This window comes from Nipponia nippon, unplaced genomic scaffold, assembly GCF_047370975.1.
Source record: "Nipponia nippon isolate SJK-2023a ecotype South Korea unplaced genomic scaffold, ASM4737097v1 scaffold_5, whole genome shotgun sequence".
NCBI lineage: Eukaryota > Metazoa > Chordata > Aves > Pelecaniformes > Threskiornithidae > Nipponia > Nipponia nippon.
Window position 1 is genome coordinate 58,948,296 of NW_028262369.1, and position 72,089 is coordinate 59,020,384.

The window sequence follows — 72,089 nt, forward strand, 5'->3', positions numbered from 1 at the left end:
CACTTCCTTCTCTAAGGTGCTGTCAGTTCACGGTTGAAACTTTTTGTCTGGTGGTCCTTGGAGGTCCGTGCCAAAGGGCCCCAGTATTTTCTCCTGCAAAGCCTGGAATAATACTCTTATTTCTTGTTCACCCCCCACAATGCAGCATAGTCTGCTAATTTGCTTCTGCAGCTCCTCCACCCGCTGCCTGAGTGACTCCACCAGAGCACACCTTGCACAGGTGGAGCTTCCACCCTCCTGCACCCAGGAGCAGGGTGGAATCTCTGCAGCCCTCCATCTGGACAGCAGCTTCCCTGACAGAAAGATCTGTCTGGGTGGCCACCTCCACTCACCCCAGGCCATCCTGGCCAGGCAGCTGATTCCTGTCTGCTGCAGAGCGCAGCCCTCACCTGGTCTCTACCACCATGCTTCCAACAACCTTAAAGCGCTGCTTAATAAGCCTTTCTAACTCCCTGGAGACCTTAAGCTTCTGGGTAGGCTTGTACAGCCACCAGCTAGCTGGGGTGCCCATCGGCACTTGCAGGAGAACCTACCTCATGAGGAAGGACTGCAGGAGTTAGGTCTCTTATCCCTGGAGATGAGGAGGCTCGGGGGGAACACCTCATCACAGTACTTAAAGGGTAGCTGCAAAGAGCATACAGGCCCTCTCTTCACAGGGAGCCACATAGAGAAGACAAGGGCCAATGGGTACAAGCTGCATTAGGAGAGGTTTCATCTCTGTGGTGCTGCTCTAGGGAGCTGGGGTGGCTACTTCTCAGGGGGAAGCCCTGTCTCCTGAGAATTGCCCTTTGGTGAGACTGTCCTGCCCTCTGCTGATCCCTGCAGCAGCAAGGCAGGAGCTGAGGAATGGGCCAGGAGCCAGCAGCCTAGCTGGGCTCCCAGGCAATGAATGACTGCAGCTCCAGCTGCCATCTGAGATGGTGGACCCAACCGGCTGGTGGAGGGGCCGGCAGGAGATGAAATAGCAGTTATTTTCAGCAATGAACACCTAGGGAATATGCAGGGAAAAGCAGGAATAAAACTCTAGGACTTCCTTCTCCATGGCCAGCATCCCCTTGCTCAGCACCCCAACCCACCTGCCACTGTGTGGAGAAGGCCATTCTCCTAAAATCCATTGCCAGCTTTCTCCTCTGCAGCATTGAGACCCAGGCCAGATGGAGAAAGATCCTCTTGCATCTGTGAAGGTGATGGGACCTTCAGAACAGGGACTGACCCCACTGGAGGGCATTTCCACCATGAACTGCCCTTGTTCCTCTCTGTCTCTGCACACAGCACATGGGGCAAAAGAAAGGCAGGACCAGGGCCTGTGTGCTTCAGGGCCCAAGTTTTCTGCCATTTTATTTCCACAAAGAAAAGACACATGGATAAGGTGAAGAAGCCAGACTGTTTATTCATGGAAGGCCAAGTGGAGGGATAACCTGGGAGCAGGCGAAGGGGATGGGCAGGACCCAAGGGCTGGATCTGTCCTGCTGGCAGCAAAAGGCCAGGAGCCACCCAGCCTTCCGTGTACCCTCAGCTGTGCCCAGGATCAGCTCTGCTCAGAGCTCCAGCAGCACAGAAAGCTGGTGCTCAGGAGAGGTCTTCTCCTCCATGTCCTCCAGAGCTGTTCTTGGAGCACTGTTAGTCTGAATCCGAAAGAAGACTTTCTCTCTGCAGCTCTTAGGACAAGCAGGGTTTGAGCCACCAGGTTTGATAAGGAGCAGCTGGTGTTGTCCTTTATGCATTGAAGGGCTGGAACAGAGCCGAGGTCAGAGCCCAGATCTGTGGGGACCTCAGGAACCCCTTCTGCCAGGGCCACCCCACCCAGCTCTTCCCATGGCCAGGAGGGAGCAGGGGCTAATGGATCAGCCAGAAGGTGCTAGCCACGAATACCCCACGTGCCCCTGAAATCTCTCTCTGCTCTGCCCACACCGCCCCTCGTCCGTGCAGGGATCACATATCCCTGCCCAGGGTCTTTCCTCCTCCCTGCCAGTCCCCGCTGACACCCCGCTGCCCTCACTCACCCTCATAGATGACCTGGAGCTTCTTCTGCTGTCCCCTCATGTGCTGTGAACCCTAGGCACACACAGTCCGTCACAAATCCTGCTAGCCCCAGCAGCATTCTTCCCCTTGTCAGGGCTCAGGCTGGGGCGTTCCCCGAGCGTAACACCCAAGGGCAGGGGGTGGGAGAGGGTGGCAGGGAGCCCCGTGGGCGCCCTGGCCCTGCATCGGGCAGTCGGGGCTCCACAGCCACTGGGCCGATTCCTGCTGCCGGTGGCACAGCCCGGGCTGGGGCCAAGCTGCAGTGGGGCAGGGACGGACCGCCGGGGGCTTGTGGCTCACCAATGAACCTGACGGCCGCCTCTCGGATGGACTCCTGTGGGCTGTCCAGGTACAGCAGGCACTGCTGCAGGTACTCGTCTGCTCTGCTGCTGTACTCTGTCAGCTGGAGAGAGCACAAGGGGACGGAGGGAAGGGTTGGTGCAGACTCTTCCCCCTGCACCCAGGACTGGACTCCCCTGCCAGGACACCCACGACGCCCAGCCAGCAGCCGGCTGGTGCCGGGGTTTGGAGGGAGCAGAGGGCTGGCTGCTCCCCGGGGAGCTGCGGTGCCACCCTGGCGCCAAAGCCCAGCTGGTCTGGGGCTCCGTCAGCAGCCCCAGACTCAGGGAGGGAGAGGAGCCCGTGGGGCCACATGCCCGAGGGAAAGCAGCGTGTGTGGGGTGCAGGCTGGCAGCGATGGGGTTTTGAATTTTCAGAACTTGGTTCAAAGTTACATTCACCATTTTACAAGAGAACAGATCACTAGAGCTGCTGGCAAGTATACTGCACGTTTTATATATGAAAGAAATGAACTAAAAGCAAAATTTTCACAATCAAGGCATACAAATGACATAGGGAAAATAATTTCTAGAAAGGAAACTTATCTCAATAATTTATGATGCTAGCTAACTGCCACAGAAGTCAATGAAAGCCCAAGTCCTTTATAAAATTTTAACAGGAAAACACAAATATTTCCACATGTAAACAAGTAACTCTGCTATTGGTAGTGCTATATCCCCCAGGATCGTGTAATGCACAGCCTACAGTAAAGTTAGGTAATGCAAAGCAGCAAGAAAAGAGCAGTAACCTTTCTGATAACACCTCATCACAGTTTTCCCTGTAAAACTATTCCATTTTCATCTACAAAGACAAGCAGAGCAGCAGCTCCAGTAAACAACGCATGCATATGCTGGCCTCCTCAGTCAGTAAGCTGCACCTCAATCAGCTGCATCCCAAAGTAGAAACATTCCCCACGTATAACAGCGCTTCATATCCCTCTACTGAAGCAAACACCAAAACACACAAAACGGTCTTGTCTTGTCTTCACCATCTTGGACCAACATGTTTTCACAGCACACATGGACTGGAACATGCTATTGTGCACAGAGGCAGGCCTGCACGCAGGCTTTGGTTTCTAGCCAGGGAACAGATGGCTGCATTTCCGCTGGTCAAGGTGACTCACCTGGGCAGTGTTCTTCAGCAGAAATTCTTTCTCCATCTACCTAACTACTCATCTGGAGACCTCATGTGGCACTCATGTAAGCATCCATGTATTCTGCCTGACAGCCCTCAGACTAGCTGCAAGTCATGGTAAAGTGTATGGGCTATGATAGCCATTGCCATCAAAAGAAAAATACCTAAACCTTCAAAATCAAACATCTTGGGAGACCGTTCCTAGACACTGGGGATGAAGACAGATACAATGCTTTGCAAGGTAAATAAATGCCATTTGCAGTGGTTTCGCTTCCATTGGTAATGCATCCAATTATACCACACAAAATGCCGCAAGATTCAGCTGCTATTTTAGACAAAAAGCAGAAAGAGCAACTTCACCATAGCAAGCATCACAATGTTTAAAGCTGGCAACAATCTCTTCTCCATTTCAAAATGCAAACACCTGCAAACAGATGTTTGAAAAAATTAAATTAATTGCAATGCTCCAAGTATACAAATTATCACTAAAGAAACAAGCAAGGATTGCACACAGGGCTTTTGGAAACACTTTCAGGATGAATTAAGTCTCTCCCATGCAGGGTTCTAACAGTTGAGCTTCTGCACTGCCGCACAGTTCCAGGTAGAGCAGGAAGAAGTCCACGCTGTTCATGTGGAGTCTGAGATGTGGGTGCATGGTTGGACCAAAGGCTGTCTTTCCTGCAGGAGATGATGATTAAATACATTGTATTCTGGCATGCCAGCATTACAGACCTCAGCAGGTCTGACAGACAGACCAACCATGCAAGTAGCAAGCTAGATCTGGCTACTACACAAAGGAAAGGGAAGGGAGATTGATTCATTAACACAAGCGATTAACAGCTAAAGGAAACCCATGAACAGGTCCCTTTGAGTGAAATTGAAAAGCAAAGTGATTTTGGCAGCAGCAGCAGAACTCGTGGAATTAGAAGTGCTTTTTAACAGCAGCTGACAAGGACTAATTGCTTCCATTGAACATCAGGGGAGATGAGGAAAAGGGGAGCTTGGGTAACATGGGAGTCCTGCCAGGAGATAAACAGTCGTCTTAATGTTTTACCATCACCTTGCAACAAGCAAAAAGGACTTCTTTATCAAAAAAGAAAAAAAAATCCTAGTAACTCCTGCTGAGACATTGACACTCCAGTGGATCAGTTACTGTTTGCTTGGTGGTTACTGCTATCTCAGAGAAATAATTCTTGATGAATTGGTACCTGCGTGAGCAAAAGAAAAAATTTTAGAGTAGAGCTCCTAGCCCACCTCAACGTTTTGCTTTCATCCTCGTGACATCAGCTCGGAAAATTAGATGTCTTGTGCAACACTGGGGATCAAGGAGCTCTTTGCGGCACCCATCTAGAAAATGGTGTCTTAGCAGAGTAGCAGAGATACTAGTTGTCAAGAAGTGAAAGCAAAACAAATACCTGCATGCAAAGTACCTGGAATGGCCAATCCAGCATCTCATACTGAAGATGGTCAGCACAGATACAAGCACTCCCTTTCAGATGAGATAGTACAATACACACATCTGCTTCCTGTGAGACACTAACCTCTCTGTTTACACCATGACGTTAGTACTATGGACTGCCAAGGCTCAGCTTCAGAGTCAGGACAGCTCACATGCAAAACAGTTTGATCACAACCAGGATGCCATCTAGATAGTTTACCAGGCATAAACATTTTTTCAAGGCACTGATTATATATAATTAGAGGTTGTTTCCACAAGCTCCATCATAAACAGGTGTCTTCTGTCCCAGGCTAGCTAACCATAATTCATTCACTCCTTTCTACAGATTATGTTGTTAAGACTTGCAAATCCTCTTGTCACTGTTCTGAACACTCTCCAGCCACTCCGTTGTCTTCCTTGAAGCTTAGTGCTAACACTGGACACTGTACCCAACAGAGGATTCATTGCACTATAAGCAGCAGGCGGATTGCTTCATATGTCTCACAGACAACAAAATACTAGCTATTTAATATTCCATTTCAGACACTTTTCTACAGAACTGCTGTTTCATCAGATTTCCCCCCATTTTGTGCCTGTGTAGCCAGTAATTCCCAGGTAACTGTAAAATTTGCATTTGTTCTTACGGAATTGCAACATATTTTTTTCAGCCACCTTTCAGCTACCTTTGATCTCAGCAAGTGCTGTTTTGAGCAGGGTTGGACTAGATGACCTCTAGAGTTCCATTATTCTACAGCCTATTCTCTAGGTGACTTGGAGTTTACTGCATCCAAGAAAATACCCAGGAACTGGCGATCCTTCTAGATTTTATTAGGTGGTTGCAAGTCATTCATAGCTAAACCAAGCTTCAGGTCAAGTGAATATGAAGTTAGCCCTGAAAAATGGTGAGACAACTGATTCAGGAACATTTCGCACAAGTGTAAGTTATCTTGCAGAAAAATCCTCTATGGCAGAAGGAGCCAGGCTCTAATGTTCAGGCTGATCAAGTTGTTCCAGATTATCCTTGTCAACAGCTACACTTCTTAACCTGCTGTCTTTAAAGACGACAGGCGTTGTCTGAGTCCATCAATATTCTGCCTGGCTTTCACATCCCACTGGTACCTGTGTCTTCAACACAGTTCTTCCACAGAACTTGATGAAAAAGAACACAAGGGTCATGACCAGACACTGAACTGCAGCTCTGGAGACTTCAGGTCAACACTTCACTCTGCAGTTCATCGTAAAGGACACAGGAAGGCTATAGTAATCTGCCATAACACCCCACTTTGACAATGGGAACATAAACCTTATTCCTACCCACAGTTCTATCTTCTCTATTTGGTTTTTATGTTCTTCAGAGTTAAAATGAACCAACTGTAAACGACCCAGCACAGCAGCTCCTAATTTACCAGAGGACCTCAAGCACAAAGACAACTAAAATAACTTTGGCTTATTCACAGTTTTTCAAAGGCAAGGGAGCAAAATAAGATATTTTAAACCCTGCCAAAAATTTTTAGAAACACCAGATGGAAAATTATATTTTTCAGAAAAAACAAATGAGGGGAGAATTTAGCTCTTATTTCTTTTCCAACATTATACAACACCAATACAACCATCAATAATTAATACTAAGTCTTCTTCCAGAGACATACCAATTTAACATTACAGATGCTGAAAACTTATTCAAGTCAGAGAATGGATTAAAAGAGGGCTTACCCTGCTCAGGTAGCTGCTCTTGGATTTCAGCTGCATTCATTTGATTTTGCTGGAAATCTCTTTCAGCAGGCCTTTCAAATCAGAGAGCTTAAGAATTAAAAAAAAATAAAAGAAGCTTTGTATACGTAAAGTCAACCTAACTCATTCCAACATATGATCGCAGCTTGGGATGAAGGGAAAGGAAGAGAACAAAACAAGCAAGCAGTAGTAAGTACCTTAAAATACCCTAGAACATACATGCCCTAGAAAATACCATACAACATAAGCAACAACAGGCATAAAACCCCTTATCTGAACTCCTGCCTCCCTGGCTACCCTGTGGATGCCAGCCACTACTTTGAAAGTAATAACTGACTGCTTTTTGTATTCAGTAGTCACACTGTGGTGGCAAATGAAGCAGTGTTAATATTGCTTTTCACAGGAAAGCAATGCTATAAGTAATACGAGTAAGAAGTGATTGTCTCTCCAAATATCATATCAAATGCAACAGTGCTTGAAAGGGTACTCCCAATTACAGTTTTCATCAATGCAATTAATGCAGTGAGCCCTAATGCATATGTATTCTACCTAGTTAACAAGCAGGCATCATGACAGCTACAAGCTCCCATCTATACTCCATCTCTTTGTGCTCCTTCAAAGTAGAGATTGCAGATCAGTGGAGTTTCTTGGAGCATTGATTCTGACACGTGGAGCTGCCTTCAAACCCTCCCTGTGCCATAACTGAAGTCGTTATTCCTCGGGACATCCGCATCAAGTTTAAAGAAAAGTTTACTCCATGATCAAGGCTCGTGCCTGGGACTTAGTTACATCCTCAGACTTGTTTTTAGGACATCATCTCAAATGAGAGCCAGTGAGATATCCCTGGGGTGCCTTGCTCTCAAGGGCACTACTCCTAAGCACTGGCCTCACTACATTTCTGTTATTAAAGCTGAAGGCATGAATAGACAGAACAGCTTGCTGTAAGGTATTCCCTCAGAGAATATGAGGTAGCATTTAGGTATTACTTTTCAGTAGAGAATTAACGTTATCATATTGTTTTCAGTTTTAAGAGGAGCATCACTAGACATATACTTTGTTGCTCACCATTTCCATCTCAGTCTTGAAAGCAAGCCATTATTTTGTAAACTAAATTATTTGACAGCAATCAAAAGAAGCATTTTGAAGTATATGTGGGCCTTTTCACCCTTCGACTTTTAAAAAGTCTGTTCTTCACACCAAAGCAACTCTCCACTTCAGAGGAAAAATACATAATTCAATCAAGCCCTCAAAAAATACCCATTATGAAAGTCTTTTCAGTATCACAGTCATAAAAAGTATACTTGTATGACAATTCTGATAATTATGTTCTCTTTAGTACATTGGTAGTTTTACATTGCTTCATCACAGGATGTTTCTGTGAATCAGATAAGAATTCATCATTTTAATTGTAATTAAAGGTCTTCCTACCCTGAAATACGTATGGAGCATTCTTTGTTTACCTAGCAGATGTTGCCTGTGCTATCTGAAGCACCACCAGGCTTTCCACAATATATCCCAACTGCCACTTCATTTTATAAGCAGAGGTTAAACAAACAAAAAAGTAGGATTAATTACCTCATGCCTTCAGCACTAGAGGCTAAACTTGACAGAATAAGTGTTTGAGAAGGGCATACTTTAAGTGTGTAATGCCCCTTCTTCCCATCGGTGTTCCATGCGCCTGTTACTCAGCAGGATATTGTAGTTTTATAAGATAGAAGTTATTTTTATTTCTATTCCATTCAATAAGGAATACTGAGAAACACTTCTCTAATGCTAAGCAAGCATCTTTCTGCTTCATTTTCCAGCAAAATATGAAGCTACATATGGAATCAAAGGTGCAAAGGAGCACATTAAAAAAGCCCAATTAAAACGGAGTCCTGGCAGTAGTAACTGCACACGACTCTCGGTGATGCTCATTTTCCTTGTGGACCACTACCTGCTTTACTAGACAGAAGCACATCCCCTAGAACAGTCTGAAACATAAGTACCTTTGCATCCAGTTGTCTAAATCGATGCACCATCCTGAAAACAGAAAGAGGGCAAAGAGGAGAAGTCTGAGTCCAGGTATTAGACAAGATTTGGCCAACCCTCCTCCCCCCTTTGCAAAACTGTGCAGTACTGCTTTGCAGAAGTCTATCTGGAGCTAGGAGATCTAGTCCTCGTGTTTGGCCAAAGACTGGAGCTAAGGCAACTACAGAGTCTGAAGTTGTCAGAAGACTGCCCTCTTTTCGTGTAGTCAGAGGTCAGTTACAAAACAGATTGCAGATGCCCCTGCTTGGGAACACCAGTCTTTCAACTTTCCAAGAAGGCAGGGCTACAGGTGGTTTGGCATTGTTTTTATTACAAGTATATTAACTAACATATGAATTACTCTTTCTGCTGCGCTATTCCATTTTCCTTGTCATGACACTTCTGCTTCCAATATAAAAGCTATTTTTTTGTATTTGTTTGTCTTCTTACCCAATGCTGAGTGCCTCTGGGTGGTCTTAACATAAACACTTACTTGTGGACAGCAATGTCCACAGCAGGAGCAGAGGGGCATGGAAGAATCTGGTCTTTCCTATCCATTCTTATCAGCTCTTCCCTTACATTTGACTTAGGGAAGCTAGCTACAAAATTACGCCATCATACATAACAGGTTACTGTTGCTGTTTTCTATCTTTATATTTATTTTTCCTTTTATACTATTACTCTGAAAACACTGAGATGGGTCCCAAAGATAAAATGTCATGATCTGGCAGTCAAAGAAGAGTAGTCCAAGTCACCAGCCTTCAAATAACGTCATTCCAAATAGCATCTTCCCCTCTCCAGAGGTCTTTCCTACTCATGCTATTAAGTACAGACCTCCATATACATTGATGCCATGGGAATGCTTGATATTCCAGGTCTAACACTAAATATTCTCTGCTAACTGCATAACGTTACAAAACTAGTCAGGTATAACACTGCTTTCCACGATGAGAGCTCAAAACACTATAGGAAGACAACATTTTCTCTTCTGGTGGTAAAATAGAAAGAGTCAAGTACAGAAAGGTGAAATCATTTGAGAAATACTGTGACAGACATTTGGAACAAATGTGTTTAATACATCTACCCTGCTACTGTGTGCATAATATGCCATTATAACCCTTGCAATATTGCCATTAGCATTTTACCAGCCCAATCAATTTTTTCTGAAGACAGTCTGCAGCAGCTGACAGAAAAGCCATCATTCTACTTAAAAAGAAAAGGCACATTTATGCTGAGTTTATTTATCTATTCACTAGTTTGCAAACATTTAGAGCTGCTAAAAACTTGCCTTCACTAAAAATATTCAACAGAAAGTTAAGAGAGTGAAGACAAAGAAGGGCAGACGTACTCTTCTGATGAATCATTTGCTTTGGTATTGATTTTGACAAGGTAATTTTCCTTCATGACAGCTTCCCATGCCAGAATTTCATTGTCCTCATTTTTTGAGCCTGGAAAAGGTATGTGAAGAAAAACAACAAGACTAGATTCAGTTAATTTGTCTTTCCAATGCTAAGATGCAAAAAGGCTGGGTTAGTGCTTGCATTCAGAGGCTAATAATTCCCTTCTCCACATCCAGAGCATTCGCAGCCCCACTTCCCACCTGTGACACAGCTCTGATAAACACGACATTAATGCATTTTCCTGTATGCTCCTGGCAATCAGAGTTGGTTAAAAGCAGAAAATATGAACAAAAACCCCAAAAAGCTCCAGAAGTCTTTCTGGAATTTTTTGAGTCTTTGTTAATGAGGGTGCTTTGTGAAATGGCAGCTGCTTCAACAGGCATAGGACATTCCAGAAAGTTCCTATCTGGGTTTAAGCTTTCCATTTGTTTCTACATTATCCCATATTGGATCATTAAGAGTAACACGTGTTAAGCACCATGTTGTATGATTTATCATTGAACTAAAACATTTCAAAATGATGAAGCATTGCCTTCTCTAAAAAGCATCTCCTGTTGATGCTGTAAATTAGAGACTGACACAGAGCAAACCACTTTGAGGCATCAAAGTCCTCCAGGCTAATACTTCTGCATTTTATTCTGTTCCAACAGGACATCACAAACCACATGGGTTTTGATTAAAAAAAGTTAGCAGAGACAAAAGAAGCCTATAGCTGGCAAATGACTGAAGTCGCGTTGCCTCCACTCAGTGCTCCTCTGACCTCACACAGCGTCAGTTGTTCTCCCAGATACCAACAGTCATTTAAGGACCTGAATCCCAACCATTTCTGTAAGAGTTAAGTGGGGAAGCCAGGATTTTGCAATAGTCAATACATTAGCGTGCATTCTCCATGCAGTTCTCAGTTCCTGCCACCAGCTCAACCACAATGATATGCTGGCTCTAATTAATTCTTCCATTTGCTTTGCGAACTGCAGCATCAACTGTGCATCACTTGGGCAGAAATATCTGCAGTTAAACAACCTCCCCAGCAGAGAAACCAGTGATTTGGACAGCCAAAACGATTTAGTCAGTGCTAAGGAATTTTATACCCCAAAGCAGTCATCTTTCTCCTACGCTAATAACAAATCCAGCCTGTGCTGCAGGGCAACAGTCAGGTTGCTGATGGATGGGAATAATTCTGTCAATTAACTTAACTTATCCTCTCTCATCTGCTTCTGAATGGCACTTAAAAAAGAGAGAAAACACTCCATTTGTTGAGGGAAAAAAGCTTATTAAAACAATTCGTATCTGTGCTCTCTGACAGAGTAAATAAGGGGGAAATAGCTAGAGAATTGGCTCAGCCACTCCTGCATGTTGAGGCAGGTTGCCCATTTGGCCATGCCCAGAGGGCCAGGAGACTCTGCATTCTCTTTCAGTCACTCAGCAGCAGGCAGAAGAGCCTCTAAAGATGATTGTGCTCTACTAGGCTACCCTAGCAGCTACTAGTTGTATTAGCCGGGAGATTGTACAGAAGGACAAAAAGAAATGCAATGCCAGAAGACAGAGTGGTAAGCAGAGACTAAGACCACCCCTTGTACAATTTACCTAAACATTCAGAGCATGCAAGATCAGGGATCTCTGCCACTTGGGAGCAGTGCAGGAGGGATGCTTTATCAGATGCTAATGACAAAGGGGATGGTTTACATTTTTCACGCAGACCATGAAGATGACTTTCAGCTGCTGCAGGCTCTGGATGAATTTGTTCAGTGCTCTAACACAAAAAAAAAATCTTTCAAAGCTAGGAAAAAGCATAGGCAGCCCTAAACTGATAGGATTAATTTGAAGACTTAATTGGTTTACATACATGAGGTAATTCTGCCTCGAAACGGCTTGGTCAAGAAAGCACTGGATAACTCTGCACAGTACTCAAGCGGAGCAGGTCTCATGGTAGAACACAACAGCTCTCTAACCAGACCAAAACCAAAGCTATTGGAGGATGGGGATCACAACAATGCTCAATTGGAGTTTTAGCATAAGGAGTTAGCAATATAATTCCCCATATCCCAGAGAGCGTGCACCTTGAGTACTGAAGGAAGATTATGGCTGAGAAGCAGCCAGGGGCTTTGATTTGACTCTTATCGAAGAGATTTCCAGAAACACAGTGGTTTTGTATTTGATGGAGAACATGAATGAGCTGCTCCTCATTTCCAGTACAAGTATCTCCTCCAAGGTCTACATTGCCCTTGAAAATTTTCCAAAACACTAACTGCCTGGTTTAAGCACAGAATGCCATGGAAAAGTTGCAATGCACCTGCCACAGAGCTGACTTCTAGGTGGTAAGGAATAATCCTACTCACAACAAATAGATGGCTCTTTACTTTCTTTCTTACAGCAGCATTTGAAACATTTCCTCATGACCATGAATATGTAGGCAAAGATGACAAAAGGGAAGGGAATAGTCAAGCGACTGCAGTATTCTTGGACCAAGAAGTAACGCTGGAACTTCCACACTTGGTCATTGTTCTCTTGTACTGATCCAACAGTGTAACTAACAGGCAAAGAAAGAGAAAACACATACAGCATTAGTTATTCACCAAAGAACTCCATCTCAGAGCCAAGTAACACAGCATTTCTCTTTATTATACCACAGCATGTTTTTGTAAAGTCATCCTGGAGCTGGTAGTTTTTACTGAGTAGGAGGTTAGTGAGTTTGTTCTCCTTTTTAGAGAGAAATTTGAAAATGGGAGTAACAAAGACAGTAGGGAAAAAACCCTGAAGTTACAAATAAACTGGAAAGAATAGAAACAGGGAGAAAATACTCCATATACTTTCACTGCCTTAGCTCTAGGCAATTTTCTTCCAGCCTAGACACATGAGAACAGGATGCTGCTTTGCAAGATACTGTGTCTCATTAATTCATCAGCTAACTTCTTTCTAAGCAAAAAAAAAAAACAAACCCTAAAAATAGAACATTTACAAAAAATGAAAAGCTCCTGAGATTTTTAGCAGAGGCATTAAGAATGTTCCAGGCATGGAGCAAACCTACTGTACTAAGCACTGTACGAACCCAGCAAAGTAACAACCAGAAGAGCAAACAGCTCACAGACTGCCTGACCTTTCATTGCTGACATTAAATGGCAGATGGATGTTTCCAAAATGTCTGTGTTGAGATCCTAAAGGACCCTTATATGAGGTAAGCTAAAACCTTCAGCTAGTGGAAATTATCTGTTGTTTTAGAAGATAAACACAATCCTGAATTTCAGAAGTATCTAAAATGTAATGTTCATCCTTTTCAGCGAATGCATACTGGATTCAAAGAAAAAGTTGGATTCTCTGTTGTTAAAATTAATATATAATTGTAATTAAAACATATAAAGATACTGATTGTACTGGTGTCTAATAGATATCAACATTATTAAAGATTGACAAATACTATGTACACACTGGTCTTAGGAATAGCCGTCACAGATTCACACATTTCTAACTGTATCAAGAAAAAAACATCTGGGACTGCTGTTGGCCCACAGGGCTTCCTGAGGCTCAGTACAATGCAGCACTCCTGCTTGATCAAATCATTCAGTCTATTGTTAAAATGAACTATGCAAAGCTCTGAGAGTGTCATTAGAGAATTCACACTGGGTCCTTCCACAAAATAAACTGAACTGGCAAAAACTAGGTTTTTACCGGCATAACTGTATAAACCAGAACTTTTACCATTAGGTGCTGTTAAAATAAGTGTTGTAACGAATATCAAAGACTTCTAGGGTAGAGCTGGCTTACTGCTGTACTTTCCTTTATTAATGTGAATTGCTTTCACCCTTTCTAGGGAGTATAAGCATTGTCTTTTGTCCTCAGGTCCTGTGCAGGTTAGGAAAACACATGTACAATAAATAGACATGCTGCACCAGTCCTAGCTGCCTTGCCAAAAGTCACATTTCTGACTGTCTTTGGAGCCCAGGTCAGCAGGGGAAGAAAGGTTAAGAGCGGAGGGGAGTGCAGATCCCACAGCTAAGGGGTTCTCAACTCATCACACTAATACATCTTATCTCAGGCCAGGAAAAATTGGCACCGGCATTCAGAAGGGAGATCTTCTTGAGGCAAACCAAGATCCTTAGCAGTTCCTATAAATGCTCTTTTTGCCAAAGCAAATTCCTGCCAAGTCTGTCACTGCCAAAGTACCATCAAAACAAGCAAAAATAAACATAGCGGACCTCAAGAACGATGCCCAGGGGTTCTAAGTATTTTTGTTATGCTGTGAGGGAGTGTAAAGCAGAAAAGAAGCAGGGCTGTGAAGGAGAACAGAGCCACAGCACCAATCCAACTGTATTCACAAGTCCGAAGTGAGACAGGAGGGCAACACACTCCTGAAGTCTGATATGAAGGACTTCCCATTATTAACTCAAGTCTGTGTCAGAGCTTGCAGTGTAAACAACAAAGATTTCTGGAAGAAGCTGAGGAAACTTTTCCCTGCTCTTGCTGGTCCCAATGCAGTCAAAATATATTTGATAATGTGCACAACAGCCACCATTTTTTTTTTGGCAATTCAGTGCTGGCTATGTGATAAGGTCAGCAGATACCAGCACCACATTTCAGGTGTCTGATCCATCTGCATGGTGTAACACTTCACAAGATGCCAGAATAGGCCTCCTGACTGGTAGACCCACAGACAGATAAATTACCATATAAAAACAGAGATGATGGCATTTTTCAAGACAAAGTCCTTTTGTATGTCCCAAAGAGATGCAGCCCATCGCCTGTGGTATAAGTCAGAACAATAAATAGCAGGTCCACCAGAGCAGTAATACACCCATCATCACCACACAGCAGTTCTGGTTAATAAAACCATAGTGTCATAAAAAGATTGTGATAACAATTCATTTATTCAGCCTAGCAAGGTCAGTTGTGCAGCAGCTTATACTTGGTAAAGCACTGATCCAGCTATCACCCCCTGTGTGAACCACAGGGGTTTATACTAAGCCCACTGTGCAAAGGACACCTAGAGAAGTAGTAAAAGGACAGGCAGCAATCCATCCCCAGGACATTGTACCCATTTTGCTGTGAGAAATGCTGAGTAACCTTGCCTTTGTTCATCTTCCCACACCACATCCTTAACTTGAGAGGTCTGTTTCAACCTGGGAACCCTGTCCAGACTACTCCCAGCAATTCCTCTGCAAAAGACACAGGCAGAGTCCAAGGCCTGGCTTCATGCCATTTTCCAGGACTTTATTCCCTTTCTCAGAGGGATATTGATACAGGGATCACAAGCAAGTGATCGATCCTTTATTACGTACCCAAACATGGCCACGAGCAGGTTCACAAGAAGGATGTTAGTTGAAAGCATGTAAATGCAGACAAGGGGAATGGTAATCCACTCTGGGAAGCGGGGTTGGTTGTTGGCATCCAGCTCCACGCACAAGGGCTTGGACTCATTCCCAGAAAAGGTGCAGCGGTCAAAGTTGTAGGTGGTACCTCAGAGGGTGAGAGAGGAGAGCAAACAGTGAGCCCTGTCCCCCAGCCCCAGGTACTGCCACTGAGCACAATACGTGTGGCCTCCTCCTTCCCCGTCTCCCCATCAGACATAAAATCTTGCCTTGCTGCTTGGAGGAAAGGGGTCAACACAGGACTGGACAACCACTGAAAGGACAGAGAGAGGTTCCCACAGAAAATAGGTACCATCAACATCGTCAGGGTACTGGCCAAACATAGCCAGGTATGGCTCATAGATGACAGATCGAAATATCCACTCCCAGCGGTGCTCATTCTTCCTCAGGATACCTTGCCTGGCCACACCAAAGGCCACCATCCACACAGCAAAGAGGAAGAGGAAGAAGAAGACATCTATCATCTGAAAAAGGACAACAAGCAAACGCATCAGTGCCCCACTGCACGCCTGTCGCAAGCCACACATGCCTTTTTTCTCCCTGATTTGATATCTGGGTGGAGAACAAATATTAGAAAAGCCTACACAGTTAGCACCACTTCAATGCATATTTTCAGATCACTGCTCCATAAATTTACAGTCACCAGCACACACACATGCAAATAATTGACCATTCCCACTCAGGGAACTTCAAAAATGTTTACACAAGCAGAAAACCAAGGGACATTTCAGAATACAGGATATCCCCCTGGCATCAGACAGGGTCCACCCACAAAAGCCAGATTCACATATAAAGACTATTTATGCAACAACTGTAGCTGCAGACCCTGCAGCCCAGTATCAGGTGAAAGCAGCCACAATTCCAAAAATGCCACCCTGGATGGCTTCAAACCAGCATTTATAGTCCAGATACTCTGGTTAACAGTTTCATGAATTTCTGGCTCTTACCAATATACAGATAACTGAAGACTGGCAGTATCCCAGCTGAGCTTTCCCATTTGTTGCAGATCCGCCTCCACCAAGATCTGCCCTTCCACTAGCCCCAAGCATCTTTACTATTAAACTTAATCAAAAACTCATCCCTTTTGAAGAAGGCTAAACAAGAGAAAGATGTACAGGAAACAATCCTCTGTTGTTGCTTCCATATCATAAGGCACTCTAGGTCCAGGTGATCTCTAGACTTCAGCTTTGTAGCAGTGGTACAAGGCAAAATAAATACTTTCTGGGTAAGCTGCAGGCCACGCTATTACTTTTATTGTCACCATACAGCTGTTTTTTAAATCCCATATATGCCAATCCTTTGCTATGGCACAAGGCAACCCAACCACTGCAGAAATGCAGAAAGACAGGGAAAACCTCTCCTAAGGACATCTAGCAATACTCACTTCACGTGCCTTTGAGTGCCATTCCACAAATGCTCCCCATGTTGAGTGCACTTCAGATCTCTTTTCTTTGGAGTTTATGTGCGTGTGTGCAGAGGTATCACTGGGAGGAAGATTCAAGCAGTCATACTCCAGCTCTCCAATGCTCCTCATTCCCATACCTACAGCAAGCCATATCTGTATTACATGGAACCCCGCTCTCTTCCTGTTACCTTTCCCAGTCTGCTAGCAAACATTGCCTCCAGCTACAAAGGGCAGAATCAGCCAGGCCACTCCATGAGAGGCTCCTCACCACATGCTTCTCCAATTACTTGTGTGATGGATGCAGTGGAAGACAGAAATCCTCCTCCTATACCATTTATCATCATTGTCACGTTTGGGGAATGCTCATGTGAGCAACAAGAGTGATGGAATATACCACTGAAAAACAGGAAACAAATTTCCTCCCTGTGCAGCGGGAGGGAAAGAGGCCCTGCTCTTAATTAGGTCCTATTTAAATCTTAATTAATCCTGTTTAGCAGATTTAAGAGAAGGAGAGAACAGTGGTGATCTTCACTCTTGAGGAAAAACAAGGCATCACATAATTTATTTAGACTCTCTTGAATATCTGCCAGAATCTTACCATCCTCTGCAGCATAATAATTTTGGGTCCTAGATTCCTGCTAACTGTGAAAATATGGATCAGCCTCAGAGTAAAAACTATGTAGTCCAAACAGAAAATGACTCTCCCAGAATACCAAGAGCTTTCATCAGATGAGTGAAGCCTGATGGAGACAGTAAAAGAAAATGAAGAGAAGTGTTGGGTGAAGCATGCAGAAGTCAGGTAAAAATACAATGAAACACTGAAATGCAGAGTGGCAAGTGAGTAACTGGAAAACAGAGCACAGCTATCCTGGGCCCCATGCCCTCTCCCACCCACTCCCATCTGATGACAGGTGATAGAACTGGTTAATGCACACCTTGTTTACACCCTTCCTATCTTAGCTACATCATCGCTGTGTCTCCTCTTCCTCTCTAAAACTGTTAAGAGCAAGGAAATTTTGTACCTTTAGCTATTCCCACAGCCCTCCAAAAACATCAGTGCAATGACCGCTCTGCTGCACTGAGGCAACAAGAACTAAGTTACAGTTGACTGAACAATTACACTGTAAAATGTGTTTCCATCATTTCTTTGTCATGGTTGTTAACTCACCCATTCCTGTAAAACAGCTTATGTGAGCTAATGACATTCTGTTAGACTATTGTAGGTACAATTACGGCCCCCTTAAATACAACACACTAAACCTCAAAGAGTCCAGATTACCATACTAAATAGTCAAAAACAGGAGCCAGGGAAAATCCCAAAGAACTTCTGACTCTCTGAGATATTGGCCATCTTACCCTGCAACTTTGTCTGATATGCTCTATACAGCCAGTCTTGAAGGCATTGTCATGAAACCTAAGCCCATTTCAAACACCATCTTCTAAACATGCTCGTACTAACCTAAGCATTAAGAAGGGCTGCCCTGCTGGCCCAAAAAGATCTGAGTTTGGGAAAGCCACCTTTGATTTCAGGGATAGACTCAACTTCCATTAAACAAAAAAGAGAAAATATTGCATGCAGATGTTCCCCCAATCACTTTATTTTATTTCTTTATTTGCTTTTAAAGATTTAGTGGAAGTATTGGGGCCTTCATAAAGAACAGGGAGTTTCATGAACACGTCATTTCCCAAAATCTCATTACACATTGTAGTAAAAACCCAGAAAGGAAGCAAAGCCATAACATGGCCACAAGAAAAGATACTACTCACCTGAACACAATCCCTGCTATGAAGTAGAAGATTGCTAGTGTATCCATAACATTCCACAGATCTGAGAAATACTTACTGCCATTCATGTACCACTGGAAAAGAAAAAGAGCAGAACGTAACCACCACACATGCTTTTGATCAAAGATGCAGATTTAATCTATTATTTTAATTACCTGGCTCTCTATTTCCGCATTGTAAATCTAGCGAGAATCTCTGCCCATTCCCAGACTGACTGGTCCTGCACCCTGGATCCAGGGTTTGCGCAAGAACCAACTTATGGATACAAGTCAGAGGTGACTCATTAGGAAAAGTAACTTAACGAGGAGAAACCTCCACCAGGCCTGAAGAAATAGACCAAGACCCTGATCATGATTCTTTTTAATTTTCATTGAAATAACCAAAGCTTAGTAGAGTAGTGATCAGTGAATCTCTCTATAACTGTCATATCCAAGGAAGGCAGTTCTGCTCTCAGTACTTATATGGGAAACAGAGTACTTATATAGGAAACAGAATTTTCTTCTAAACACAGAAGGATCTATGAGTAGAGAGCCCCACTTTGCTATTCCAGTTGCACAATTATTGCATTTTCTTCACATAATAGGATGCGTCACATGACGGACAGGTATGGCAGCTACCAAGGTGTCAGGCTCAAGATATTACCAGACACTATTTCAGCATCCTGGGACACACACACACCTTTCTTACTACTTCAGGTACCAAAGATTGAGCACTGAGTGGGGACAGCATGTTTTGACACCCATGACATTGGGTTGTTTCTGTCTAGTAACTCCCTAAATCAAACATAAGTTGTCTTGCTATACATGACAGTGAATTGGTGTTTCATATGAACAACTAGATGCATAGAGTCCAAAATGTCTTTCACAAAGCAATAAGCATATCACTGCACTACAGCTGTATTAAATGCAGCAGGTTTAAGCCTGATGCCTCTTCTATTAAGGGCACAATTGTGGATGGAGGAAAGGAAACAGGTTTTGGCCTAAAGCAGAAAGGGAGAAAACAGAGGCAGATGCATGCAAACAAGTGAGAACAACAGATATTGCAGTGCAGTTCAGTCCTTCAAATATCAAGTAGTTTCCCCGGCAAAGAGTTAACGTGCATGGAGGTTCTGTCCAGATTCCTTCTCTCAGAAGAGGGGGTTTTGCTGCACACCCCATGCGTCTACCCACTCACCTGGCTGGAGGCTACATCCACGTGGCTAAGAAGATAGCAGGAAAAAGGCATCTCCGATTTCACTATTGCCATGACGGCTCTAAATGGGATATCAGAAGGTAGCTCCGGCTAGTTAAAAATCTCTAGGACCATCAGAAGTGAAAACAGGCCTGAGCCAGCAGCTTATGGTTCAGATACAGTCCAGTTCTCCTGAACGGTGAAACAATCTGCTTTAAATTTGGAACAATTTCTACTAGCTGTCGTCTCCACAGACACACCACTCTCTAATCAGAGGGCTGATTTCTCCCCAAAACTAGTTATCTGACTGCAGCAGCTACAGTGGGACCCCAGGCAACGTTACTCTTACTTTTCCTTTGATGTGAAAACAAAATCTGAGACATCCCTCTTTTTTTTAAATATTAAGGACACGGATACTATTTTGACTGCAGAGTTAGACCAATGCATGCCCAGTCTATCTTGGAGGAAGCCAGGGAGAAAGTTTCCTGAGAAGCTTAGAGGACTGGGACACTGCTCTGCGTTCTGCTCCTTGGCAAAACAGGTTTGAAGCCAGGACACTGGCTTAAGATAACTTTAAATCTTTACTAAAGTCTCTGTTTTAGCTGCCTCCACTCCCACAATCAAACTGGTACAGTCTGGCCACCAGCTATTAATGGGATTACTGGGATCTGATGCAGTTCTACCTGCTCAGGGTAGTGAGAAATAGTGACATTGGTAGGAAAAAAAGGTTTCTATCCCTACGGCTTTCCCCAGGACTTTTGCTGGGTACACACAGGAAGTGCAAGGACAGGTCCAGAGACACCAGAACCTAAATCAGCAGAAACAAACACTCCATTAGTGTTTTCATTGCAACACAGTCTTTTACTTTTCCCCCATTTTCCTTAGCAAGTAAAGTTGCCTTAAAGAGGGTACCACCTTGAATATGAGAAAGGAAAAAGACCACACAGCAAGTTAAGCACAGTAACATCAATGCTCAGCCATGTCGTTTGAGTTCATGTAAAAATTGTTGTTGTAGGGTGGTCTGATCCAGCAGATCACCCACAAACACTCATGTGAAGACTAACGCCTTACAGAGCAATCAGAAAGCAGCACTGCACTGAAACCACACACCCATTTCTCTTCCGATTTCCCCAGCATCTTCCCACTATTCTGAACACTGACTGGTAGAGACCAGTTTGCCTGAAAATCAACATATTTCATATGTCCCCCTACATATGAAGTGAGAAGAATATCAACTATGCAGCTGGCTATAAAGGCAGTCCCACACACTCTTCCCAAACCACAACAGCACAAGCAATGCAGGCAGTCCAAAGCTGGTCCTTGGGACTACATGAAACTAGCAAAAATTGTGTTTATGATTAAAAGATAAACAGAAATATATAATGACATGTTGCACATTGGTAAAAAAAAAAAAAAAAACAAACAAACACACAAAAACCGAGGGTGGGATGTGGAGAAGAGAGGCAGGAATCACTTGATCTAGAGGTATGTATCCAGATGAATGTGTTAAATCTAACCTCCTATTCTCAACTGCTTTGGCAATCCAAGCCAAGCATTCCTGAGAAATATCTCCACTGGCGTCAGCTTATGCACACAACCTCAAAGTCAATAGACATTCCTGTTGGTGCATGGATACTGCAGCTATTGGGGTATAAGAAGGAATTAAACATTAGGGGGGGGGGGGAATTTTAAAATATCCATTGTACCTTGAGTTGCCTGAACATATCTAGCAAGATGTGCTTCTCCTGTAACTTAGAAGCAGCTTGCACTGCCTTACATTACTAGGAGGGGAAAAACCACAAGGCTTTTAATCTAGCACTACACATTTTTGGTTTGCAAGCGCTGCCTACTTGTCTCACTTCATCACAAAGCAGAATGAAGACCAGCACGTAAAGGATCATCTCCAGGACAGTAGGTTCCTTCTGGAAATCCATAAGCAACACGTAGGCGAAGAGCAACAGGAAAGCGATGTAGAAGATGACATTCCAGGAGAAGACCACAAAGGGGGAGGTGAAGAAAGACACATAATACAAGAAGAGTTTCTTACTCTTCTCCACAGGCTTTTTCCTGAGGAATTAAGAGAGGGAAAAGGTCTCAAAGCATAGCTTTTATGCCTGGAAACATTTGTGCTACATGTCAAAGTGAAAATTAGAAAGGTGCAAAGTCTAGCACAGGACATGAAAGGTAATGCCTTTCTGCATCCACTGTGACTTCAGGCACACAGGTAAGTTGGCACATCTTAACTCCAGATCAGAGTGAGGACAGGATCTGTCAAAAGCTCATTCAGCCATTAAATATCTTTATTTGAGAGTGATTGAACACTGGAACAGGTTCCCAGAGTGGCTGTGGAGCCTCCATCCTTGGAGATACTCAAAATCCAACTGGACGGTCCTGGGCAACCTGCTCTAGTTGACACTGGTTTGAGAGCAGGGGGTTGGACTGGGTGATCTCCAGAGGTCCCTTCCAGCCTGAATTGCCCTATGATTCTATGATTAGTTGACTTGCTATGCTTCTCTTAATAAGGTGGCAGCTGATTACCTGAATGAGATGAAACCACAGCCTATTAAAGGGAAAAAGAACAGACATAGTATAATCTTCCAATTCTTCGTATCTCTTGAAATCTCTCCATACCACTGCTTGGAAAGGAAATTCTGCAGGGAAGAACAACATATCCTCATTTGTTCTAGCAGCAACAAAATAACCTAGGAATGCTATTAGAGAACATTTGATTTAGAGAAAAAAAAACAAAACAACTTTGAGATTTCAATCAAAATAACTGGGATTCCTGTTTCAACAATACAGAAAGCTTCTGCATCAGTAACAGTGTGTTGGTTCCTTAGTCCAGCCATCCTCCACTCTACATGACAAGGAGTTCAAAGTGAGGCTGAGCAGGACTTGACCTGATTTATAAGGCACTTTACGCTGGGCAGTACATCCACACTGTGCATACATAGGAGTTGTGCCAAGGGAGAAGTCACTTCAGGCAGTCTTTATCATCTAGCTCATTATGATTTACAGCTCTAAATCAAGTCTTCCCCTCCTGACTTAGCATTTGTGGGCAAATCAGCCACCTCCTATTTCAAGAAGAGGAGCCACACACCCTGTCCCCACCAGCCACAGTCAACGCTCTCTGGGATGCATTTCACAGCACTGCAGATGCTGGTTCTGTGAGCATGCTGCAGGACATGACTATGCTGCCACCATGCAAAGCTCAGTGTTCACAGGGCTGGGAAACCTGGCCTGCAGACTCTCACTTCCACAAGGACAGTGTCTCAGCATTGGCCTTTCACAGACTGTTCACATGGATGTAGCATTTTCACAGCAAGAATATTCACTTTTCTTTAAGCTACCCAGATCACAAGAGTTACAGTAATCTGTGCACCTTCTTTTCACTGACATTACCTGCACCCCTGGCTGTGCAATGAACTGCTGATCTTTAGCTTCCACTGCTAGTTCCAGACAATTGCTCCCTCCCCAGGCTTCACAGGAATAGGTCAGCAGCTGCTCAGCTAGATCTTCATCATTGCTGTAGCACTCAGTGAACAGCTCTGGAGGAAAGAGGCAGTCCCACACTGAGCTCCAACTTCAGACTCATTTTCCCACCAACTTGGATGTATTTGTCTTCAGTGACTTCCAAATTATAACACTTTTAATATTAAAGCATGCAGATACAAGAAGTCTTTCAACATTTGCAGCATGGTAAAACAACGTGTGCAATGCTTTACAACCCCATTTGCATGCAATAAGCTTTCACACAGAATTCATGCCCAGATGGAAAACTGTAATACTAAATCCACTCACACAGAGATAGCATTAAGTTGAGTTCTGCACTAAAAAATTGAGTAAAAACTATGAACTTCTACTCAAATGACTCAATGTATCTGCTTGTTTCGTCTTATTTTCATTCATTTAGCACTGATCTAATGAGTTATAGTCAGTCTCAGTAGTCCTATATCAACAGTAGGGTTGAACAAGGGCAGAATCTGATGCTTTTTCACTGGGAAACACATTGCAAACATAGGTGTTTTAGAAGAGTCAAGAGCACCTTATTCTGCCCATAGATTTTTGCCACTAACAATGCACGTAGAGTGAAAAATTATTTCTCTTTCTAGCTCTGGACATTTCACACTCGAAGGCAGTTCTGTTGGTGTATCTGTGACAGAACACAACTGCCCTCAAGAACAATCCAGCCGCTTAAAAAACACCAGCCTTCACTAGATTCACTTCTCTACAACAGTGCATATTCCCAGGCATTTCACAAACAGCTGTGTCACCATGACTGTGAGGATGCACAAATAAAGTGATACTTTCGGCTGGTATTACTACATACACTGCAATATGCAGATAGATCTTGATAGACAGACTCCAATGAGACCTGTTCACTTCTAAATGTCTTGCCAAATAATCAGGCCTGAGGGATGCAGATACCTTTAAGAAAGTTTATTTAAGCAGTTTTCGCCTTGTGAAATAGGAGATACTTTCTAGTAACAAGCAAGATATTTTCAGCATGGCCTTGTGCCACTCCTTAGTGGATAGTGAAATAGCTGTGTAGTCAGTCTGATATACACACATATAATAATAAAGCTAGAAGTTGAACAGGTCAATCTAGTCTCCATGAGCCCCAGAAAAGGAACAAACATGGTTTGCTTTTAGGAGGAATAAAACAATATCCATCTGTGGAGACTTTCAAGATTTGTCTAAATGAAGCCATGACTGAACAGATTTAGTCCTGGTGGTAACACCACCTCAATAAGAAGATTGGAGTAGAGGCCTCCAGAAGCCCTTTCCAGCAACATTTCTATGATTTCCCAATTCAACCTCCAGGGCTATTGCACTTTAGCTGTCATCTAATCTGACTTCTGGTGATGACAGCAGATTGCTGGGTATTGATGCAGTTACAGATCACTGTTTTCTGCACCAGGCAAGAGAACAAGGCTATAACCTGCAATAAAGCCCCAGAGGCAACACTGTAATGTATTTCCTTCCAAGTTGAGGAACCAAGGTCCTGCTCCACAGGGTGCACCACAGGTAAGCTTGAATCTGTAAGTTGTGGGTGCTACAAATTAATCCCTGCCCTGCTATCTGCCAGTTGTGCTGGCTTTCATTTGCACGTTTCTCTGAATAATTTGCAGGATAACTAGACACTGAGGAAACACCAGCGTTATTGCTCAGGAAATGGAAGTCTTAAACAAAAAATCATTCCTCTGCTCTCCTGTCACCCATGACCCTCATTAAATAAGAAACTATCGGTCACTTCAGCCCACGAGACGCGGGGCTCAATCCTGAATTATTGACAGTCCTTGCAATAGGAGAAACTGAAGGTCATACAAAGGAAGAAAAATAACTGAGCTAGATCTGCATTCTCAATGAGTGGCAGTATTGCTTGTCATCTTAGAATAAGGAAGCTATATGATTTTGCACTTCAGAATTTAGGAATTCAATCCACTTTTTACCTGCAATTTATTCTCATGCCCCAAAAGTACTCCTGCAAATTTGAAGGGTGGATTTTCTCAACCTGAATATTACCAGCACTCATGCAGAAACCTTCCCTTATTCTATATTCTCCTTCCTTTTTCTGGGCACCCTTCTTCTTCAGCCTTGCCATCAGAGCCAGGTAGCTTTTCTTCCCAATGAAAGGAATTCTCTGCCCAAAAAAACCTCACAACACCCACTTTTGGAGGCAAGCTGTTCAGACAGGACACACAATTTCTACTGGGAACAGATGGTGTGGAAGAGATTTCCAAGTCGTAAAAACACATTTTGACATTAAAGGGAAGAATTTGATGTTGGATATCTAGTTTTCTAAATAAAGTTTTCTTTCTACTTCCTTTTGAGATGTCATTTCTCTTCTTTAAAATTCAGGCTGGATTTCTGGGCAGCATTTCAGGCAAACAGAATGAATTATCTTGCCTTGCATTTTGCTAAACAAACCCAGCAGGGTTATCAGTTTTGCTTTGCACAAAATAAAAACATCGCTATGCAATCATTGGTACACACCAGACCTGGAGATCATTAAAACAAATAATGTTCCAAGAACAGAAATGATTTCCAGATCTCTGACCCTTTCTATTAAATTTCTAAAGGACTTAAAGAAGATACTTACCTACTGCTCTTGTCTCATACTCATTAGCGAGTTCCTCAGACTCACCAGCAGCATTTATATCATTCTTCACCTTTGCCATGCTTTTCAGGAGCTTACTGGCCCCCAAGGCTGCCAAAGTGCAACCTCTGGTCTATGGAGAGAGAGTTAAGTCATGCAAAGCCCTCTGCAAAGGGAATGTGGTATATGCTTTAAAAATTATTCCCCTTTTTTTGCAGCTGCTCAGTTCCCAGTCAAGACTGGCAAATGAAGATCCAGTTCCACAAAACAAATGGTAACCATCAGTGTACTGGTTTGATAACAACTTTGTGACCAGTCTGAAAAGGTCTTGTGTTTAATAGTTATATATCAGCTTTGCATCTCTGGCTGAAGATTCACAAAAGAGGGTCTGCTCTGTCACAAGCTACACTACCATTTGCACTGTCCACCAGTCTGGACCAGTTGGGTGTACCCAGAACTGCCTAGACTACGTTAGTCCGTTCCATTCAAAACAGCTACACACGCAGGGAAGCAGCACTCTGTTTGAGACATGAAGACCAACATGAGCAGGAGCATCCATTAGCTTTGCTTGCATTAGCCTCACATTTACAGCCTGCAAATTATGTATTTGATACAATCATCACTAAATGTACTGTCTAATCAAAATTAGAATTGGGTTTCAATCAAATACCTGGGATCAGAACACATCCATATTGTGGAATGGGTGGGAACTCAGCATCCAAGCTTGAACATTGATGAGAACATACAACTACAGGTAAATGATAGCTTGGACTGCTGACTCACACATGACGTTAGGAAAGTACAAAATCCACACCCAAACACAAAATGGGTAATATTAAACCTACTTACAGAGTCATCTAGCAATTATCTCTTGTGGTTTTGTGTTTGAAGATGGATCCAGAGCCTTTAAAGGCCTACCAACCAAAGACAAGGAACATCACTGTACTGTTTGCAAGGAAGAATAATGGAGAATTCAACTTACTTGCTCCCAAATGACTTTAGACAACTCTTTCTTGTTCTGAAGAACTGACCAAATAAACAGAGCTTGCAGTGGGTGCCTTGTGATAGGACATTCATCCTGAAAGAAAGAAAGAGCAACAACTCCTCAGACCTAAGCTCACCAAACTGTTTTCAACTGGAACAAATCCTAGCCTCCCACTCTCCTGTTTTCATATTTTCTTCCTTTTACAGCCAGCCTACCAATCCTCTCTCTTGGCTATCTGGCACTTGTTACACACTAATGTAAGTTAGGTTACTGTCCTGGTTTCAGCTGGGATAGTGTTAATTTTCGTCTTGGTAGCCGGTATGGGGTTGGGTTTAGGATGAGAACAATGTCGATGATACACTGATGCTTTGGTTCTTGCTAAGTAGTGCTTAGTGTTGCTAAATAGGTGCTAAGTGGTGCTCACACTGGTCAAGGATTTTTCAGCTTCCCCTGCTCTGCCGGGTACACAAGAAGCTGGGAGGGGGCACAGCCAGGGGGGCTGACCCAAACTGGCCCAAGGGCTATTCCATACCATATGATGTCATGCTCAGTATATAAGCTGGGGGAAGAAAAAGAAAGGGGGGGGGGACATTGGGCATGATGGCGTTTGTCTTCCCAAGTAACCCTTACGCGTGATGGAGCCCTGCTTTCCTGAGGATGGCTGAACACCTGCCTGCCGATGGGAAGTAGTGAATGAATTCCTTGTTTTGATTTGTTTGCGTGCATGGTTTTTACTTTGCTTATTTAACTGTTCTAATTTATTTTACTTCAATTATTAAACTGTTCTTATCTCAACCCACGAGCTTTCTCCCTTTTACCCTTCTGATTCTCTCCCCCATCCCACTGGTGGGGAGTGAGCGAGCGGCTGCGTGGTGCTTAGTTGCTGGCTGGGGTTAAACCACGACAGTTACATTTTATATTTATATTAAAGCCTTATGTTTTCCTGTTTGATGTGGAAGAATCAGCCTCCCTGTTTTTCCTAAAATGGGCATTAAAGGACATTTGGGTCAAAGTCACTTTCTGCTTTAACCCATGCAGTTCAGATAGTCTCATTCACACCTCTGTGTTTAGACAACGTCCTCTAAAAGGAATACTAACTTTATATCAATATGCCTTTTGTGTTTGAGCAAGTCCCTGAACTTCACAAAAACTTAAACAGAGAGGAATTTCTATACCACCATCTTCTTTGCGTTAGAGTAATTAGCACCTGGGGATGGCAAAGCCATCACAAAATGACTCCTGAGCAACAGAACTTTTAAGAACAACAAGCTTTGGTGGAAACTCTCAAAGCTAACCAGCATTTTCAAACCAAGCTTCCCCCGAATGTCACATGTGTTGCATTGCATCTCTGAAGCCAACAAATGATTTCAAAAGTTTCCTACCTGACACCCGAGCTCCAGTTTTGAAACTCAGATCTGGATCTGATGTTTGGACCTGCTGTGCTGTAACTAAGAAGTCTAGTTCTACCTGACAATGAAATAAAGTGCAGAAGGTGCTTGACACCCTTGCAACAAGCAAGGTTTAAGATACAAGAGTCTGTACCAAAATGTAAGAGTCCAAATTCCTCATGCCCAGCTGGCATCTCTGTACCAGACTCTGAGTTTATATTGATATAAATTACAAGCATAACTAGAGCATTGATTGCTCTAATAGAAAATACTTTAACTCAACACCCAAACTCACTCACCCGTTTTTCTTGTAGCTGAATGACCCTTACATGCATTTGTAAAATGGGGCAGTATGTTAAATGTAAAACAAGGCTGAGACTGTTAAAGCAAATCCTGCTATACCAGAAACAAAACATAATTTTTGTTTTTTCCTTCCAGGGGACACACAGTGAAATCAAACTGTTCATCACTTACTGAAAGATGTATCTCCATCTCATCCTTGCTATTTTTGTCATCTCTTTTGAGACCTCGTCGGAAGTCTTCAACCATCTTCCATGCAAATGTGAGGAGTGCATCGTTATAGGAGTTCTTTGCGATCTGCAGGTTCTTGAAAACCAGGCTGCTGAAGTTGTTCGTGTACAACTCTCTAAGGACCTCTGTGGTAAGGAACTTTCTCAGATTCAAGCCATTTTCCAGGAAAAGACGGACAAATTTGGGCCTGTCTTTCACTAGGGCCGTGAACATGACATCCTGTAGGTCAGCAGACTAGGAAGAAATGGAAAAGCAAATATTAGGGAGCACGCGAGCCATCTAAAGCTTACCTAAGGGCCTGACACATGTGGCGAATTGCCACATTTTCTTTCATGCTGTCACAGTTTCATTAGAATCAGTTTTTTCTGTATGCAATTGCCTTTGTTTGATGGCCTAGAGTAATTCTGACATAGGCAGCTAAACTTTGCAATCAGTGATGTCGGTGCAAGGAGGAATAGACACTCTTACTTATCATCACAGAGGCTGGGGTGCTGAGATAGTGGCTGCTGTTACAATGTCTCTGTTCCCACTGCTCCCCTGTCCCATGTCACTGCACTCAGACAGAAGTGGTCTGTACCTCCCAGTTTCGGTCATTGGTGAAGATCTCATCACTGGCCAGGTCCAACTGGTTCCACTCCAGCAGCAGCTTCAGCTGCCCATTCCAGTTATCTCTGTCATGTTCATTGGTGCTGAAAGCTGCAGAGGAGGAACAATCCTCTAGGTAAAAGACCAGAGACAGAAGGGCTTCTTGGCGTACTTATTTGTCTCTGTTTTCACACTCTACCTGACAAGACCCCTATATCAAGTGTCTTTCCCCAGACTCATGTCCATCTTTCTGATTGGTTTTTATAGAGGATGCTGGAGGCTTAGAGATAGATTTATGGTCCAACATAGGCCACAAACGAGCTGCTAGGAGCACCTCATCAACCAAAATCAGCACATTTCCTTCAAACTTCTCAGTGTCCTGCATCCTCTACACAGGAGAAATTCTGCAGGATTCCCAATGGGGCCCTACAGAAGAAGTGTCATGAGAAGCTGTAATGTTCATAGGCTTTCTCCATGCACAGACAGGCAAATGAGGTCAGCCCAGCAATCTTCACTGAGTACCAATTCTGCTCTGCTGGAGTAGTAGAGAATCCAGGTCCGAATTACTCATGGTAGCAAGTCACTGGGATTTGAAAGAGTTAGGAAGCAATCCTGCACATTGACTGTTAATTAACTGGATACTTCTCTCCCTGCTGAATGTCTGTCAAACCTCTTCAATCCACATATATACCAAAAGATACTTGATTTTACATTGCAGGATGCCGAGTAATCCACTTCTGCAGTATAACCAGAAAAGATCCTTTGCTTGGCTTTCTGACTCCCTGTTGTGTTGCATACTTGGGTGCTGCTCTCAGAGATGCTATCCTAGCATCCCCAAAGCTCTGCTAAATGCCTTCCCAATTATCTGGACTCACACTAACAGATCCCATAATGCTGTTCTAGCCTGTCCACACCCCTTCAGACGAAAACAAGCTCTACACTGTGGCAGGAGCTTAACTCTAAAGAGATGGCACTGCTCTAAGGAAGACTGTTCTAGAAAATAAATAGCCATCTTTTTCCATCTATTTAAAAACAAACAAACAAACAAGCAAAGAAGAACAGAAAAACAATTACTTGCCTTTGTATAGAGCAAAAGAAATGGCATTGCTCACAATTTCATCTCCAGCTTCTTCTATTTTGATAACTGTCAGTAAATGAGGGTTCTCAAGAACTTCTTTGATCTACAAAAAGGAAAAGCTCCATTTCAAAACAATCTAGACTGTTTAGTAGTTAATCTCCTAGAGCGTCTTTAAAAGAAATTTTCCATCATGTCGTAGCAAAGCTGCTTCTCATCAGTCCTATTTCCACGTACAGTTAAAATTTTATCAAGTCCAGATAGAAGTAATGAGATTTATTTTAAAGTCACTGAAGTACAAGATTAATTATCCTCTGAACATACAGCAAATAACCATGATTCCCCTATGCAGGACATCATAACTAAAAAGATATAATCTCAGTAATTAGAAACAACTTATAAAGAAAAAACAGATTGTGACTGCGCAATTTCAACAAACGTCTAGCAGTTTATTCAAGAACAGTTTCTACCTCCTTGTGCTTTATGAAAACCAGAGATCATTTCTCACATAACCAAACCTTATAAAGTTACTTTCATTCTAGCACATGGAAAACAAATAATCTTAGCCACTGTAGGAGGAGGTACACTCCAAGGCAGCTCAGCAGAAGTCATGAGGAGTGTGGCCAGGTGACCAACCAGGGAAAACTGCCTTCAGGAACTCCATACTCCCCAATGCAGAGCTCCTTCTGGAAACCAGAGGCTCATGGTCTGCTCACAGGGCAGTTCTTCCTCTTCAGGTTTGGACGCCACAGGCCCCAGGCTCAAAATGCAAGTTCAGACGTGGTTTCTGCAGGACTCTGCAAAATGTCATGCCCTATTCTTGCCCTTTTCCTTGTAAGCTTCTTATTACAGAAGCAGAAAATTGTTGAGGTTGGAAGATACCTCTGGAGATCTCGTCCAAGCCCGCTGCTCAAAGCAGGGTCAAGTGGAGCAGGTTGCCCAGTGGAACTTGCAGGTTGTCCCACGAAATCACTCTGCCAAGCTCTGACCAAGAGATTTGACTCAGGCTTTGCCAGAAACAATAGCTGCTTACACTTCAACACCAGAAGCTTTGCTTGGTTTATATTTAAGAACACACACAAAAGTTTGAGTGTCTGAATTCCTCTCTGGGGCCTGCAAACAACTTGCAATGGTACATTCATTTAAAAAGAAAAAAAAAAAAAAGAGTTAAGGGTAGGGGGTGGAAAGCTGAGAGAAGGAGCCTTAAGTGTACATGAAGCAAGGTAACATTTTCCATCCCCCATCATGAACTTCGACTAAGGTTTGAATATGCAATCACTCCCCACTCCCTGCTTCCTGCTGTGAGAGTGGGTAGGAGATAATTAACCAAGAGAGGAAAACAGAATCAGACCCCAGGATAAAGCATTGGGCAGTTAATTGAGAAAGTCAGTTAGCTCAAGTTAATGGATTGTTCAGTGAGTTGAAGTGTTGTTGGAACTAAGACTTCTGAAAAATAACAGAACATTAAGATTTTTCTGGAGCTCCATTTTCTTCTGTTCCTATTAAGGAGAGCACAAGTATATCTAAAACCAGGACCATCTGAAGGTCAGTTTCCTGAGACTGGCCCAAGCAACCCAAGATAGCAGATGCTCTCCTTAGTTCTCCAGTTTCCCCAATCTCCAAAAATCACTCTTGTAATAAACACTTACATATGGGATCACAATGGTGACTACATCCTGAAGGCTCTACTTCCAGTCAAAGAAGCAAAGAAAAGCAAAAGAAGAATTTGCGAGTGTATGTACAGTGCTGTACCTTCAACTGCATCCCACGTACATAGTACTAGTAAGTCAATGCTTTATTTAGCAACAGTGTTCCAATGGAGATGGTGTAGGGATGTTGCCGTGATGAAATATTGACCAAGTAAGCTGCTAGTCCTAATGGCCCTGCTCCTAGTCTGTACAGGAAATCTGTCCTACCTGATGGTGAAGCAGTGATAACCCTTTGTCCCTGAGCAATCCAGCAGGATTTAGCAGTGTGAGGCCCGATTCAGAAAATATCCAATTTCTCCACATTCACAAAGCATGCAATGGAATTGTGACACCAACCAGCACATCATCCAAGAGACACATCCAGCAGGAATTGCAAGCATCCAGGGAGCAGACCATTACAAAGCACCTGGCCTTAGCTCTCCTGTGCCCAGACCTAAACCCAGAAATGTGCTGCCTTTCCAAAATAATGTAATTCCCCATCACTTTTGTTCCAATCCCTATAAAATAGGAGAATGGAATTTTTCTTTTTAAAATCCTGTTAAATGCACACCTCATGGATATGTCAGGGCAAGGAGCCCTGCACATCCTATAGGTATCACCAGATAGCAACATCCTTGATTTGGAACTCACTGGCTGCTCCTGACCTCCTGTTTTCTCTACCCTTCTCCCACTTTCAGCCTCGCTAGCTCCCTGCAGTAGCACACACTTACCCATTTGATCCAGCTTTCAGTCTCCTCTTCCGAGAGCCTTGAAATGGTGCGAGGCAGATATCTGAGCAAGCTCTCCTTGACACATGAAGAAGCAAGAGTGCCTTCTGCCTCCATCAAGCTAGCAATAACATCAGCAATCCGGCCAGAGCCTTCCACCACAACACAGGGAATCTTACTCTTGATGGCCACATTGATGGACTAGGAAGCCAAAGAGGGAGAGGTGAGCACTTGAAGCATCACTGTGTTATTAGACCCTACTATTCAGTAACAAAGCCTAGAGATTGTAGGTTTGACTTAGGCGAGAAAAACAGAAACCCATGGTCCAGAGCAGTATTTTTATTCCTACTCACTTTTATTACTACCTTACCAATGATGACTCTTTAAAATAGCATTCATCTAATGACAGAGGGCTGTGAAGAGCCCCACAGAAACTGAGGAATGGAAATCACCATCTGCCAAATGTTAGAGTTGATTAACAGATCAGGAAAATTGCCAAGTGGATATGGCATTCAGGACACATTGCAGCACTGCCTAGCTACAGTCACTGCTGTTTTATGGCACAGCATTGCTCAAGTAACACCACAGCTGAGTACAAGGGCTCTGGGTTTATTTGCTGGAGATGCAAGCAGCAGTCTTTTACACAGAGATCACTTCTGTAGCATCATGAGAACATCGAACTCCAATGTTACTGAATGTCTCCAAGTAGCTATTTATGTGATTTCTTACACATATGTACACAATGTTGTACATGGCTCATCAGTAAGAAAAAAAAAAAAAGGTGTTGAAATAATGATGGAAGGACCATTAGCCCTCCTGTTGCAAAGACCACAACAGGAGACATTTATTTTATTTGCATCACTACCATTGAGAGCATGGTCACCAGAATATAAGCTGTCTGCCAGCAAATTGTACAACACGAGTCAATGCAAGTTATCATCAACCACTGGAACGACAGAACGTGTATTAGCTCTCTGAAGCGACAGTTTCGTGAGAATAAAAAAATCAACCTGGAGCCATCAAAACTGCGAGGACATTACTCCTGTCAATTGGATAGCAGTTCCGTGACAAAAGCAAGATGTTTTTTCTTGCTGCAAACAGTCTAGGAGGTTCCCGGAGTGTGTGGAAGATAACTTTCTGACACAGCTGGTGAGTGAGCCAAATAGGAAAAGCATCTCACCGGACCTGTTGTTTGTGAACACAGAAGGCCTGGTGGGTGATGCGACAGTTGGAGGCTGTCTTGGGCACAGCCATCATAATATGACAGAGTTTTCAATTCTTGAAGTAAGGAGGGGGATCAGCAGAACTGCTACCTTGGACTTCCAGAGGGCAGACTTTGGCCTCTTTAGGAGCCTGGTTGACCGAGTCCGTTGGGAGGCAGTCCTGAAGGGCAAAGGAGTCCAGGAAGGCTGGACATTCTTCAAGAAGGAAGTCTTAAAGGTGCAGGAGCAGGCCATCCCCATGTGCAGAAAGATGAGCTGGCAGGGGAGAAGACTGGCCTGGCTGAACAGAGAGCTTTGGCTGGAACTCGGAAAAAAAAGGAGAGTTTACAACCTTTGGAAGAAGGGGCAGGCAACTCAGGAGGACTACAGGGATGTTGTGAGGTTATGCAGGGAAAAAATTAGAAGGGCCAAAGCTCAACTAGAACTTAATCTGGCTACTACCATAAAAGACAATAAAAAATGTTTCTATAAATACATTAGCAACAAAAGGAGGACTAAGGAGAATCTCCATCCTTTACTGGATGCAAGAGGAAACAAAGTGACAAAGGATGAGGAAAAGGCTGAGGAACTTAATGCCTTCTTTGCCTCAGACTTTAATAGTAAGACCAGTTGTTCTTCAGGGTACCCAACCCCCTGAGCTGGAAGACAGAGATAGGGAGCAGAATGAAGCCCTCATGATCCAAAGGGAAAAGGTCAGGGACCTGCTACACCACTTAGACACACACAAGTCCATAGAGCCGGATGGGATCCACCCGAGGGTACTGAGGGAGCTGGCAGAAGTGCTCACCAAGCCACTTTCAATCCCGTATCAGCAGCCCTGGTCAACCGGCGAGGTCCCAGATGACTGGAAGTCAGCAAATGTGACATCCACCTATAAGAAGGGCCAGAAGGAGGATCTGGGGAGCTACAGGCCTGTGGGTCTGACCTCGGGCCTGGGGAGCAGATCATCCTGAATGCCATCACGCAGCACCTACGGCACACCCAGGGGATCAGGCCCAGTCCTGCTTGACTAATCTGATCTCCTTCTATGACAAGGTGACCCGCTTAGTGGATGAGGGAAAGGCTGTGGGTGTTGTCTACCTGGACTTTAGTAAACGCTTTGACACCATTTCCCACAGCATTCTCCTGGAGAAACTGGCTGCTCATGGCTTGGATAAGCACACTCTGCACTGGGTTAAAAACTGGCTGGATGGCCGAGCCCAGAGAGTGGTGGTGAATGGAGTCCAATGCAGTTGGTGGCCGGTCGCAAGTGCTGTTCCCCAGGGTTCAGTACTGGGGCCAGTTCTGTTCAATATCTTCATTGATGATCTGGATGAGGGGATTGAGTGCACCCTCAGTAAGTTTGCAGATGACACCAAGTTGGGTGGAAGTGTTGATCTGCTGGAAGGTAGGAAGGCCCTGCAGAGGGATCTGGACAGGCTGGATCGATGGGCCGAGGCCAACTGTATGAGGTTCAGCAAGGCTCAGTGCTGGGTCCTGCACTTGGGTCACAACAACCCCATGCAATGCTACAGGCTGGGGGAACTGCCGGCAGAAAAGGACCTGGGGGTGGTGGTCGACAGCTGCCTGAACATGAGCCAGCAGTGTGCTCAGGTGGCCAAGAGGGCCAATGGCATCCTGGCTTGTATCAGCAATAGTGTGGCCAGCAGGACCAGGGAGATTATAGTGCCCCTGTACTCGGCACTGGTGAGGCCTCACCTCAAGTACTGTGTTCAGTTTTGGGCCCCTCACTACAAGAAGGACATTGAGATGCTGGAGCGTGTCCAAAGAAGGGCAACGGAGCTGGTGAAGGGTCTAGAGCACAAGTCTTATGAGAAGCAGCTGAGGGAACTGGGGTTGTTTAGCCTGGAGAAAAGGAGGCTCAGGGGAAACCTTATTGCTCTCTACAACTCCCTGAAAGGAGGTTGTAGCGAGGTGGGGGTCGGTCTCTTCTCCCAAGTGACAAGTGATAGGACTAGAGGAAATGGCCTCAAGTTGCACCAGCAAAGGTTTAGGTTGGATACTAGGAAAATTTCTTCAGTGGAAGGGTAGTCAGGCATTGGAACAGGCTGCCCAGGGAAGTGGTTGAGTCCCCATCCCTGAAGGTATTTAAAAGACGGGTAGATGTGGTGCGTCGGGACATGGTTTAGTGGTGGACTTGGCAGTGCTAGGTTAACAGTTGGACTTGATGATCTTAAGGGTCTTTTCCAACCTAAATGATTCTATGATTCTATGATCCTTACCAACTAGATCAAAGTGGTTTTCTTAAGAAGGGTCCAGCTAAAGTGCATGTTTTGCATCACATGGCATTTAAAACCAAAGCTTGAAACAGTTTTACTTCTCCTCTGCTAAAGCTGATTCCTGTCATCATGCACAAGTCACGGAAGCTGAGAAAGGAGCCTTGCCTGGGCAACACTGCTAAGATCAAGGCATGGCAAGGACAGACGTCCACAGCATGGAATCTGCTGTGTCACTTTGGGCTGATCAGAGACCCTATTTACTCCTTGAAAAGATGCCTTCACCTACAAATGAGCGAGAAGGCAGACATGAATGTCTCTGTGTGCTAGTAACACCGGTAAACAGCCAAGACACTGGCATGAACCCTTAATTAAACTGCCATCCAGTTACTTTTCACAGGAACCTCTTGCCAGAAATTATGCATTTGATTTAACAAGGTTTTTATTCATTCTGATTAGATAGCTAGTAAGTCTGTGTTATGTATCATTTCTTAACAGTGGGTTTGAGGTCTCCATAATGTACCTGTAATCACAAGGCTGCCCAGGTAACTACACTGCATGGCGTATAGAAACAGCTCCTTCAATGATGGCCAAATCATCTCTTAAACATTGGTAATTGGGAACTAAAAGGAGAGATGGGCATATTCAATATGTCACTTTCAGCAAAGCTTTGCTCTAAAACCTGAATGGATGCTTTAGTTTCATCTTAGGAGCTCTGATTAACACATTGAGCTCTGCATCTGTATTCATCTACAATCTACCTGTGGGCAAAGCTAAAATTAATCATGTGAATGGAAGCAAAACACCCAGGAAACATACAAGGAGGCTTGGATAATGATCTGAAATTTCACAGAGTGGTTCAGACTAATTGATTAATGTTAGCGATGAAGTGGTAACAGACACTGCGCTTTGAATTCCTTGTTTGTCATCCTGACAGGCAAACCAGTTTGATTAGCCTCAATATTAACAGCATAGCTCTAGTCCGAACAGGTAGTACCAAGATCACCTCTTCAAAAGAGATAATTATAAATATCACCCTGCTTCAATTTTACGGACTCAGACACTGACATACTCCCTTCATTGTATCCTATCCTCTTGCAAAACCCCACCCCTTTCACAGTTCCTTCTCAAGGTCCTTCAGCCCAGGCTATGCCAGCTCTTCTTCTTGCTGTTAGTCAGAGCCATCTCGTCATCCCTGTTACTGTTCCCCTCCCACATAGCCTGATTGCACATCCCCTCACTTTGAACTCCCTGGTGCTGGGTCCCTTTGCTCCCTCAGTCCCACCCTCCTCACTCAGGCCATGCATCATCATTCTTGCAAGGTGAAGGGGGAAGTAACAATTCTGGTTTTTAACACTGAGACAGATCTAGAAGTCATCCTTTTTTTACTTAGACATCCTGTTTCAAGAAACTTCTTTCTGCCTTATCTGTTCTGTTCATCCTCTTCCTGCCTATCGTCTATTTGAAGATGATGCCTGCTACCTCCTCTTCTAGGCTTAGAAGGGTCAGAGTCAGCAGAGCCTTCCTGCCCTGCTCAGCTGCCGAGATTTAAACTAGGTGCAGCCCACAGTTCTCAGAAGCAGCAATCAAAAGTCAGTTTAAGCAAGTTCTGAGCTGGAGTATCTCCAGCACAAGCTGATCTTCCTTGTATATTACAAGAAAGCACTAATCTCCACTGAGCATGGGCAAGCCAAGTTTTCCCAAACTAAAGTTTAGGCAAATTTGTATAAAAACGATCAAGAGCTACATGGCTGAGGAAGACTCTTCTGATTGCTGCTCAAATAAACACAAGAAACAAACATTTTTGTGCTGGATTTGTTATGGAAGAATTGAGACAACTGAACTGTCCCAGCCAAAAGTTTTCCAGGATGTCAGCCTGAGGTAGAAACTGCACAGAAAATTTTAACTGAAACAACCTTCATAAGCCTAAATGCAATTGCAAGCAAAGTATTTTTATAGCAAGTGCTGGGTAAGCTTCAGTAAATAATAGGACTGGCTACTTTATCATGTTGGTTGTGGAATAATCTGTCTTAAATATTAGAGCAATGTCCCTACTGTCACTCCTGAAAATAAGTAAAAGAAAGAAACTTACTTTCAAAGTCTCTTTCCCTCCACCTTGGGCAAAACACACGATTGGGATCTTACCACCATAATTAGATTCTGTGAAACATGCCAAAAGAAACAGAGAAATAGATTCAATCCATTAATGCAGTTTGAACAACTTCTTTTTTTTTTAGTACAATGAAATAATTTCCAAGTAGTTCATGCAGACACTCCAATACAAGCTTACTGTTGATTTTGCCAAATCTGTTAACAGGTTTTCCTGTTTTTAATGAAGACTCAGTTTTGCCTAACATTCTGCATAGCTGGCTTCAGACACCCTTCTCCACCAGTTGCTTTTTTTCTCCTCACAATCATAATTTTTACTAGCTCCAAAGTCCCCCAAACGTGATTTTATTCTGTTTACCTATTGCTTTGACCATTTTGAGTCAAGGTGCAAGGTTCTTATCACAAGTTGAAGATTCAGAACCTCTGACTTCACATTTTCAATTGCAAAAGAAAGCTAAGAATCCTGTAAATCTAGGAGCTAGTGTTTAAAAGATATACCAAGTTTCATAATAATTCTGGGTGCTTCGTCATGACTAACAGCAAGGAGGCTTCAGCTGAGGTACACAGTAAAAAAAACCCAAACTCTTTAACTAAGAATTTCTTGACAAGGCTTTTGATTTTTTCCTTTTTGGCAAAGAAGGAGCTGAAAGAGAAATAATTTGGGAGCAGGTTTCAGATGGATCAATCATCTTCACAAATTTGTATTTTGGAAGAAGCTTAATTTCAGCTCCTGTGTAGTTGTGCTTTAGCTACCCAGAATTCAGTGCCAGGTGGGAAATATGTAGATGGGTCAGCTTCGAACAGATAGCCCAGCAGGAAGGGAGGGAAGGGCTGTATGGCTAAAATGGATCATTTGCTGTGTCCCACAAAGGACTATTGTCACATACAGAAAGGAAGATGAGGGGAGGGGTATTGCTCTGAAGAAGCCTGGTTGTTCCTGAAAGTGCTCAAGATGCAAGTGCTCAAGATGCTTTCAGCTCAGCATCCAAGGGATTCTACCACTATTTTGTTCCCAGAGAATCACTGGGCATCAGCCCCAAAGCATACAAGGACTAAAGAGAAGGAAGTCTGCAACCTGATACCCACACCTACCTGGGATAATCCGCTCCGAAATGTACTTTTCTAACTGAGTTCGTACTTTTGCCTCTATCGTCGGGTGTCCATGGGTGCCATTATCAACCAGTAAGAGATGGGTGTGATTATTATCCAGGCAATACAGGGGGTCTCTCTTCAGATCATCCATTATGTAGTGGGCCAAGTAGTACCCCTAGAAGAACAACCACAACATTTAACAGAGATCCAAGGGCAGAACATGCACAAGCCTTCAAGGACAAGCCAGTGACAGCTGAATCCCTAGCCATCAACTATTCCTCATTAGTTAGGAGTCCGGATTTCCTGACTCAAGACACTGCTCACTGTCAGTCCCAACAGCAGCAGAAGACAGTGAGAGAAACCCCATACAAGAGCACAGAGAAATTCTTCTTTACAAGAGTGGCCTGATTTGTGATGATCCTCTCATAACTTCATCTCAGCCAATGGAACAGTGGAAGTTATTTGCAACAGTTTAGTCCTTTCAGAGGTCCTTTTAAGCAATGCATACTTCCTTCAGCTACCAGAAACATTAAATCTGTGGCAAAGTTACTTTCAACACCTCACAGAATCACAGAATTTTTTAGGTTGGAAGGAACCTCTTGAGATCATCTGGTTCAACCCTCAAACCTCCTTAGAGCCCTCAGTAAATTAAACTGCTTTTCTTTAACTAGCAGGATGGTTTTTAGACATGTTCTATAACATCTAGTGGACAAGAGACAAGGGTATCTGACAGCTAGGACAATAGTATCAATGAGCAAGATCCATAACAGCAGCAGCAGGTACAACACATCTTAGCTCATGGGAATCCCCACTATGGGCTACTGTGTGGGGATTTCATAGCAGCTAGAATAACCATGGAAGAGTATTCCCTAATACTCTGCCAGATATGAAACTAGAACAGCTGAACTTCCACACAGACATGCTAAGCCCACAGCTGAAAACATATGCTGGTCCCCCCACCAGGCCTGATGTGCAGCCATCTCAAACATGAGAAGATTTTAGTTTCCTCCTGTTCTGGGAAGAGCACTTGATGTTTCTTCTCACTGCTACGTACATTGAGGAAAAGCTGGTCCCGGGTTGAATTGAGCACAGTAGATCAGGTTAAGTAGACAGACGTGCTTCTATGTTAACGTTGCACTGGAAAGCATGCTGCTGAGCTCTGCTTTACCAGAATGTACAAGCAGAGCTTGACTGACCGCTCAAGTCAGTCATCACATGGCTGATAGCATCAGCCTAGCACAGATACTGTTACTGCTGAGAGCAGCAATCAGTCAGGGACATAATCTGTATAACTGACAGCCGAGCCTCCTCTTTGTTTCCCCACCAACCCGTACACATTTCTTACATCATTATCACCACTGCGAATCAGACTTTCTCGGTTGGAAATCATGCCCCAGGCTGCTATGCCAATAGCCACCACGTTCTCCTCCGAGCTCCGACTGATGGTGTTGTCTCTGACCACTTCCCCGATGTACTTCATCAGCCCGTAATGCGTGCCTCCTGTGAAAATCCAGGCCCCTGGGGACAACATGCAATAACCCGGGAGAATGTAGTGGAATACCCACCCTCCTAATATACTACCTTTAAGATACAACAACCCAATCCCCTCTCAAGACCTTACCTCAGAAGAGGCATTTATTCTTCAATTAAACACAAACGATATGCTACACAACTTACCTTATGTTATCATGGGCATCCCGATGACTAGCTCTCAACCCTCTTACTTCCAAACTGTTAGGTCGTATTTGCCCCAAGTGCACCAGCCAAGCAGAAACAAACCGAATGCTCTGCTTCCCTGCTGACCCTTTGAGCTGCTACCTTTCCAACAGTATTATGCAGCAATAAAATAATACAGACACATATGCAGGTATTTACCTTTGGACTGGGCAATGTAGATCAGTCTGCTGAATATCTTGCGCATCCGGGGCTTGAGCGCAAAGTTCTTTGCACCCCCAGTGACAGAGATGACAAGGTTAGGGGTTTTCAGGTGCCAATGCTGGGTCATGAGATCATAGAGTGTTTCAGAGTCTGTGTCACATGACAAACGGATGTACTTGGGTGAAGGAAAAGAGGGGAAACAAATAAGTAAGAGATAAATAGTAATAGCTGGGAACAGATCAGGAATTGCATTTTCTTCTCTAATCTACACTCTTATTCCAATAACCAGTAGACAAAGGCTAAAGTGATGATGAACCAGAGCTTAAGTCTTTGTTTCTTTCTCTAAAACATCTTTATCCTCCCCCTACAACCAGACACCCATAACTAGGACTTGCAAGGTGATCTCTATTGACAGATCAGTGCTCAGGTCTGGAGATAAGGCACAGTCTTACTGCAAGCAGAACAAAAGTGCTAGTGTCAGACCAGCAGCATAGTGAAGAACATAACTGCTGGCCCTAAGGTCTCCCAGCTCCACCATTTCCAGGTTCAGCCTAAAACTGCAACCTGCAACCTCCAGCACCCTGGTCAGTGGGGTCAGGGGGCAGTGCAGTGCTCAGGTTGCACTACCACGTTCTGCCTCACACATCTTTAATTTGGCAGAAGCTAAACTGTGTAGCCCCAGAAATATGATTTTTGCAATTACTAGTAAAAGTCCACAGGCTTTGTACTGAACTGAGAGTGCAGATTCTCAGGATCTCTTTAGCCTGAGCTGAGTATAGTTGTGATAGCAGTTGCCTAGCAGTATAACAACTATTGTCTACATTTGATTTACCTTAGGTTATGACAGTAACAAATAGTTATTCTGTGGGGATTGAACAATTTATGACCAGAATAAAAGGTGACATGGCAGAATGCAGACACCAAATGACAAAGGTCCCAGTCTGTAAAAACAAATCACAATGGCCAATAATGGTCACTATTTGGGTGCAACCTTGTGAATGAGGGAAGACTATTTTTAGAAATAACAAATACAACTAAAAGAACGGTATAATTCAGAACCACTGAAAAGAAAGAGCATAAGTAGACTGTCTTGAGAGAAATCTATAGAAAGAATTCCAAGCACACCAGGACCAAGGAGGATGGGATCCCCGTGATCAGTACTGAAATCATCCCTGTAAAGACCTCAAGAGTCAACATAAAGCCTCCAAACCCTCCTTCCACTAGAGGAAGGCAAGAGCACTGGCCTTGGGATTCAGAGGAACATTGGAAGGAGGAACACAACACCAAGGAAGTTAATGGTGTAACAATTTTAACTGTAACAAAGCTATTTATAGCTTGGATTATGGATTAGTGGTAGCATTGTTATAAGTGAACTAATAATAATTATGGTCTTATTTTGATTACGCTATTAAAGCCTTAATTTGACTAGCTACAAATTCCAGGCTTCATAAGCATGGTGGCCCTATCATAACATATACGCATAACAGCATTTTATGTTAACACATCACAACTTTATCAACTTTATCAAAGCTTTAACACTGTACGAGGATGCCATAAAGCACACTAGATAGATAAACTGGCTTCAGCTGGACCTACCATCTCTCCATGTATATAAAAGGCTCCCTGGCTTTTTTGCTATGCTATTTAAGAGCCCCTTTGCAATTTCATTGCTGTTAGTAGTTTAGTGTGATGGACTTTTGGAAGACAGCCACAGCTATACAACCCATACCAGGGGATGAAAAGGAGTAACTTGGACCTGAATCATAGTGGATTTTGTATAGATTGCCCAGTATTCACAGGAGAGCAAACCCAAGGGATTAGTTTGAGGAAGAAGTGTCCTATCTTGAGAGGCATTTAACTTGAACTAAAGAACATATTCTTCTGTTCCAGGCCAAGTTCCTAGGAGTAGTTATTGCATCTGGCTCAGAACAGCACATCACAGAGGAAGCTTAGTAGGCTCCAACAGGTACACAAGAGGGCTAACGGAGTCCCACAGCTTCTGCTCTCAGAAGCATCAGCCACATGCAGCCTTGGGTGTTTTTCAGGAGAGAGTCGCCCATAGAAGAGGGGAGTCTGCCAGAAACATTAACTGCTCCACAGCGCCAGTAAGCCATCCCCACAGCAAATCTTGTTAGCTCTGTAGTTAGAAGGCATTTTGCCTAAACCCTACTGATAACACAAAGTACCTTGTATCTGTATGACAACCTTTGTTCCATCAACAATTAAGGTTTCCAGTTGAATGACTTGTTTTCATCTATACGAGTCGTTTTCATCTATATAAAGCAAGTACCAAATAAAAGATGCTGAAGCTGACTTGTCTGTACAGCTTATCTTGTTCTCTCATACGTCATCATGGTGTGTAACTGCAAAAACGCTTCAGTTACACCTAAGTTTCATTCAGTGTACTAGCAACTATACATCTGGCATTTGCCACCTCCAGAGTCCTTTGCAGGCTCTACCCAAGCAGGTGAACCCTTCAGTTCAGCCACTTTCTTTCTCCGAGGTACAACGGTGCCATCTCCTGGTACAGCCGGCTGGTGCACCCCAACCATCATCGATCCAACCCTCAAACACAAGCGATGCTAAGTGTTTCAGTAGCTGAACTCAGAAAGGTATTCAAGAGAAGCATTTTTTTTCAGATTGAGGGCTACCAGAACATAAAATACAGCAACTGCAATGTCCTTGGATGTTACAGGATCTGAGCAACACTGCAAAAATAAGAGGGCAAGCAGGACTTATTAAATGTAGAGATTTTATTGGTCTGTTCACATCTAATACTTCTGCTCAGGACTTTTTAGGATTCTTCCATCCTAAAAAGTACAATGCAGGGTATAAGACTTCCCATCCCTTATTGATAATAGTCTGCAACTCTTAGGTTACCTTGGGTTTAAAGTTCTCCCCACTGTGCACAAGATCAAGAGAAAATATTTTGCAATGTTTAAGACCAGCAGGTGCCTTGCAGTATAGGGAGTGAGAATGTGGACTAGAGACGTAACTCCAGCCAATGAGCTGATGGGATGGATTAGCAGACTTACGCACAGCATTTGAATAAAGTATGCTCTGAAACATGCACAGTGGCCTTGAGACACCTCATGAAACAACTATGGGCACACAAACCAATTCCGGAGTGGGAAGAGGGACACAACATGAGGAAAGAACATTTAAGCCCTGAGAACTCAGAAATTTTGCAGTAGAGCAAATAACTTCTTCTTACAGTAAAGGTACACAGCATCTTACAAGACAGTAGTATGAAGCTAAAATATGCATATTAACAAATATGTGAAGTACTTGGATCTGTGTAAGCGTGATTCAAAACCTTCAGTCTTACTTCCCACCCAAATGCCTCTAGTTTCTGTTACTTTGCATAAAACAAACCCAATTAATTTACATACCATGCTCTGGTTTTCCTCATTTATTTTGATTGTCTGAAGCAAGCTGCACTGGCAGTAAATATCAGCCATTTAGAAGAGGCAGATGAGCTCAGACACATGTGACGCCCCACACAGTATTAGTATAAATCATCAGAAACAGCAACACCAGCTATTTTCTTCTTTCCACACCAAGGAAATACACGGGGCCGGGGGGGGAACCCAAACAAAGAATAAAACTCTAAAGTTCCACTGATACCTTATACCCCCATTGAATTTACTGTCATTGTAGGATCTCCACCTTGGGAAATACTCAATATTCAATTAGTTATGGGCCTGAGCAAACTGGTCTATGTGGATATGCTTTGAGCAAGAGTTTTGGCTAGAAAACTCTGGAGAGCCCTTCCAAACAATTATGAGGGTGTGAGGCACACAAGCCCCATTCCAACATCCCACAACATCCTTCAGAGTGTCCAATCCAAGGCATAAGATACAACTGTGTGGAAAGGAGCACTGTACATCTGCAGACTGCAATGATCTGCACATAGAACAGCTAGGGAGGAAGGGAATATAGGTTAGCAAGCTCTGTAGGCAGGCGTTGGATGACATGCCATGCAACATTAAAGCCATTACAAAGCACAAGTGATGATTTTGCGGAGCAGCAAGCAGCTATGTGCAGCTTCTGCGCTGAAGAGTACAGATCCTCTGAAGAAAGGTCTTACACCTCTACAGATAAGAAATCCCCATGGTTATCCTCCTGGATCCCTGCTGCACCTTCAAATGCAAAGCATGTTACACATGCTCCTGTCCCAAGAGTTGCACTGGTGCACACCGTCACACCATTTTCTTTCTGAAGTGTAAGTTAGTCCACAATACAAAGATGCAGTCTTCCAAAAAACAGCCTTGTCTTGGCATTAAAGTCAGTCAGGAGCAAAGTATCTTTATCAGGAGCTTGATCATTCATGCACTTAAGCTTATTATGTTGGTGTCACCACTAAAAATAGGTAAAGGGTACTAAACCGCTCCTCAACACCATGACATTTCAGTATAGATGGGGACTACAAAACAGCCACTGTAACTGCACGCTGATATAGTCAGGGTACACAGTCCCAGTGAGAGACATCACAGATCTACTTTAAAATTATTTCCTCCTAGCCCAAGACCTTAAGAAGTGTATTATAGGCCAATTACAATAAAACTAGCCACATGAAAAAAGAAAAATAATAACTGAGCATCACCCTCATTCACCCATTCTTCTGCCATGCCTGGAAATAGATAACCTCTTTTCCCTTCCATCATTAGCCTATGAAACAAATAACACAGAAGAAATTATTCTTTGTTACCTATTATCAGGGCTTCAGAAATCAGCTTGTCTCCTTTGTAGCCTAACTCCTTCCATTCCCATTAGAATAAAATTGACTTTAGCTTCACCTTCCCTTTTTTGCAGGGGCTTCCACTGGTGTTGGATTCAGGACTCTGAATATGGGTCACCCAACAGGGGCCTGACACGTACGCTTAATACAATCACTTACCTTTCCTCTTTTTCCCATGTTTTCAAACTGAATGTCCCCAAAGGCATCAGTAGGAAGCTCCTTAGTGTGCTTCTTGTAATTCCATTTTTCATTGGTATTAATCTGAGTGCCCTCTATGTGCTGATTTTCAGGGTATCCACATTTACATAAGTTGCCCCTGAAAGAAGAGTGAATAGGCACGAAACCCCACAGTTATCATCCTCAGCACAGAAAAGTAAGCTCTGATATGTTTATTAACAAGAGACAGAAATTTTTCACAGCTGAAACCACCTTCAAAACTTCTGCTCAATCAGGACATTCCCAAGAAGTGTTATTCTGCAGCAAACCTGGAGCCAGTAGAATGCAGGGTGCCAACTGTAGCAGTCACATCAAGTGTAGAGTCTGGGAGCAGGGTTGTACAAACACAACAAGCCAAGCAGCAGGTGGAGCTCCGGAACCAGTTGTGCACGGGACTCTACTTGGATTTGCTATATGACAAATTAACAGCTAAGAGGAACCAACTCTCAGCTGAGACCAGCACCTAATTATGCTTCCTTCTATCATCTGCTTCTGTCTAGCACTGGGCAGTGGAGTGGAGTACATCTCAGGATCCGGTCTGTGCTGAGAGATGAGCCGACACTGCTGGTTGGGCCTTACCTATGTGACCTCTTTCTTTATCACATACCAAGTTAGATCATCAGCAGCTTAATTTGAAACCCTACAACTGTGCACAGAAATGAAAAAATGAACCAGAATTTGGCATCAGACACCACCAGAAGTGACCTCATCTGCTGCTAATCTGATGTATACAAATGGTTTATTTCCATTTTGTGCTCTCAACCAGATAGGAAGAGTTCACTAAGATGATTACTAAGCATAATCACTTTCCATGCAAACCCAGGGCCTGACTGGTGTCTAAGCACACCTAAGACGTATTCATACCAAGAGGGAATGAACAACTGGTTTCTGAGCAGATTCTGCAGGCAGTTTGCTGTGTTCCTAGCACACTTCCCTCACCACCACACCCCTGTCCGCTGCACAGCATGGTGTGCAGTCACTACCAATGAAACTGGTACACTGCCTCCTCACCAACACTGAAATTGCATCAAGGGGAGGAAGAATCTCCACTTTAGTTGGCCAGAACTAATTGGGAAAGCTGGGAGAACTCTTTTCCTAGGAAAAGCTGCAGCACAGACCATGAAATCTGCGTAGCCTATGTCCTTGCTTCCTCAGAGGGCATGGAGAAAGGGTCCTTGCTTATGAAAAGACAGGGTTGACTGACAACTGTAGTCAGCCAAGTACAGTAAGCATTGTCAACAGCAGTAGGAGGGAGCAAGTGTCGCCCCTACAGTCTAAGATAATGTCGTGGTTTTGGCTGGGATAAAGTTAATTTTCTTCCTAGTAGCTTGTATAATGCTGTGTCTTGGATGTAGTATAAGAATAATGTTGATAACACAGGGATGTTTTAGTTGTTGCTAAGTAGTGCTTAAGCTAGTCAAGGACTTTTCAGCCTCCCATGCTCTGCCAGCTGCACAAGAAGCTGGGACGGGGCACAGCCAGGACAGCTGACCCAGACTGGCCAAAGGGCTATGCCATACCGTATGATGTCATGCTCAGTATATAAACTGGGGGGGGAGGGTTGGCCGGGGGGGCAGCTATTGCTGCTCAGGGGCTGGCTGGGCATTGGTCGGTGGGTGATGAGAAATTGCATCAAGCATCACTTGCTTTGTATATTATTATTATTACTAGTATTTTACTTTATTTTATTTCAGTTATTAAACTGTTCTTATCTCAACCCATGAGTTTTCTCATTTGTACTTTTCCAATTCTCTCCCCCATCCCAGCAGGGGTAGGGGGGTGGGGGGAGAGAGGGAAGCCAGCGGCCATGTGGTGCTTAGTTGCTGGCTGGGGTTAAACCACAACAGTTAACAAACAACATCAGGTAAACACTTGCACAATGTTAATTTGCTAACAGCACAAAAAAGTAGATGGGGAGACAAAGCAAGAGGAACAATGCTATTAACAGCACTGTGCAATTTGGCAATATACAGAGGGGAAAGAAAAAAAAATGCATCGGCCCAAAAGGATTAAGATGAGGATATTAATTTGTGTGCTTACAGTGACCTTTATAGTTAGCCTGCAGACTGCAAACATGAGATTGAGTAACGCTCTCCTGTGAAGATTGCTGTAAAGGTAAGTCACAACATGCCTCTCTGAAGGAGAAAAAACTTATATGGTTTCTTCTGCTCTGCTGTAGCTTGCAAATAAAACCAACTTACCTTACAAATAGATAGAAAAAAAAAAAAAGCCAGCCAGTTATAAAGTATGACTTGCAATCCTTTCCCAGTGGGCTTGTAGGAAGAGAGGCTGATAAGAACCAGCTCTCCACCCTTTGTTGGTCCTTTGCCAAACATCCCATTTTAGATGGCAGAAGAGGACCCTAAGTAAGACTTTCTGAAATGAGACTAATTTCCCCCCGCCCCCTCTCCAAGGCATTTTTCCTCCCAGCTTCAGAGGAGAATGGAGTTACTGAGAGCCCTTGGAGCTGTATATTAGGACTTCTGCAGCTGCATTAGTTTGATCACTTTTCTCCTGAGATTACAAAAAACAACCAAAAAAACCAAAATCAATGTTATGGTCCTCAAACTTACATTGCATAAGTACTTGTGCCTGAATAATAAGCCAGTATAATATCCTACCTTAAGAGAACAGCAGCCTGAGCAAAACTTAGCAGATGTGTCTCTCTGCTGTAAAGGCTTGTGCATGGAATTTGTGATTTGGGTTTAAGAGGAAAATTTAAATTATCCAAAGCTCTGATACATACATACATACACACACTGTTATACACCAATACCAGTGCTGGTACTCCATCCCTAAAAACACCTCTATATTGCCACAATTATGCTTCAAATAGGGAATTTGATATTAATGCCCTTTAACAGAGCTAGTGGAAGGCATGCTGACAGAGTTAGCATGAAGGTCAGGCCCCTAGTTTTGCATCAAGTTAGTTGTGGAGTAACTCAAATGGATATATTTCCAATTTTTACACAAACTCCTGACAGTCTAGAGCAGTGGTCTCCAAAGTGGGGCGCGCATTAAATAAACTTTAAATAAATTAAAAATAGTGTTTATTTCATCTTTATCTCATCCTTTTTTAATTGCTATTTTTGTGTATGCTTTATAATGTACATAATATAGTACAGTAGTAGATGTACATATTTATAAATGAACATATATTGGGGGGGTATGCTCAGAAATTTTTACTGATGAGGCATGCAATCAAAATAGTTTGGAGAGCACTGGTCTAGAGCTGGAAGAAGCACTCCAGGGTGCCTGTCTGACCACCAGACTTCCAGCTTTTTTGACCTTGACTGCAGAATATCCCAGGCACATGCAAACAAGCAGTGACAACAAAAGGAGTTGTACAAGCAAGGCTGAAGTGAGGTTGCACTGCTAGATTCAGACCCTTAACAAAAAGCCAAAAAGTTTGCTCCCCACCCAACCCCTGCCACATGGCTTAGCAGGCAGAAATACCCTCAGCTCCCAGTCCCCCACTCCTGTAAAACGAGAGAAAAATGTCTGCTTACATTGACTTGGTGTCTTTTGTAAAAAAGACACATTCTCTCTTCTTAAAGTTTTCTTGAATGAAGTTGACCAAATCCTTGAAAAAGAAAAAAAATACTTCTGATAACTCATAAAACAGGAGAAACCTCAGAAACAGCATAGTCAGTTTAAACACAAAGTAAAACGGGTGCCAATTTGTAAGTCTCCTTTCCCAAAGTGGAGAGTGGGACACAACTGGGAAGTATGGATGGCAGTCGACAGGACACAAAAGACTACTTAAAATCACAAATAGGCATTACAAAGAACATGTGATATCAATATTTTTATATCTATCAAGCATAATATATATTACAGAGACAAAAGGTATGGCTTTTCCCTCTAAAAAAATAATCTTGAACAGCAAAACAGATTTTATATCCTAAGAGTTGCTGGAGAGCCTATTTTAATTTCAGCTTTTAATCCAAAAAACCCACATAGAAAACATCTTACTTGAATTCAGTGGCATAATACGGTTAGCTGTAGACTACAGAGCATTTCTATTTGCATGTGTTGCCATGTTTCCAGATAACTTGCAGCACTGACAATATTCTTCAAACAGTGGTTAACTCTAGTCCAGATACTGCTTAAAAGACTATGGCAAACACTGTTTCTTCCCAAGGAAAAAAAAGAAAAAAAAAAAAGATATTAATGTCCTCTTGGGTAGGGGCTATTTTAATTCAACACAAAAAGACCCCAGCAGGAGACGGGAACAACTAAAGTCATGCTTTATGTGAGCTGAGATGGAATGCAAAGCCTCTCCAGTTTGTTTAACCATTAACTCTCATATTAACCCTGAAACTCCACAAGTGAAGGGGAAGCTTTTAAACTTGGGAGATGCAAATTCACTCCTAATTTGCCTCTGCAAGCTAGGAAAGCAAAAAAGTTTCTCACTTTCTGATAAAGGTTTGGAGGTTTGTGGGTTTTGTTTGTTTTTAAGCACAGCTTGGATTTGCAAATCAAGATTTAGCTTGGGATGAAAAGGGAAGACATACAGCTATAGTTAAGTTTACCATTTTGACAGAATGTTTATAGTTAAACAGCAGTTAGAGGAAGTTATTCCAAGTAGAAAAGCATTCTTTGGAAAGGACTATAATATCCAAAACAAAGAAAATGGAAGAGAACATAATTAGCCAGTAAAAGCCACAATGATGCAAGACCAAAAAAATAAAAGGGAGGGGGAACCGCTTGCTAAAGACCTAAGAGCTAGTCATTAGGCCTCTTGCAAGCCCATCAGAAGTAAGAAATCTGCCAGACAATCACTGCGATCAGCAAATGATTGAGGCTTTTCAAAGGATATTTAACATAATTATATGTTGTCTGCCTTTGCCATCCAGTTGTCTGAAGAGATTGGGGTTCTTTGTAGAGACAGAGAATTTGTCTCTAACTGAAATGTGAAAAAGGATTTAGAAACATAAGTGACTAAGAATGTACAATAAAGAGTTACAGGGATCAAAAGGAATGCAATACATCCTTAGACTTTCACCATGTCAACAAAGCACCGCTGCTGCTTGAAGAGTCACTGGCTAGGAAAACTTCTCCATAAAGGGAAAACTGAAAAATCAGTCATCCTTCTCCTGCCATGACCCCTGGGGTCCACACCCAAGACAATACCCAAGCTCACCAACGATGTACCAGATACTCACGGCATCACTGCAGGACACATCTATGCTGCGAGACATGCTAGAATAGAGGAGTCTGGAACTCTCAAAATTGCCATTTCTTCGGTGTCGCATGGTGCCCATAGAAACCTGAAAGAGCATGGTGGAGGGGGAGATGAAGGAGTAATGGTCATTTCTTTCACTAGATAAGAAACAGCAAGGACACTTAGTGCCCATTGAAGGCAAAGGAGAGGTTATTCAAACCCAGCATAAAAAATTAGAAAGTCTATTGATTCCTAAAATGTGAAACTAACATTCAGAGAAAATCTTTTCTCTTCTGTCATACCACAAAGAGACTTTCCTCTCTCTTTCCCCACTCCAAAAAGACCTCCAAGTCAACATGCTTTGAGAAAGGTACATAACCTTATACGCCATCCCATTCAATTCATTGCTATGTCTTAACTCTCTTTCCCTTCCCATCTGTGATGGGCACATTGAGGAACTTGAACTATTCAGTGTTTATATACAATGAGCAGTCCCTAATCCAGTGTATTTGCAAAGTAAGTGGGATATTAAGAAGAAACATTTCAATCACAGAGAAAACGAACAGAGTGTAAAAAGAAGTTGGTCTGGCAGTATGCCAGAAGCTTAGAGTAGATGCAGCACCTGAACACTGATCCTTCGGGTCTCTGTCCACTCCTGTAACAAGGATAGTCAACATGTGCAATCTGAAGAGTAAGTGGATTTAAAGTTTATTGAATCCAAAAGTTAACAAATCACCCTTGGAAGCAAGCACACTTCTCTTGCCCTCGAGAGCAGACACCTGTATTGACCTCACTGTCTTTGAAGGAGCGTCGCTTCATTTGCACCAAAGCACAGAACAAGATTTTATTTATGCTATTAGTGAATACTTCAATTCCATTTATGTTACTTTGCAAAATAATATTGGAAAAGGTCTTTTCCTGAAACGAAGGCTGGCAGCCAGCTAATGTGGTGAGCTCAAATTCCACTTCTCCTTTCAACACTGTTTTCTCTCCCACCTATTCCTCTCGCTATGTGCACTGAGCTTGCTTCTCAGGTGATACTGCCACTGTATGGTGGAAAGCATCCCTCCCAGATACAGCAACATGCATTCTTGAGGTCTGACGAAGCATTCCTGTGCAAAAATATATAATTTCTGAGGACCAAAAACTAGCAAGTGTGAAAAACAATTTACTCACTGAGTTTGAGAGAAAATAGGAATGGTACTGGCAGCGGGAAGCTGTAGTCGTAAATAGAACGATGGAGTGTTATGTGAGCAACCCCCAAAGCAGGAAAGAAAAGACAAGTTTCCACAAAAACATGTGTATTTATACTTAACAGTTATTTTAAAAATACTTTGAAAAACATTTCATGTTGAGGGGGAGCACGACTGACTGTGTTGTTTACTGTGCAGGGTAGAAGTCCAGAGTTACTTCCCCCAAACTCTTCAGCATGCCTGGGATCTCAATCACTCTCTATCACTGTTAGGTGATGGAAGAGCACGTTAAAAGCCCTCTTCCTCCTTCCCACCTTCTGCATGTAATAGGAACAATTTAAACATAAGAGAAGGCAAAAGGCTAGAAAGCGCATTTCATCATATTGCATAGTGCGGTTGTCCCCAACTTTTGAAGTTAAGTCTCATTTATTCTGCACTGATTTAGTGTTGTATGAAAGTAAGATGCCTAAAAAGGTACCCATACTCAATTCAGGCACAGGTTTTAATTTGACCACTTAGAAGCAGCACCTATTGAAAGCCAGTGTTCCCCAAAGCATGGAGGAACAAATGAGTGTAATGAGGGAACAGCAATGCCTGTCTCTCCAAGAATGGCCAAGAGCACAGTGTTTCAAACAGGGCTGGCATTATTGTTGCAGAGAGAAGACCCTGTTCCAAATGCATGGATCCCTCCAGAAAAAGAAGAAAGGAAGGCTATATACCCTCTGCAAAACAAAATCAAATTGTTATAAAAAAATCTCATCTCAGGCCTCCCAAGACAACACTAAGCTATCTTACATGCCACGTGAGAATCATGTAATACCGCAGTTCAGGAACAAACCTGAAAACCTGGTACATAGTCTAGCAGGTTGGTTACATTTCGTGTGTACTCCACAGGCACCTGAGCTTCTCAGCACCATACCACCTTCCACAGACCCCCGTCACAGGGATTCAGGATTCTCAGCCCAGAGGAATAACAACAAAAGACCCCCTTTCCTTCAAAACCCAATGGTGTACAATCTCTTCACATGTATTCATCTCCCATCATAATCTTTCCCTCAAATTTCAACTTCAAAACACTGATCCAAAAGTGACTTCTCAAAACATGTGCCATTGAGAGCTATGGTTGTGCTGGCCTAAACCTTCCACATGGGAACTCTTTTCAGCTGCAGATAAATGTCAGGCTATGCACACTTGTTCAAGGTTTCAGAGAGTGGATCTGCCTCAGACCAATTTATTCCTCCTTTCAGCACTGCAGAAAGCCATTACACTGTTTCTCAAGTAAAAGCTGAAGAAGAAAATAGAGCATGCTCTTGCTTTGAATCTCCTTTGCGTTAATAACTTCCCATCTTCAGAGCAAGGGTAGAAATCTGGCAAGCTTTGCACCAGATTCAGGAAAAGACTTCGTAGCAAACTTACTAAAACAGCTCGTAACAACAAAACACTAAATAAACTGACCTCCAAAGAGGCCACCAGCCTGGCCATGCCCTGCTTCAGATCTCCAGAAGAAAAGCATGGCTTTATTTGCCCACAAACTGTAAGGTCTGCAGAAGGAGAGAGCATTTGTTCCCTTAAGGCTATCTACTCAAGGGCCTTTTCCATGCAAAAAAGGATAAGAAAAGGAGGAAGCCATAAACAACAATAAATAGAGAGGAAAACCTGACTGACAGACAGTAAGGGAGGGAGTGATGAGACCCAAACCTAGTCAACCACACTAATTGATAACAGTATGTGGAATGTGGGAATGTTTCTTCAAGAGAGGTTATCTGATGGGACAGGCTTGTCAAATGGAATACTATGGAAAAGGAGGAAGCCATACACAAAATACACAGAAGCTCAAACCTGGCAGGCAAATGTAATGGAGACAAAGGCAAGAAAAAAACCACACCTTGTCAGTCATGCTAGTTGATAGCTCTATCAAGAAACTGTGTGGGAACTGGGACTTTGCAGCTGATAAGGATGCAAACCTGAGGTTCAAGGATGTTGGAGGGGGGCCGGTGGAACCCTGCCAGCTGACAAGGGGATGGCAGATGGGGAGGAACAAAGGAGGGACAGGCAGAAAGGTGTATAAAAGGGGCCCTTTGCATGTGAAATGGGGTCGGTGGGTGGACTTGTCTGGCTGAACCCTGTACCTGATCACTGCAGTCTCTCCTATTTCCTTAATAAATTATTTCTTAACTATCCAGGCACGGTTGCTGGGCAGACAGAGGGGCTGTGCTGGTGCTTGAGGGATCTACGAATATGTGCATCAGGTGTGTGCGCCTGCACTAGTGGCCTCCTGTCTCCACTGGCCCAACGGGAAGGGCCCCATTAAAGAAATATAAAGCACTAGAAATTTGCCAAGGGCAGTCAAACTACCATTTCTGCTCATTACTTTCCCAAGACCATTTCAGGGCCAGTGGAGCCTCACGCTGGACACCCATGAAGTGAGGTCCAAGGAATCACCTGTGAATCATTTAGGGACTTGGCTAGCATCGCTTGTTCACTGACAGGTGCAAGACCGAACACAGTGGTTCTAGCTTTATAGTCTGGCTATACAGTCTGGTCAAATACAGTCTGTCTTTAACTTCCCTAAGTATGGGACCATCTGTTTTCAATCTATAGGCCTGCCTGGCTTTTCACAAACCCTCTAAACACCAAACAAGTCCACGGTCCTGCAGATAGCAGCCCCCTTCCCTGCATGGCCCTAACTTCAGAGCAGATCAAGAAGGGCCTGGTAAACAAGAAGTCCACCAACAAAAGACTGGTAGCTCTCACACTGCATTTCCAAACAGAGCAAGCTACAAGAAGACAGTTGACCTTGGTCTTGGCGTTATGACAGGTTTCACTCAGCACCGCAAACATTTTAGGATTCCTCCTTCCCTCCCCAGGCAGCACACGAGCTTTGCACATTTTACCTAGTGCAAGGATGGTTTCCAGGCGTGAGCTAGAGGGAGAGAAGCAACCATCAAAGCTCTAGCAGTTCCTCTTCTACAAAGACACACTGCCAGAGGAATTTAGAGGCTACAGCCACAAAGCAATCATCCTCCCATTGTGGACGGCTAACTTTGATAACAACCAAGACCATGATGGCCGAGAGTGTTGTCCCTAAAAACACTGTGTTGTTTAAAACAAAGCAAACACCAACCACCACCACCACGTCACTTAAACTGAGTAAGAATGACAACTGTGCATTGGGAGTATTTCCTAATAACCCAGTATGCAATTCTTATCATTTCACACAATTGATGTCTAGTGTAAAGATGTTTTTAAAGCTGTAATTCAAGATAAAATTTCCATGGAGAGAAATACATTTTGGTTTGGATCTATGCAACTGGCAGCGTTTTACTTTACTTGTTGATTTGTTTAATAAGTTAACACCAGAAAGTGACTATGGACATAACTGTACAGAGGGAAGATTAAAAGGAAACAAGGGCATTAATTATTCATTCAAAACACTAAAGGATTTCAAGTTTGTCTCACTGCATTTGTAAATAATTGATAAGAATGACCGTGCTGCAAACTGACAAAAGTTAGCGAGGTGCAAAGGAACCCTGAAAACCTTGGACTTATTTGTAAATTTAAGTTTTGAAGAGCTACATTGGTACCACAGTGTTTAGCTGATACTAGTGAGCGAAGCTTATTAACTCCGTGAGTGTCAAAAATAACACAGCAATTGTACATACTTTAAAAGATGTGACACAGCTGCAGTCTACGGAACAGGCAAACACAGTTCATTTTCTATCACATTTCCAACCCATTAAATATATAGGAAGACATTTTTAAAGCATAGACTAGTGCATTAAAGCATAACCTTCTTAAACTAACACATTTTGAGAGTAATAACCATTAGATAAACACCAGAATAATCCTCTAAATATAAGACTATTACTATGACTTCCACGGCACTTGAAGAAGAGTATTCTAAGGAAATCTTCAGCCTGAAAGTGACTAATTAAAAAAAAAAAAGTGACAAAAAATAACTATTTCTAAAGAGACTTTAATAAATAGGCTTTTAAAAACTAGTCTGCAACGAACAAGCAAGACCAGCTTCGATTCTCAGAAAGGTTTCAGATAAATCTAACAACTATTTGCATTAACATAATTCTAGCAACTGGCTTTATGTGAAAGCTTCCAAAAAGAAAAAGATATTGCCAAACTTCAGATGCACAGCTACCTCAATTTCAGCATATTAAAAGCACATACTTTTAAGTAGAGAAAAACCACTGCCTAATCACGTACCAGTGTGGAGCACTTACCAAAGTCTCCAGAAAATGCCCCAGCAATCCTACTGAAATCATTACTCAAAGAGGAAGGTTTTGATATACTTCAGCTTGCAAAGCCCCACCTTTTTTAATCTGTGTCATACTTTCCTTTTAAGGGAGGGCATGGAGGAAGAGAGAATGCACAGGAGCAGGCAACGGCAGGATTATTCACCAATTAATAATGAAGGCAGGAATAATTGCAGCAGGGCGCAGGAAATAACGGTTGCGGGTTATTTGTAAGAGAACAGCAATGCTTCTGTCTCACCTGCTGCCAATGTACTGCAGAAACTGATAACAATACTGCAGCTAAATTTATGCAATCAACAGCACTATTAAAAAGCCATAAATATAAGAAAATGTTTGTGGGAATAAATAATTAAAATCTAATGTATCAAAAGATAATGAAACAGTTCTAAATTCAACACCTATTAATCTCATTTACTACAAGGTCATTGAAAAAGTGGTGAGTACAACAGAGGATTTTACAACTGGTATTTTCACCCAACAAAAAAACTTGCTCTCAGTTCCTTAATTTTTTGTCTGACACTCATTGGTGTAAAGTAATCTGGTTTCCTTCTGCCTTTAACTTAAAGCAATTCACTTTGGTGAGAGATATTTCTATTGCTGTGACATTCACAGTGACTCCTTGGAGAGCCACATTGTTCCCAGTCCCCTCTCCAGGCAGAAAGCAGAGCTATGCGGTGTGCTGCTGGAGAACCTTCTACATCCTTTTATTCACCCACTTTAAACAGATGTCAGCACCCCGCCAGCTCAAGCACTCCCCCACAATCCTATTTTACGTTGCACTGCAGTGGATGAGCACGCAAGGAGAAAATGCATCGAGCTCTGGAGGGCAGGTGCTTCTAATCCATAAGGAATCCCAGAGCAGCAGAGGGAAAGAGCAAAGGCCATACTGTTCAAAAGGCCCAAGACAAAACAAGTATGTGTTGTAACTGAAGATCTGCTGTTGAAAACACAACCATTAAAAAAAAGCCGACGTGTTTTGGGATTGTGTTGATAATCAAAAGCTCACAGTGCTGTTTCCTGGTAATCACAGGTGTCTCTAAACTGTGCAAGGGCATTCTGAAGCATGATCCTGGAGCATCCAGACTAAAGAACCTGGTGCCATGCACTGGGTTCCCTCCGTTCATCCAGCTCCAGGCTTTTCTCCCCTTGGAAACCAAATGGAGGGAATGATGCACATAGGAATCTGTTCCCAGCATGCAGTCAGTGGGCTAGGACATGTAACTGGATAACCACCAGAAAAGCTCAGCAGAAGTACTTCTGTAGCTTTTGCAAAAGCAGGAGTGAGAGGTGTCAGATGCACTTTTCTCTCCAGTCACAGTGAGACAGGTACTGCTACTCTGCAAGGCCCTGCAGCACAAAGAGGCTGACCAACTCAGCCCAGTCATTCTGCCAAGAGGTGTTGGCAGAAGAGGGAATGGAGCTGGATTTTTCCAGCCTGCAGCTTGGCCTCAGAGCAATCTTTCCTTCCGTCATGGACATGGTATTTATGTTAAATCTCATGTTACCTTGGCATATACATATCTGCATTTGCAGGAGTTTTCAGTTAGAGGGTTAGCGGCTCTGTGTCTGCGCTACAATACATACTGCACACTAGTAATTAATGACTTACGAGCAGGCAGCTGCCATGTACTTCATTGCTCCATTTTCTTTCCTTCTTGGCTTGGTTATGCAATTGGTTCATCGATGAAACAAGTAGCAAATAGACTGAAGAAGCTTAGACATTAAATGGTACTAGGATCACAAGATAACCACACAAAACTAAGTCTTAACTAAAGCCATAATGCCGGTAATTTCATACACGTCTCTCCACTTCCCTTGTCATGTCAGAGCTATTATCACATGAAGCCTACCTTAAGCTGATAGTAAAAAGCAGTTAAGAGTTTAAACTATTGAAGGCTCTTGCAGTTTGCATTTTATTTGCTGTGCACTGCCAAACTGACACAAAAAGTTTTATTTCATTTCCTCACTCAATCTAGACCCAGCAATGTAGGATGCAGGTTCACCGTCCATGAGAGAAACTTCTCCTAGAACAGCATATGCCAGGGACCTTTTATTTAAGTCAGGAGGGACCACCATCCTGCCCACCTCTACCACATGTGTGTTCAGCCCAAAGACATAACTCATCTAAGTGATCCACTACTCCTAAGAAACATACAGAAACACATTAAAGACTTGCAGTTAATCCTCAGACGGCGCTAAATCGCTTCTGTACATCTTTTGTCATCATATTTCACAAGAACAGAGTTTTCAGGGGCAGACAGTAGCAATATGGTCATGCGTCAACATTACTGAAGTACTGAACATGAATCTTTATTGTGGTTTATAGCTGCAGTAAGTCCCTTAGACACTGCCCTGTGAAACCAGTCTGGCTGATAACTCTGAAAAAGAGAAACTAATGAGTACATAAACGGAGACCTCAATCATCCCTCTAAAAAGTGAAGTGGGAGACTTCAACTTGCCAGATATCTGCTGGAAATACAACACAGCAGAGAGGAAGCAGTCTCGGAGGTTCCTGGAGTGTGTGGAAGAGAACTTCCTGACGCAGCTGGTAAGCAAGCCAACCAGGGGAGGTGCCCCGCTGGACCTGCTGTTCATGAACAGAGAGGGCCTGGTGGGCGATGTGGTGATCAGAGGCTGTCTTGGGCTCAGTGACCATGAAATGATAGAGTTTTCAATTCTTGGAGAAGTAAGGAAGGGGCTCAGCAAAACCGCTACCCTGAACTTCAGAAGGGCAGGCCTTGGATTGTAGGAGTCTGGTCAGCAGAGTCCCTTGGGAGGCCGTCCTGAAGGGCAAGGGAGTCCAGGAAGGCTGGATGTTATTCAAGAAGGAAGTCTTAAAGGTGCAGGGGCAGGCCATCCCCATGTGCCGCAAGTTGAGCAGGCGGGGGAGAAGACCGGCCTGAGTGAACAGAGAGTTTTGGCTGGAACTCAGGAAAAAAAGGAGAGCTTACCACCTTTGGATGAAGGGGCAGGTGACTCAGGAGGACTACAAGGATGTTGTGAGGATATGCAGGGAGAAGATTAGAAAGGCGAAGGCCCAGCTAGAACTTAAAGCAGCCACCGCCATTAAAGATAACAAAAAATGTTTTTACAAATATATCAGCGACAAAAGGAGGTCCAGGGAGAATCTCGTCCTTTGTTGGATGTGGAGGGAAACATTGCCACGAAGGATGAGGAGAAGGCTGAGGTACTTAATGCCGCCTTTGCCTCAGTCTTTCATAGTCAGACTGGTCATCCTTGGGGTTTTCAGGCCCCTGAGCTGGGGGATGGAGATAGGATGCAGATAGGATGCAGAATGAAGCCCCAGTTGTCGAAGAGGTGGCAGTCACCAACCTGCTCCTCCACCTGGATGCCCACAAGTCCATAGGGCCAGACGGGATCCACCCGAGGATACTGAGGGAGCTGGCAGAGGAGCTTGCCAAGCCACTCTCCATCATTTATCAGCAGTCCTGGTCAACCGGCGAGGTCCCAGATGACTGGAAACTAGCAAACGTGACGCCCCTCTACAAGAAGGGTCGGAAGGAGGATCCAGGAAGCTACAGGCCTGTCAGCCTGACCTCGGTGCCAGGGAAGGTGACAGAGCAGATCATCTTGAGTGCCATTATGCAGCACACGCGAGACAACCAGGGAATCAGGCTCAGCCAGCATGGGTTTATGAAAGGGAGGTCCTGCTTCACTAACCTGATCTCCTTCTATGACAAGGTGACCCACTTAGTGGATGAGGGAAAGGCTGTGGGTGTTGTCTACTTGGACTTTAGGAAGGCCTTTGACGCTGTCTCCCACAGCATTCTCCTGGAGAAGCTGGCTGCTCATGGCTTGGATAAGCACACTCTGCGCTGGGTTAAAAACTGGCTGGATGGCCGAGCCCAGAGAGTGGTGGTGAATGGAGTCCAATGCAGTTGGTGGCCGGTCACAAGTGCTGTTCCCCAGGGTTCAGTACTGGGGCCAGTTCTGTTCAATATCTTCATTGATGATCTGGATGAGGGGATTGAGTGCACCCTCAGTAAGTTTGCAGATGACACCAAGTTGGGTGGAAGTGTTGATCTGCTGGAAGGTAGGAAGGCCCTGCAGAGGGATCTGGACAGGCTGGATCGATGGGCCGAGGCCAACTGCATGAGGTTCAACCAGGCTCAGTGCCGGGTCCTGCACTTGGGTCACAACAACCCCATGCAACACCACAGGCTGGGGAAGGAGTGGCTGGAGAGCTGCCTGGCAGAAAAGGACCTGGGGGTGGTGGTTGACAGCCACCTGAACATGAGCCAGCAGTGTGCTCAGGTGGCCAAGAGGGCCAATGGCATCCTGGCTTGTATCAGCAATAGTGTGGCCAGCAGGACCAGGGGGGTGATAGTGCCCCTGTACTCAGCACTGGTGAGGCCACACCTCGAGTACCGTGTTCAGTTTTGGGCCCCTCACTACAAGAAGGACATCGAGGTGCTGGCGCGTGTCCAAAGAAGGGCAACGAAGCTGGTGAAGGGTCTAGAGAACAAGTCTTATGAGGAGAGGCTGAGGGAACTGGGGTTATTTAGCCTGGAGAAGAGGCAGCTGAGGGGAGACCTTATTGCTCTCTACAACTCCCTGAAAGGAGGTTGTAGCGAGGTGGGGGTCAGTCTCTTCTCCCAAGTAACAAGCAATAGGATGAGAGGAAACGGCCTCAAGCTGCACCAGGGGAAGTTTAGGTTGGATATTAGGACAAACTTCTTCACCAAAAGGGTAGTCAGGCACTGGAACAGGCTGCCCAGGGAAGTGGTTGAGTCTCCATCCCTGGAGGTATTTAAAAGACAGGTAGACATGGTGCTTGAGGACATGGTTTAGTGGTGGACTTGGCAGTGCTAGGTTAACGGTTGGATTTGATTATCTTAAGGGTCTTTTCCAACCTTAATGATTCTATGATTCTATAAAAAGTAGCTGCAGTGTTGGGGAACACGCCCTTCTGCCTGGTCCTATCACGCACAGCAAACCTGGAGAGCAGACAGATTTTTGGGGCCACTTTATGGTTCTCAAGTGTAGTAAATCCCCCCATACCTCAAGTAGGAGAGTAGGCATTCTAAGCATAAGTCAGAGATGCTCTCTGAATGTGTCAGGAAGTTTTTATTCTACCTGGGCAAAGATGATTAATATTTTCTATGGACAAGAGTTCTTCCATTGGCAATAATTCACACTTCCCAGCATTCCTGCATTCTTGGTCTGAGAATACACATGCAAGTATTCCAAACTACAGTAATTATACCAAGTGATAGCAAATACAATAATATTTACTGTATTCCAGTGAAATCAGGTCTGTCCCCACCAGAGAGATTTCAATGAGAATTTTCCAAACTGCACAGAATGCTGCCTTTCCTAGTTCACAGAAAGTATATAATTCCAGTTTGGGACTAAACAACGGTGAATATTTGTGAACAACAGAAAAGGCGTTACTATGGATCCTGGCCAAAAAGCTATGTTTCTATGATCAGTGAAGTAAGAGCCCTCATCCTCAGGATCAGCATTCAGACCACCAGTGTCATTGTCTATGCAGGAATCAAATTACAGCAAGCACTTCTATTACTAAGAAATGGAAATTCACACAGATACAAAAACATTTTCCATTGTGCCAGGAACGAAGAGACTGTAAGGAAGACAGATGCTTCTGCACACCAATGAACCTTCCGATCCTTTAAAAAAAAGAAAGTATAAAGCAAGAAAGTAGATTTAAGGCAAATAGTGCCTGAAGAGCTACAGGAATTTCTGAACCCTGCAGCCTCTGCTATGCAGGAAGTCAGGTACTGTGGGGTTCATTTCAGTGGTTGGCAGTAAATCACTTTCTATCCCAGGACTTATGAGAGCTTAAGAGGGGCTTTTTATTGGTGAAGGCAGAATTGACAGTGCACCTGTGAAGTTAACGAATATATTAATTCTCTTGTAAAGTTTGTTTTGTGGAGGTTTTTGTTTGGTTTTTGTTTGTTTGTTTGTTTGACTAAGTTAGTCTCACTTCACCACACAGAGTGAAATTTTTAATGCCAAGGAGACTGTCATGAGCTGACAGCATTAAAATCACCACTACTGGCCGTGAAAACCTTTTTAGGAATAAGGTTGTTTTGGCTAAGCTTTGAGCCACACGTTATTACCACACCGTTTAAAGACAATGTCTTACTGAAGGTTTGTATATGGGGTTTCACAGCATAGCCACCACAGAATTCAATGGCTGAAAGTATTCTTGGGTCATCTGTTCCCGCCTGAAACTCAGAGAAGAGCCCAAGCAAAAATACAGATGGGGTTTACAGCACTATCGAAGCATGGTGGTTCAAATGGGCAAAACGGTGAAATACTTATTCTGTTGAGTGCTAATTCTTCCCTAGTCTAAATTCTCCCCATGAATCACCAGAGCAAACAAAATGCCGAATGCTGCTGTAGAACAGCCAGGGTACTTACTAATTACAGAAGCTAAACGAAAGCGTTACATGGAGATTCACAAAGAACATTGCTATCACAGAAATCCCTCTGGATTTATTTTGCTCTGGCTACAATCTGTTCACGCGGTTCCTGTTTCTGAGCAGGAAACAGACACTGATGAAGTTGCACACAGAAGTTCATTACTGTGTATGACCTGCCTTCTGTACCCCCTTTTATTGCTTGCTATAATGACCCACTTTTTCCCTTTTTATCCAAACTGCAGAAACTCACCTTGAGCAGGTGTAACAGCTTGTGTGGCTCCTTACCCTTTTTATGTTGTGATTTTGGATTCATAACCACCAGGGAGAACAAAATGGTTTCATCATGTTTCCAGCTCAGATACTGCATTTCTCAATGGTGTTAGAAGAGGAGGGGGAGAAAGCAATGAAGATTATTAAATGTGAACTACAGGATAATACTTCAGCACTTCTCATCCTCAAAACCACCTTGAACGTAATTAGCATGAGCACAACAAACCTGTAATTTCAGCTCCATGCCCTTTGTCTCTCTACCTCACCTGGCTCCTTAAATGCCCAGTTGTTCTCAGCAAAGGTGAGAAGTTCCCTTTTTGTGTCTTTTACCATTTCCCAGCTCTGGCTAAGGAAAAGATCTGAAGCCGTTACATGGATGGCAGGTCAATACTCTAGCAACAGGCACCCCACAAAAGCATTGAGATAAAGCAGAGGAAACTCTTCAAATCAAGCAAAAGGACAAGGACAGACTTTCCCTCCCACTTTTTTAGCAAAGAGAGAGAGATCTGACTCCTGTTTCTGGGTGTGCAGACCACTGGGATGCACCTACCAGCCACTACAATAAGTCTCTTTCCTTTCAGATAATACAGGCAATTTGTTGGCTTAACTTCTGGGTTATATTAAAGCTCAGTAAAATGAGCATCTGCAGAAGGTATTCTTCATTCCAAGAAAGGTCAACAAAACTAGTCAAATTATACCAGAGTCTGACCTGAAGCATAGGTGTGATAAGTCCCATTACAGTGCAACTTTGGCAACAAAAACACAGATAGCAGATCTTCTTTGGGGTTTGGATCTTTAAGGATCTTGGAAAAGCCTGAAGAGCACTCCTCTGTGGAGACAACTGCTCAAGAGACACGGTTGTGTGAACAGGCAACACTTTCTGATTACTCATTTCTTCCTAATATTCAGGAAGGTAGGTGCACTGCTGGAGATAAATGAAGTTTCATAAAAGATACCCAGCTCCAGTAATTCATACTCATTTTGAATGGAAAAACTTCTAGAATGGCTTATTTCTGGCTGGCTGCTCAAGTCATAAGGATTTAGTATTAATTACTAAAAGCAATTTTGGTTTTTTTAGCTATTTGCCTTTCCAAGGTATGTAACAGAATATTCTATCAAGTCTTCAATGACACACTAAATGGCACACTAAAGAGAACATAACCTAGTGCAAAATGGCAATATTTTGGCAATTACAGATATTTGAACTGTTCAAAAAGGGATTATTGACAGTGTCCAAATCTATTAGAAGCACCTCTTATTAGTCTGAGTGTCCAGCTAGTCTCACTTAGAGAGGACAGCCTCCTAAACAAATACAAGTGTGACCTTGCAAAGATACAGAGACCTAGTGTTATGGGACCTTGAAAGCTGGGTTATGACAGAGCAGAAAGCTGTGGTCCTACCCTCTCTTATTACCTATCCTGCTGTTTCACAAGCATTTAAAATCCTTTTTAACAATTTAGATTCCTACATGCAGACACTTGTATTTACTTTAAGAGGGAGAGTGCATTGCATTTGGAGAACAATGGGTGAAATCATTCCGATACGCATGTTAGCCCAGAAAGCTTTAAAAGTGCATTTTAGTGTGAAATATTAATAGGTATGAACAGAACACTCTCAGATTCGTTCTGTAAAAGCCTTAAAAATAAAGAAATCCACTAAAAATAATTATGTAATTTTCAGCTTATGAATGTTCAGAGTGACTAGCAATTGTGCACCTCAGGCTTTTATGCACTTAATTTGATGGAAATGTTCTGAGAAAGTGTTCATCAAGCTTCCAAAAATGAGAGAAAAGAGGAGAGGAGAGAGAAGAGGAGCAAAAAAGCTTAAGACGCTTTAGATCAGCTAAAAAAACCACAAACAATCCCCTAGCCTCAAGCACACGAGGCAATTGAAGACTCACTCCCACCGTTTCAGTGCAATAGGTTCACAAGCTTAGCTTTGCTGCAGCTACATGAGTTCCTTTGAGTTTAACTAGGATCAAAATAAAAATGCGCGTTAATCCAGAATAATTCAGCTAATGACTATCACAGGGAATTCTACTGTATTTACACAGCAGTTCCTTAATATATGGACTCAGCAATGAAAGCTTTCAAAAGTAAAAAACAAAAAATTGAAAGTAGTAATAAACTCTCTTCACATTTGCATCAAAACTAAACTTAATCAAACCACCTTTTTTAAAACAAAGCACACATACTTCAATAATAAAGTATATTTGAATATACCCGGAACGTTTAAGAAAAATATCAAGTTCACTCATTTTTTTAAGGCTCATTGTAACATTGTTGCAAGATTCAGAAAATTGTCCTTAGTAATAACTGGTATCACTCACTGTTGTAAAGTGCATAACTGAGACATGCTAAACAATATAGTTTTCTATTTTGAGGGGGTTTTATGCATAATATTCATATGCCTATTTTGCATGCACTGAGATCATATACAAAAATCAAAGCTACATGGCACAAAGACAGGTGGTAACACTGAAGAAAAAGCTTTCACAAATTTTAATTTAATCAAAAGAAACTGCTCCAGTGAAGAAGTACATCTGTTTTTACAGAGACATATTACTAAAATATGCTGTCAAATTCATCTAATCATATTCAGTCAAAATGAACATATGCTAGTGAATATTTCAGTCTCCATTCTCTGGAAACTGGATGTAACACGCAAACCTTGTACATCTATTCAAATTTCACACCACTATGCAGATAATAGTGTGCGTCAGCAGTAGGCATTTGATTATCCCCCCCTATAAAAGGTACACTTAATCAAATATCCAAATACAGTATCTTAGGTAAAATGCCTTTAATCCATGGAAATCAGAGAATCAGAGTCATGTAAGTGGGAAGGTACCTCTAGAGGTCTCTGGTTCAATCCCATATTCAAAACAGGTCCAGGTAAATCAGAACTGAACGACACATAGCTCAAAGCAACCTGGATATCTCAAAGAACATAAATCCCACAACCTCTCAAGACCCCTTTTTTAGTGTTTGACCACCCTCAGGATGAATTTTATTTTTCTACTATCTAATTGCAATTTCCTGTGTTCCAGCTCGCATCCATTGCATCATGCCCTATTCCTGCACATCTCTGAGAACAGTCAGGGTCCATTTTCTCTGCACCCTCCCACGTTAGGCAGTTGCAGATACCATTAAGATCCCCCAGCACCTTCTCATCTCCAGGCTGAATGAATCCAGTACTGAACCTCTCCTCATGTATTACATGCTTCAGTCTCCAGTCACCTTGGTGGCCTCTGCTTTGACCCACTTCAGTACATCCAGGTCTTTTTTTCTACTGCTGAGCCTCAAACTGGACACAGCACTCCAGAGGTGATCTCAGAAATGCTAAATAAAGAAGAAGGATCACTTTGCTGGAGATGCTGGCCATACTCTTGCCAATACAGCCCAGGATGTTGTTGGCCTCTTTTGCTGCCAGGGAACACTGCTGACTTTTTGTCCCCCAGATCCTTTCACCCCCAGATGCAGATAAGGACATTTTTATTAACCTAGGACAGCATTTACCAGGGAAGGGACCAAAAGCATGCAGTCAGGCAATTACATACCCCTAGCTAACCTACGTACAAACTGGGCAGCTTTTAGGAACACACTGCCTATTACCAGTCCCTGACCAGGTGACAGGTCAACCAGAGATAACTTGTCCAAGTCCTGTTGCTTTCTGTTTCCCTGCTGTCACAGAACAAAAAGGGACAGCAATCATCAATCTCATGGAGGTAACATGAAAAGAGTGCCAGGATAATTGTTCAGCTGGAAAGTGTGGTTGGAAATGCAGGTCATCCAGAGTGATAAATTTAGGGTGCCCCAACTTTGTGAAAACAGCATTTCTGGCAGCAGGTACTGGCCTGTTGCTCCAACAGCACAGAACAGATCTGAGTACAGGCTAAATTCACTCACCAATCTGCAGCGCCTGTTGGAAATAGCACAGGTGCAAATGCAGCTGTTGTAAAAGAGTGGGACTGGGATGTTTCTTATTCATTTGTCCTCAGTTTAGCCACCGTCTGGAGGAACCCTAACTTGCATCCTTCCCAAGCCCTTCTGTATCATAATGCAATTCCATGGTACATTTTGCGGGAAGCTGTAACCTGCCCCAAGATGCTCTAGGATTCCAATAACTGGAGAGACAACATGAGCAAGAAGCTGGATTTATAGTTAACCTGAGGCTGATGTGCATAGGAGAGAGACAACAACATTAGGCTCTCTGAGGCAGAGAATCCAATTTCTGAGATGCTGGCAGAGACCTGTTAAGGCTGTCCGCGTAACCACAGACAGCAGCCACCGCTGCATTGCAACAGCCTGACCACAGTAACACACTCTCCGCCTGTCCCATTTCCTTACAGACTCCCCCTGACACTTCCCAGTATGTAGTCCAAATACACACAGTAAACGCACATCTTTTAAGGTACTCTATAGTGACACGAGCGCATTGCGTGTTGACATGTCACTTGCCAGTGGCTCTATTTACAACGTGGTGACTCCTGAAGAGACCTGATGAATGAAAAACATTAGATGAACTCCCTGCTCACCAGCCTGCCAAGCCCTGCATGTTTCACAAGCAAAACCAGGAAAGAGATGACTCGACAAACCACCCCTCACACTTGCTTTGGGTTGATGAGCTCCTGTTTTAGCAAGCACCATACCTTGTATCTACAATGGTCTTTTGCTTAAGGAATTGGACTTCAGAGCTACAAGCACCTCAAATCAGCTGTGTCATTCACCCCAGATCACTCTGAACAACTTGGTTTTTAAAAACAACGTAGTGATGAGAGACCAAGGACACCTTTATGTTTTGCAATAGAAAAGCTGGACTCAGTCAAACTTACTGAAATAGGAAGTAATGAAAAAGCAGGTGGCAGGGAATGCAGAGAAGACAAACAGAATACAAGAACCCTTGCCAAGTCCACAGAAAAAAAATAACAGACACACTCTAGGCTTGAGGTGGGAAAACCTGACTGAATTATCCAGTTTGAGTGGTCTTCACGCAGAAGACCTGACTCCTCCAGCCTTCTAAAGCGCTTTGCATTACTTAGTATTTTCTTCTCAGCACAGCTGCTGCTGGAAAGTCAGTTTGAGAAAAGTAGTAGATAATGGGAGGAAACTGCTTCCAAGAAAATTTAGCTCAGGTCAAAGTCAGCAAGAACTGCCCACCAAGACAGGAATGTCCAGAAAAGTTTTGAGCTAAAACATCTTAAAATAAGAAGCACTAAAAGCAACATTAATAGACAGAGCTAGCGGCTCTGACAAGAATTTCAGCAGACAGGGAGAGGTGAGGAGGAAGAGATACAGTCAATGGAAAAAAATCCCCTGGAGGCTGAGGTCAGACTGATTAAGACACTGTTTCAGTCAATATCCGCTGAAAACCATAGTTGAAAGCAAACAAACACTAAATATACTTTTTAAGTCTTACAAGGAAAAGACTCTCATGGAAAATGTATGAAGAAGCTTCCAAGTAATTATAGATTAGCAAAGGTATATTTCTTTCCTTGACCATTATTTTAATTATTAATCAGCTGCCGCTGTCAAGCCTCTGTGCTTAAAAACACTACGCAGTCTGTTCTTTATAGAGGTAGTTTATAAATTTGATTTTATATCCATCATGCAGCATTATAATGAAAGATAAGTGTTTTAGAGTAAACCATGAATTTGATCCACATTTCATTGTTTCCCAAAGACCATAAGGAGCTTGGTGTCTGGGGAGGTGGGCGGTTTTGACAGACTTTAAGGGGAAGAACAACATAAGTCTAAGGTCAGGCACAAAGGTGAAGTACATGACCTGCCCGCAGTTACACTTCTGGAGAGCTGCTGCTGTAGACATTGCTGTTTCTGAGACATCCCTTGGCCTTCACATGCAGGAGTGAAGAAGAATACAAAGCATCGCTTTCACCAAAACCAGAGGCTCTAGCTGCAGTCACAACTAGCAGCAAAAAGGGGACCAGAAACACCCCTCTTACTCTCCCTAGTGCAAACAGATACCATCGACTGACAATAAATGACTCTCTAGAACACACTGGTATTGCATACAGAGTACACATTTCTGTTAGGGTTTGTAATTTCTCCAAGTCTGGTCACGCTTGCCTTTCTTCCAGTACGCCTTTAGCAAGTCAGCAGTACAAAGCATTCACTCATTCTTTCTCCAAGACACTATATTTACAAGGTTAAAGATCACTCAAGTCCCAGGACCAGAAGTTTCCTCTTAAGGACAAGAAGTGGGTTTAAGCGTGCTATAGTCTGGTGCTGTATTTATTCTGTGCTATATCTATCATGGTCCATCATTAACCCGCAATGAAGCTAGGAACAGCTCTCTGGCTTCTGTACTCCCATCAACCTTGGTCCCAGCTGGAAGCGTCCCCTGAAGAAAGCAGTTTCGCAATACAGCCACAATACTGAAGAAGGTATCATCTTAGGGCAATCAACAGGGCTGAAAAAAGGCAAGTATCTTCACTTCATCCCCACAGTTTAAAAAAAAGAAACAACAGTCACTTTTGTGACCTATGTTCTCAGGGGCAATGCAGATCCCTTCGTTGCTCTCCTGATGTTTTTTATCATTGTAGTTGCTTCTATATCTAGAACAGACTTTAACAGAAAAGGTTCACCACCCTCAAAGCTGAAGAGGAGCCAAATGTGCCTTGAAGCCATGGATCTGGGCCACATGACTGACTGACTATAGAGCTCTGATATACAGGTCAACAACTGGTTGTGGAGCTGGTGTTGGTTTTGGTTTCTGTGACCACGGGACACTATTGGCAGATCAGCTTCTGCTTGGGAAAGATGGGATCCACCACTAAGAAGTGGGGCAATAGTATTTTTGCCAGTAGGGCGGGGGAATTGGTAAAGATGGCTTTAAACTAGGAATGACCAGGGAGCAACAGAATTACCAGCAGCCCTGTGAGGGAGTGACGGACAGAGTTGATAAGCAAAGGCCAAAAAAAAAGATGAGCAAACCTGGTCAGTCACACCAACTGATGAGGGCATGTGAGAGTGTGAGAATGTTTACTCCAGTGGGGTTATCTGATCAGGGACCCTGTCAATTGGGAAACCAAGAGAAAAAGGGGGAAACCAGAAAACAAATATACAGACAGAGACCTGACAAAAGAACAATGGAGACAATGACAAGAAACAAACCTCACCAGTCCCATGAATTGATGGGCTGGCCAGAAACCACAGGCACCGCTTCCAGCAAGATCAGCCTGGGGTGGGAATAGTGTGTGCCCCAAAAAACAGCTACTGGGGGAAACCAGTGTGAGTGAGGTGAGTCAAAACTGGTGGAGAGGAACAGGCTATAAATAAAAACAAAACATGGGGAAAGAAGTTTGCTGGGATTAACCTCCCTGCTTGCAATACCAAGCCTTAAGACCTTTAGGCTTGGCCTTGGTCTGCCTAAGGGCAGACTTGGCCTATAGGTAAATAAGCTATTTGATCTAGTTACTTTCCAGGCCATTAAACCCTACAGTAAGTCTGCGAACTCAAAAATACTTGAAAATGTAGATAGGACAAGGCTGAAGTTGTCTGGGCTCTTTAAGCCAGAGACAGCTTTTAAATGGGTATTTACCAGATTCTGCAGAAATTGCTGTGCTTCCTAATACATAGCAAATATCAAGAACTGTGAGATTAAATAATACCAGGTCTGGACTAATTTTAGACAACTGTTTCTGAATAAGCATAAGAGTATTACAGTGGGTCTTTCTTTACAATTGCACAGCTTTCAAAGATTGCCAAATTTTTCAAGGCTCAGTGAATTCCTGCCATTACACCCAGGTGTCTCACCCTCACTGCCCTGTGGACACCTAGGGCCAAACCTATTCTTTGGCTATTTCACTACAGTTAACACCAAACACCCCAGCTTTTGATTCTCACTGCCACTACACAAAGTTTGAACATCCAGTCCTGCATTGATTAAAGTCTGAGGACCTCAAGGTGGTTGTGGAGTCTTTCTCTGGTTCATGCTGAGAGCTGAGTGCTGTGAAGACTTTTTCAAGACAAAGCATATAACTGGGCATTATAGATTATTTGGGAAAGCCTAGATCAGGTAGCCATTCCACACAGATCCTGTGGCAAACAGCACTTTATACCAACCCTCCACAAAATGCTGAATTAAGGACAAAACATCTTGGTATGTTGCACAGATAAAAATAGTCTGAGCACATAAAAAAAAAAAAAAAAAAAAAAAAAGAATAGCTTCATTTATTTCACTGGAGTGCCCTGATCCAACAAGACCCCAACAGGCCTAACAGTCCCTAGTGAAACTTATTTATACCTGCTAGAGTACAAAGGTGATCACAAACAAGCAAAAGCTTCTGTCCAGTCTCATAGTGGAGAATCTCCAAAGGAGTGAAGAATCACCCAGCTGCAGCAGTGAATGTCTATCACCTTTTTTTTCCTCCCTCCCTCCATTTATCTACTTGCTTGCCACTGATACTGTGG

General features: G+C 43.2%; 1 protein-coding gene across 1 annotated transcript; it reads right to left on the minus strand.

Moving 5' to 3' along the window:
- Positions 1–3,680: 3,680 nt before the first annotated feature.
- On the minus strand, positions 3,681–56,986 carry TRPM8 (transient receptor potential cation channel subfamily M member 8). The gene is made up of 27 exons (XM_009462351.2): positions 56,945–56,986; positions 51,518–51,622; positions 49,859–49,932; positions 46,293–46,449; positions 41,390–41,567; positions 40,860–41,032; positions 39,515–39,689; positions 38,406–38,473; positions 32,878–33,075; positions 30,462–30,564; positions 29,376–29,494; positions 28,742–29,032; positions 26,877–26,972; positions 25,898–26,027; positions 23,197–23,342; positions 22,333–22,445; positions 21,645–21,861; positions 18,607–18,698; positions 17,438–17,579; positions 15,727–15,898; positions 15,345–15,522; positions 12,411–12,601; positions 10,023–10,122; positions 8,653–8,686; positions 6,647–6,733; positions 4,556–4,703; positions 3,681–4,173 (listed from the first exon to the last, which is right to left on the minus strand). The coding sequence occupies exons 1-25, from the start codon at positions 56,984–56,986 to the stop codon at positions 6,683–6,685; spliced, it is 3,345 nt and encodes a 1,114-aa protein (XP_009460626.2). The 3' UTR covers positions 3,681–4,173; positions 4,556–4,703; positions 6,647–6,682.
- Positions 56,987–72,089: the final 15,103 nt, after the last annotated feature.

Excerpts from the sequence above, each read along its gene's own strand:
- TRPM8 (XM_009462351.2), bottom strand. The coding sequence starts at position 56,986 with ATGATTTCAGTAGGATTGCTGGGGCATTTTCTGGAGACTTTG. Across the intron at positions 41,033-41,389 it reads CTACATTGCCCAGTCCAAAG|GGGCCTGGATTTTCACAGGA; the intron begins GTAAATACCTGC and ends TGTTGTCCCCAG. Across the intron at positions 38,474-39,514 it reads TTCGGAGCGGATTATCCCAG|AATCTAATTATGGTGGTAAG; the intron begins GTAGGTGTGGGT and ends CATGTTTCACAG.